Genomic DNA, 72,089 nt, shown 5'->3' on the forward strand with positions numbered 1-72,089 from the left:
TGTTCGGCTAACGAGCCTCCACCAATCAAGGAAACGGTGGGTGAGAGTGGACACCCATTAAACAGCCATTTTATAGGCAGAAACCTTATACTCCCCTTACAGACCGGCTTTACTGAATGAGGCCTACTAATGGTAAGACGACTTGTTCTTATATATATATATATATATATATATATATATATATATATATATATATATATATATATATATATATATATATATATATATATATATATATATATATATATATATATATATATATATATATATATATATATATATATATATATATATATATATATTATTCACTTTTATTATTATAAAGTATAAGGGTTGAATTTTAACTTTTAAAATTCTAAGGGCTTAACTGGGAATTAAAGTATTCATGGGAAAGCTTTACAAATTCCAAAACTAGAGGGCAAGTTTTTGAAACTATTCAAAACTTTTCATTTCATAACTTATGAGTTTAATGGTTCATTAAAATGAAGGCTCTTCATTTTTTATGTAACCTCTTATTCTTTAATAACATTTTTAAAGAAGTGACTCTTAAACATCCATAACTTGAGGACAAGTTGTGGAGTCATAATACTATTTAATGAAAAAGACTCTTCATTTTTTATGTAACCTATAACACTTTTATGAGTTTTAAGATTCATAAATGTGACCTTTTATGTAACTTGAGGACAAGTTACAAAAACACATTTTATGAACTACCTCTAGATTAATTAGGATTGAAAACAACTAAAACACAATTTTTTTTCATTAATCTAAACTAACTCATAAATCAAGGAAACATAAAACTTTTGGTAATCCATAACTTATGGAGTCAAATGCTTGTTTTATGATGAAACTTTTCATGTTCCATAACTTAAGAATAAGTTATGGAATTCTTTTAAAACATTAACACCAAATTTTGGAACTCCATAAAAACTTTGAATCAATTTTTTTAAACCTTTTCATATTTATAACTTATGGAGGTTTCAAAAAAAAAAACTCTTTAGATCAAACTTTTAAAACTAATAAAATAATCATATCATTTTATCTTTTGCTAAATTTGACATAATTCAACTCATATAGCAAATGATTCAAATTTTACAAATAATTAGTTTTTCACAAAAACAAGCAATTATCTTAAAATTTGACAAACATCATGTTTTTTTTTCCTTTTTTTTCAACTTTGAAAATAAAACATTTGTATCAATATAACAGAAAACAACCCATGGCTCTGATACCACTGTTGGGTTTTAGTATAATACAACATCCTATGATGCACATACAACCGTAAATACCTTGGATCTATGTTTTCTCTATTATAGATGAAAATATGAAGTTTCCAAGATATTACCCTATACTAGCATACAAATATCATATACTTGGGTAATAAAATAGATAGAATACATACCTTTTTAATGTAACTTGTCTTCATGAAGCTTGAGTGCCTAGTGCCCCAAGTGTGACACCTCAAATGATTCACACAACACCATGAACACTTGGAATAACCTTGAGATTAAGGATACTTTGGTTTTGTCTAGTGAAATCGGCCTTGCCCTTTTGTGTACACACACTAGTGCCAATTTCACCAACCAAGGACTTCTTTATATAGTGTGGAGATTAGGGTTAAACCCTAATACCCATGACCTTTCATTTCATATGATCCATGGGTTAAACACTCCATGCACTATCCATGAAAGCTTAGCCCAACCTAAATGAACTTGGCCCATCACACATATATATCTAAGAGTCCATATTTAATTAGTCCCTTTTTGATCACTTAATTAATTATAAATTAATTCTTAATCAATACTAATTAAATAATATGATTATATATTAATATATTAGAACTTATAATATATTAACATAAATCACTAGTATCCTTTTTCCTCATCTTGTCAATCCAAATGTCCCGATGCCATGCAACGCAAATGGACCATGCCGGGTCAGGTCAAATATTACCAATTATAGTTATGGACTTAGACATTAATCCAACAAAAGCATCCTTGTGGCATTGTCCTCTTCGACATGTCAACAAGAAACGCATAGGTCAACTCCAATAGGCTGGAGTCTTGGAGTCATTCGACTTAAATTCGGATGACACGTGTGAATCTTTTTTGCTTGGAAAGATGACCAAGTCACCCTTCACTGGTACTTGTGAAAGGGGTGAAGGTTTGTTGGTTCTTATACACACCGATGTGTGTGGACCCTTCAGAACCGACATAAGGGATGCTAACCGCTTCTATGTGACTTTTACTGATGATTACAACAGATATGGCTATGTCTACTTAATCAAGCATAATTCAGAAACTTTTGAAAAGTTCAAAGAGTTTAAACAAGAAGTGGAGAATCAGCTGGGCAGGAAGATAAGATCCTCTGATCCAATCGGGTTAGTGAGTATCTTAGTATCGAGGTCCTATACTATCTTAAGGAATGTGGAATTGTTTCACAATTGACACCACCTGGGACACCACAACTTAATGGTGTGGCTAAGAGGCACAATCGAACCTTGTTGGACATGGTTCGCCATGATGAGTCGAGCTTCATTACCCATCTCATTATGGGGGTATGCCTTAGAGACAACCGTCATACCCTTAATCTAGTCTCAACTATGAAGGTTGCCAAAACACCTCACGAGATGTGGACAGGGAAAGTTCCCTCGTTAGCACACATCAAGGTTTGGGGTTGCGAGGCTTTCTTGAGGTATGGGACTCACGATAAGCTCGAACCTCGTAGTGAGCGTTGTATTTTCATCGGCTACCCACATAATTCTTTTGGATATCTCTTCTACAAACTGAGTGAAAATTTTGCATTCATTCCGAGGAGAGGAGTCTTTCGCAAGAGAGAACTCATATGCTAAGAGGACAGTAGGAGGCAAATTGACCTTGAAGAGCTTCAAGAGTTAAGTGATGAAGGAACCTCAAACACTAGCAATCAACGTAAGGAGGAAACTCCTGTTGAACCTATTAAAGAGTTCATACCTCTGAGGTGTTCCAGTAGAGTTAGTGTTCCACCTGTGTTATATGGTTTCCATATATCATCTGAGGGTGATTCATTTATCAGTGATAACACACAGGTAAATTTGGATGAACCTAACAACTACAAGCAAGCCATGGCAGGCCTCTGGTTTGCAAAGTGGAAAGAGGCTATGGACAGTGAGATTCAGTCCATGTATGACAATCAAGTTTGGAACTTGGTTGACAATGTACCAGGTCGTAAGACAGTCGGGTGCAAATGGATCTTCAAGAAGAAGAGCGACGTGGATGGGAAAGTACACACATATAAGGCACGAATGGTTGTGATGGGCTTTACTTAAAATCATGGAGTTGACTATGATAAGACCTTCTCACCAGTAGCGAAGATTATATCTATAAGGGTTATGCTAGCCATAGATGCATTTCATGACTATGAAATATGGCAAATGGATGTCAAAACTGCTTTCCTTAATGGAAAGTTAGCAGAAGATGTTTACATGACTCAGCCAGAGGGTTTTGTCAATGAAATGTACCCTAATAGAGTGTGTAAACTTGAGAAGTACATTTATGGATTGAAACAAGAATCCCGCGGATGGAATCTTTGTTACGATGAGAAAGTCAAAGAGTTTGGATTTTCGAGAAACGAGGATGAGTCATGTGTATATGTCAAATATAGTGGGAGTATAATTAGCTTTCTGGTGTTGTATGTGGATGACATACTTCTCATAGGAAATGGCATCCCAACCTTGCAGGAGGTTAAGTCCTGGCTTGGGAAGTGTTTCGCCATGAAGGACCTTGGAGAAGCTGCTTACATCCTAGGGATAAGGATATTGAGAAACAGGAGTAAAAGACTAATTGAACTTACTCAGAGTATCTACTTGGACAAGGTGTTGAAAAGGGTCAACATGGAGGATTCCAAGAAAGGTGACTTCCTTATCCAAAGGTTCAACATTCCGGATGAGGTTAGCCAGATTCACAACACTTTCCATGTGTCAATGCTTCGGAAGTGTGTCACTGACGAGTCCGCAGTCGTTTCGTTGGATGACATCCAGGTGGATGAGAGTCTGAACTACATCGAGAGGCCTATTTCTATCTTAGATAGGAACACTAAGGTTATTCGGAACAAGGATGTGAAGTTGGTTAAGGTGTAATGGCAGCACTGCAGCGACTCCGAGTGGACCTGCGAGCTGGAGGACGAGATGCGAGATCACTACCCGGACTTGTTTGGATCAACAAACTTCGAGGACGAAGTCTAGTTCAAGTGGGGGAGACTTGTAACACCTGTTCCAGGTATTACTTAATTTATTTAAAATCTAGGTTTTGGTGTTATGAATCGGCAAGTTGGGAGTCCAACTCGTCGAGTAAAGGGCATTTCAAGGATGCAGGATCTACACCTTACTCGACTAGTCGGAAGGCCAAATCGACTAGTAGGCGCTGTAATGATAAAACCATGATTTTAGGGTTTTCACCCTATATAATCTCCTTAAGAGCCTTGAGGCGACCTCCCATCAGCCTGTAAACCCTAAGAACATTTGTGCTAACCATAATCCCCATTCTCTTCCATTTTGTGAGTTAGTGTGGTTTTGAAGCTTAAGAAGAAGGAGATAGTGTGAAGATCCAGCAAACCAAGCACCCATCCTTGAGCTTGGCCATCTTGTGGACTACTGTAAGTCTTCAAGAATCAATTTTTTTTATCATAGAATATGGCTAGATCTTGAGTTTACTCTTTAATTCCTACCCTTCTTGTTGATTACATGCATGTGGTTCATAAAGTTTGCAACTTTATGAATCTCCAAGGCAAAATGGTCCCAAGGTGGGCTAGATCTGACCTTTGGTCGAGTAAGGACACCATACAAGGGTTTTAGGGCATATTTCTCTATTTTTGGCCATTTTGACACAGGGTCATGAATTGGACATGCATGTCCATAAAGCCTCCATCTTTGGAACGTTTTGAGGACTAGAAACTCTCCTGGAAAGGAGGGATTTCAGATCCCTAGAGTTTTGGACCATATGGCAATGCTTTGGAGCTTTCCAACCTTTGATAAGGGCCTTAGAGCATTTGGAATGGTTCTAGAAGTTAAATTTGGAAACTTTATCCTTATAGACACCTTAGGGCTTCAGATCTAATCCCTGGAGTCCCTTCATTCGGTGTATCATCACAACAAGAAAACGGGAAGGGGGACTCGGCGAGTTCCCCTAGCAACTCGACGAGTCGGGTTGAGTTTCCCCGTTTTCTGGATATCAAGTGAACTTAGTGAGTTGATGAAACAACTCGACGATTTGGATAGGTTTTGATCAGGTCTTCTGGACTTGGAAGGAACTCGACGAGTCGCTAGATGCACTCGAAGAGTTGAAGTCAACATGGACCGTTGACTTTGACCAAGGTTGACCACGGTTGACTTTGGGGGTAATTTTTTGGTTTATGACAAGTATATTGTAGGGTTTCAAAGCACTCCATGGATGATGGCAATGGGCCCCTTTGATGAATTGAAAGTTAAAAGCCCAAGACTTGTCTTTTCCCTATAAATAGTCATGTATTATTCATTATTAGGGTAAAGAGAGAGGCAAAATGTAGCCGCCACGTGAGGTTTCTTATGTAGTTTTTGATTCTTTAGTCTATGCTTTAAGTGTAATTTATTCCTCTTGTTTGAATAAATCGAGTGATCATTCAACACAATCTTCGTATTTGTGTTTGTTCTTATTTTTCGCATCTTGTTCATCAAATCTCAATTAGGGTTTTAATCCCAACAAGTGGTATCAGAGCGGGTCTTTGAAGATCTATTGATTTTTGAAGTATCGGTTCTTGGTTTTATGATTTTCTGCACAAGTTATTGAAGATTATTGGTGTTTTGGCATTTTGGAATCAAAATTCTTGTTTAATCTACTGTTCATGAAGATTTATGGTATATTCTACTGTTCATCGTGGTATTTTTTTGTTCTTTGAATTTGATTTGCTTTGAGATCGAAATCTATTGATTCAATTGTTTTTCAATAAATTCATGCTTGAGTCCAATTCACGAGTTCCACTGTTATTCAATTTTTTTTTTGGACCTGATTATTACTCATTCAACCGATCCAACACCATTTATTTGTTCCTGAGCCCATTATTGCCAATTACTATTCATCAATTCAGCCCGCATCTTGGTCTTTGAAATTGTGTGATCTGGATCATACGGTTAACTCATCTCCACATGAAATCGTTGTACTATTCTTCGGTTCTTGAATCGTAATTTATGATCGATATTATTGTCAAAATCAATTTTTGATTTTATTGATTTTGGGTTTAATCTTGTCGATTCATTCTTTCATTGAATATCGATTTTGTATAGTGACTGTATTGATCTGAGAAAGTCGATTTTGGCATTTGTCAATAATCGGTCTTGATTGTCATAGTAAGAAAGTCAAAATCGACTCATGTAAACGAAGAACAGTGGGTTATTGATCGGAATTGATTTGAAGACAGGTTCACAATCGCTAAATGGGTTTTGCACTCGGGGCTTCATATAATCAACACAAATGAATTCGCAATCAGTAGAGTGATGTTTGGAATCGAAATTCAATTGGGAAGAAGATTGATGGTTTGTAGTTGGTGTAATGGTGCTGCAAGCAGAATGTGTTTGTGTATCTGTTCGCAATTGGTAGTCAAAGGCACATTCTGAAAAGTCAAAATTGACCGTGGTTCAGGTGAATAATGAGCGAACGCAAACCTGCGAACGTTCGCCTGTGATTGGATTTGTTGACATGGATTCTCTTTGGGGTATAATCGACGGACCTGGAACGAACCTCAATCTAACTTGGGTTCGCGTGATTATGCTTGGAATGAAAGAGGGAAGGACCGAAAGCGAACATGTGCTCGGACTGAACATGGTTTTGGTTCAATGAACCTGGACCGAACTTGGTTTCGGTTGCTTGTACTCGGAGCGAACCTATTGGAGTCGATGTTTATATGTGCCAAGGTTTCACGTCTAGTTTTAGTCATCGGTGAAAGATCAACTGGAGTATTATGCACTGTCCGTTCAATCTCATATAAATGGGGAAGATCACTAATGAGTACACTTTTGGTCCCTGTTGTTTTCATAGTTTGGCTGTTTTGGACCATTTCCAGTTTTTGTTACAACGAAAGGGGTATATTGATGCAGAATTACCATTCCAACCCCTGTCTTTCAGCAAGTGACAGTTTCTACCCTATATTCAGAAAAGTTTACTACATTGAGGGCCGGTGAACAGTTTTGGATTTTTCAACGCTCATATTTTTTCGTGAACAGCAAAATAAAGATTCCATCAAGTCTTGGCAGTTTGGAAAGTCGTTTTTCGCAATAACGTCAAATTTTCACGAATTTTTCGGATTTTATGCTTCATCGGTTATATCATTTTGTCGCGGGGGAGCATAATAATTTTTTTCCATTCAAGATCATTCTCATGACCATTTTAAGGCTTTATAATCATGTTTTTGATTATAAATCGGAGGAGAATTTGGTATGGTCATTCGAAATTGGATTTGTAACTTTTCAAATTTGAAGATTTTAGATAAAGCTTGTGGTAGAATTATGAAGGTAGCTTTTACAGCGGAAGTTCTTCATCGAGCTCTGCTAAAGCTTTTAAAGAGAAGTATCCTTTACAGCAGAAGTTCTTGTGACAACCCGAAACTTCTAACCTATGTAATTGATCCGCATATCAGCACTAAAACTTGAATTCATTATCTTCTATTAAATCTTGTGTTTCCATATGGGTGCTCTAGACTTAGTATAATCTAGATATGAGTCTTAGGAAGGATTGGAGAGTGTTTAGTATCACAAAATCGGGCCAATCTCACCAAATAAGGTGTGTGCGGCCACACACCCAACCGCAAACACCCTCAACCTCACACCCAATCCAATATATGGATGGATACCCCCTTCATTCATTCATTTAGATATTTCTCTTCCCTCTCTCTACTTTATCTCTCTAAATCATCAACCAAGAACACTTTGAAGGCTTCATAATCGCAATCTACTCCATCTTCAAGCTGATTATAGTGGTAAACACTTGAATCCCAAGCTTAAAACTCCTCATGTTCATCATATTCATCACCCCTAGAAGTTGTACGGCCACACACCTTCATATGGGGGCAACACACATTCAAAACTACCAAGTATGAAGAGCATACACTTCAAAAATCATCATATGGACTCAAATGAGGAGTGTACGGCTGCACACTCCTGTGTACGGCCGCACACACCCTCTGTACGGCCGCACACTCTTGTGTGCTGCCTCCCACACACTCCTGGCCGCACTCCCCAGCCGCACACTCATTTTCAAGACCATACACCCACTCTAATGCCCATATTTGGTCCTAAACTTGCATAAATCATTAAGTTTTGATCATAGGACACTTATTCTTAGTAATTCCAAGCCCTAAGGATGTTTTCCCATCATGTTTAGCCATGAAACACCTTAGTTCTAATTCATTTACGTGTCATCAGTTCAGGGCATCCGTTGACACTAGAACCCTACATTAAGCGGTGAGTTCATACCCCTACTCTTTTTCAATGTTTTTCACTGTTTTCAGGGGGGGGGAATACAAGCATAGTACAAGGAATACTTGTACTCAAAACTTGTTTTTACATGTGTTGTGTTCCATATTAGATATGCTTTTAACACTGATAATCATAACAGATAACAGTTTGAACTTGCAGAACACATTATCGTATTATTTGTGAAAAACATTATAAAATGTTGTATTTTATATTTTAACAAATGGTTTTCCACATTATATCAGTTAAAAGCATAACCTTTGAACTTTGAACATGAAACCTACTACATTGTTTTTTCCTCGGTAACACTCCACAGAGATACGCGAGTGGAGGATCATCATTTGTAACTGTATCTTTCTGTATTATTACTAGTAAATTTGTTATTCCCATAAATTGGAGACACGTCCTCGAAAACACTCCAAAGAGATACGCGAGTGGAGGACCGCCCCCGTAACCAGAATCTCCTGGAGGGAGAACGTGACTTGAGTGTATAGATCTATACGGGGTTGACTACCCCACACCTGGCTGCTAGCTACAGCCGAACCGAAAGGTTCAAGGGTAACGAAAGTCATAAGGTGATGTGGACTACTTATTGCCATATCTAGTCTATCGTATGGTTATGGAACTCGAAATTTGGATAACATAGATTTACTTGTTAGTAATAATGGGTTAGTAACCAGTTTACTTTTCAGTTATTAGTTTTATGTACATGATAAAACTAATACATTTCACATGGGTAACCAGGTTTTCAGTATACATCTTTTACATTACATTTCGGATCGGTAACCAACTTTTAGGAAAATATGAGATTTTCCTGGAATAACAGTTGTTCATAACCAGATTTGCATAACCAATCAGATAATCAAACGTTACATATAAGAAAATATGGGATTTTCTTGGGTGTGAAACATTTTCAGAAAACAAAAGGAAACTTGTACATTTTTCAGAAAACAAAACCACTTATGAACTCACTAGCTTTATGCCGATTTTCAAACTGCTTGTATTCTCATGTCCACATTAGAAAGGTACCCAGTGATCCTTTTTGGCGAAGACGGGGTGCGTAGAAGATGCGTCTTTACTTTTGTTCTTATATACTTATGTATAACAACTGTAATACTTGGTTTTCAAACAAATGTAAATTCTAATATGTAATGTAATGTTTGTTTACTTCGCTTACTATGTACATTGGTTATGATACTCAACATGGAGTCCGCCCCTGAAACGTTTCCGCCTTGGGTTTTCGGGGTGTGACAGATTGGTATCAGAGCCCATGTTTATAGTGAACTAAGTATACCAAACCTTACATGGTATAAGACTATAAACACTAAGGGGCCTAAGTGCTCTGAACTAAAAGTATACTTAAAAATATAAGTATTTTCAAAAAGTATATAAGTATACCCAGCCGTCGAGATCCGTATTTACAAGTAGAACAAAACATAAGTAAATGGGTGTTGTATGTTACGGTTAAACCTGGGCAGTTATGTAGTCGTGTCTAGGATCAATATAGCCTGGCCAACTATACTTATTCTAGACACGGCCAACATGTGCTTGGGAGTGACTGTAGTATGCGGCATGCCTAAAACTTACCCAATACCCAAACAATGAGCCGTCGTCGTGGCGAATCATGAAATACTATGGGAGTATTTCTCGAGTCAATCCTTTCTAGAAATCCTCATTCAAGCGTTGCTCCTCGATCATTCTTTTAGCGATAAATTATCTGCTTTGATAATTCATTCCTGCTATATCGCTTATTCAGAATATATATCTGTCATATCTCTTGATTCAATTCAGAGGACTTACCATCCTCTCTTTCCTGATCTTTATAGATCAAGATGCCTCCAAGAAAGAAACCTAGCTCAAAGAACAACAATCCTCCGCCACCACCTCCTCCTTAATTTGACCCTGTGATGTTCCAGGCAGCTGTTACTGTCGCAGTGGCAGCCGCCATGTCTCAAATGAACCCAGGTGGTTCAGGAGGTGGTCCCCAGCCCCAAAACCAAGAAGATAGCCAGGGACACCGAAAAGAGGGTTCCTATAAAGATTTCATGAACGCGAAACCCACGTCCTTTGATGGCACTGGAGTTGTCATTTCCCTCCCCTGATGGTTCGAGAAAATCGAATCTATCTTTGAGATCTGTGCCTGTTCGGAATCTGACAAAGTGAAGTTCGCAGCTTGTACCTTTATCGATAAAGCCCTGACTTGGTGGAACGGCCGAGTCAAATCCTTAACTCTACCTGTAGCCAATGCTATGGGTTGGGAAGCCATGAAATAACTCCTTCTAGCTGAGTACTGCCCTCGGGGCGAAATTCAGAAGTTAGAGCACGAACTCTGGAACTTGAAGATGAAGGGTTCCGATATTGTTGCATACACTTCGAGATTTGATGATTTGGCGCTACTTTGTCCGGGATTGGTTACCCCGGAGAGTAAAAAGATAGAGAGATTTATTTGGGGGCTGACCCAACCAACCAAAGGAAATGTCTTAGGTGCACGGCCGGATACATATGACAGCGCCAAGAGTTTAGCCCAGACCCTGATCGACCACAGTGATGATGTTGAGGAAACAAACACCACCCCTGAATCGACCAAGAGTAGTGGTGAGAAAAGGAAGTTTTGGAAGAAGAAGAAGAAGGGCCAATCTTCCCAAGGGTCCTCAAAGAAACAGCAGACAGTAGCAGTCCATGTTGCTACTACCCCTATTGCTGCTGCTTTTGTTATGGGATCCACAGCTCAAATACCTACTAGTAGGTATGCTGGTAGCCTTCCTCAATGTGAAAAGTGTAAATACCACCACATCCCCCGCCCCTGCCATGAACTTTCATCCACCAACTGTGGTAAAAAGGGGCACACGATCCGATTCTGCAAAGCACCAGCCTAATCAGCCAATCAATCTTCTGGAGCAGGTGTTGGTCAAGCCTGCTACAATTATGGAGAAGTCAGGAATTTCAAGAGAAATTGCCCCAAGAAGGTGACATCTGATAACACCGGGAGAGTCCTAGCCATGGGACGAGAGGAGGCAGTCGCTGATCCTACCGTTGTCTCGGGTACGTTCCTTCTTGATAAATCTGATGCTAGTATTCTTTTCGATTCGGGTGCCAAAAGAAGCTTTGTTAGTCATTCGTTCAAGCATAACCTTAAACATAATCCCCAACCATTAACCGAAACATTTACCGTCGAGATGGCTAACGGTGAAAAAGAAAACGCTAGCGATATCTTCATAGGTTGTACCCTTACCCTGAACGACCATTCTTTTCCCATCAATCTTATGCCAGTCTCCATAAAGAGTTTTGATTTTATAATTGGCATGGATTGGTTGAGCCCCAATCATGATGATTTTCTTTGTTATGAAAAAGCCATCCGTCTCAACCTCCCCTCCGGTCAGACTCTCATGATCTATGGAGATAAGCTTAGTTCCAATCTTCATATCATTTCCTGCATCAAAGCTCAAAAGCTTCTGTGGAAGGAGTGCCAAGCATTCCTGGCCCATGTCATTAATGAGAAACAGGAAGTTAAAGACCTCGCGAGCATCCCCGAAGTCTGTAACTTTCCTGATGTCTTTCCCGAAGAGCTTCCAGGAATTCCACCCGAACGTCAGGTCGAATTTTGCATTGACCTAATCCCTGGAGCTACCCCCGTAGCCAATTCTCCATATCGCTTAGCCCTAGCGGAAATGCAGGAGTTATCCAGCCAACTCAACGAGCTACTCAGCAAAGGGTTCATCAGACCGAGTTCCTCACCCTGGGGATCCCCGGTTTTGTTTGTGAAGAAGAAAGATGGATCCTTCTGGATGTGTATCGATTACCGCGAGTTGAATAAGTTGACCGTCAAGAACCGATATCCTCTTCCACGAATAGATGACCTCTTCAACCAACTTCAGGGAGCTAGCTACTTCTCAAAGATAGACCTTCGGTTAGGGTACCATCAGCTACGAGTTAATGAGAGTGATGTTTCCAAAACAGCTTTCAGGACTCGGTATGGACACTACGAGTTCGTAGTGATGCCCTTCGGTCTAACCAATGCACCGGCTGTTCTCATGGACCTGATGAACCAGGTGTGTCGTCCCTTCTTAGACAAGTTCGTCATCGTTTTCATTGACGACATACTTGTCTACTCCAGAAGTGAAGAAGATCACAAGCAACACTTGAGGTCAGTGTTGGAAACCCTTGGATCCGAAAAGTTGTACGTGAAATTTTCCAAGTGTGAATTCTGGATTCGGAAGGTAACTTTCCTCGGTCATGTGGTAAGCAAAGAGGGTATTCACGTGGATCCATCCAAGATCAAAGCAATAAAGAATTGGTCGACACCGAAGACACCCACAGAAATCCGGCAATTTTTGGGTCTCGCCGGCTATTATCGGAGGTTCATCCAGATTTTTTCCAGAATCGCCAAACCCCTAACCACTCTGACACAGAAAGGTGTACCCTTTTGTTGGAGTGAAAAGCAAGAAAACGCATTCCAAATGTTAAAGCGAGCCTTGTCTAGCGCACCGGTCCTGTCCCTGCCCGAAGGGACAGAGCACTTCGTTGTTTATTGTGATGCGTCTAACCAAGGCTTAGCATGTGTGCTTATGCAAAGGGGAAAAGTGATTGCATATGCCTCGAGACAGCTAAAGGCACACGAAGTCAACTATACTACTCATGACCTGGAGTTAGGAGCCGTAGTCTTTGCATTGAAGATTTGGAGACATTATCTTTATGGAACTAAGTGTACGATCTTTACTAACCATAAGAGCCTACAGCACATCTTCAATCAAAAGGACTTAAACTTGAGGCAACGGTGATAGGTAGAGCTACTCATTGACTATGAGTGCGAGATTCGCTACCATCCCGGCAAGGCCAATGTGGTGGTAGATGCCCTTAGTCGAAAGGAAAGTTCGAGACGCAAGGCAAAGACGCTGACGATGAATATTCATTCTCACTTATCCATGAAAATCCGTGAAGCCTAGTTAGAAGCCCATAAACCTGAGAACGTGTCAAGCGAAGCCTTGAGGGGAATGGATAAGAAACTTGAGATCAGAGGTGACAGAGTCTACTGTTTCATGGACCAAATCTGGATTCCAAAGTCTGGAGGATTCAGGTAGATTATTATGGAGGAAGCACACAAGACTAGGTACTCTGTTCACCCAGGTTCGGACAAGATGTACTTGGATCTCAAGAAACAATACTGGTGGCCAAAAATGAAAGCCGATATCGCTACTTTTGTGGGCAAGTGCTTGACTTGCGCCAAGGTAAAAGTTGAGTACCAGAAACCCTCTGGTCTGCTCCAGCAACGAGAGATACCCGAGTGGAAATGGGAGATGATTACCATGGATTTCATCACCAAGTTACCAAAATCTCCGAGTGGGTACGATACCATTTGGGTAATTGTTGATCGCTTGACAAAATCCGCTCACTTCATTCCAATCAAAGAATCATTCAAGATGGAAAGGCTTACGCGAATCTACATCCAAGAGGTAGTCCGAATGCACGGTGTACCTGCGTCCATTATCTCCGACCGAGATAGCAAGTTTACCTCAAGGTTTTGACAGTCCCTTCAGAAAGCTCTTTGAACTAAACTAGACATGAGTACGGCTTATCATCCTCAGACACATGGATAGAGTGAGAGAACTATCCAAACTCTAGAAGACATGCTGAGAGCATGTGTCATTAATTTCGGAAGGTCGTGGGACACACATTTGCCTTTGATCGAGTTCTCATACAACAACAGTTACCACACTAGCATCAAGGCTACCCCATTCGAAGCCCTCTACGGTCGCAAGTGCAGATCCCCTTTGTGCTAGGCTGAGGTAGGGGACACGCAGCTCTCACTGGTCCTGAAATCATCCGTGAAACCACCAAAAAGATCATCCAAATCTAGGAACGATTGAAAGCTTCACGAGATCGCCAAAAGAGTTACGCTGATAATCGACAGAAACCTCTGGAGTTCCAGGTTGGAGACCGTGTCCTGTTGAAGGTCTCGCCCTTTATAGGTATGGTACGCTTTGGAAAGCGTGGGAAACTTAATTTGAGGTACATTGGACCCTTTGAGATCCTCTCCAGGATCGGTCCGGTAGCCTATAAACTCATATTACCCCGTGAGATTAGTAATATCCATCCTGTTTTCCACGTCTCTAATCTTAAGAACTGTTTGTCCGATAAAACCCTTGTGATCCCTCTTGATGAAATCGAGATCAACGAAAACCTGAACTTCGTGGAAGAACCAATCAAAATCATGGATCGAGAGATCAAACGTACGAAACAAAGTCGCATCCCGATAGTGATGGTTTGCTGGAATGCCAAGCGGGGACCGGAATTCACTTGGGAGCGTGAAGACTCGATGAGACAGAAGTATCCGCATCTCTTTCCAAATCCATGATTTGTATCTTAATTCTGAATTTCGGGACGAAATTCCCTCTAACGGGGGGATAATGTGACAACCTGAAACTTCTAACCTATGTAATTGATCCGCGTATCAGCACTAAAACTTGAATTCATTATCTTCTATTAAATCTTGTGTTTCCATATGGGTTCTCTATACATAGTATAATCTAGATATGAGTCTTAGGAAGGGTTGGAGAGTGTTTAGAATCACAAAATCGGGCCAAACTCACCAAATAAGGTGTGTGCGGCCACACACCCAACCGCAAACACCCTCAACCTCACACCCAATCCAATATATGGATGGATACCCCCTTCATTCATTCATTTAGATGTTTCTCTTCCCTCTCTCTACTTTCTCTCTCTAAATCATCAACCAAGAACACTTTGAAGGCTTCATAATCGCGATCTACTACATCTTCAAGCTGATTATAGTGGTAAACACTTGAATCCCAAGCTTAAAACTCTTCATGTTCATCATATTCATCACCCCTTGAAGGTGTATGGCCACACACCTTCATATGGGGGCAACACACATTCAAAACTACCAAGTATGAAGAGCATACACTTCAAAAATCATCATATGGACTCAAATGAGGAGTGTACGGCTGCACACACCCACTGTACGGTCGCACACTCTTGTTGCTGCCTCACACACACCCACTCCTGGCCGCACTCCCTAGCCGCACACTCATTTTCAAGACCATACACCCACTCTAACGCCCATATTTGGCCCTAAACTTGCATAAATCATTAAGTTTGGATCATAGGACACTTATTCTTAGTAATTCCAAGCCCTAAGGATGTTTTCCCATCATGTTTAGCCATGAAACACCTTAGTTCTAATTCATTTATGTGTCATCACATGAATAATAGGGGCCATTGGCGTTCAGGGCATTCGTTGACACTCGAACCCTACATTAAGCGGTGAGTTCATACCCCTACTCTTTTTCAATGTTTTTCACTATTTTCAGGGGGGAATACAAGCATAGTACAAGGAATACTTGTACTTAAAACTTGTTTTTACATGTGTTGTGTTCCATATTACATATGCTTTTAACAGTGATAATCATAACAGATAACAGTTTGAACTTGCAGAAGACATTATCGTATTATTTGTGAAAAACATTATAAAATGTTGTATTTTATATTTTCACAAATGTTTTTCCACATTATATCAGTTAAAAGCATAACCTTTGAACTTTGAACGTGAAACCTAGTACATTTTTTTGTCCTTGGTAACACTCCACAGAGATATGCGAGTGGAGGATCATCGTTTGTAACCGTATCTTTCTGTATTATTACTAGTAAATTTGTTATTCCTATAAATTGGAGACACATCCTCGGAAACACTCCACAGAGATACGCGAGTGGAGGACTGCCCCCGTAACCAGAATCTCCTGGAGGGAGAACGTGACTTGAGTGTATAGATCTATACGGGGTTGACTACCCCACACCTGGCTGCTAGCTACAGCCGAACCGAAAGGTTCAAGGGTGACGAAAGTCATAAGGTGATGTGGACTACTTATTGCCATATCTATTCTATCGTATGGTTATGGAACTCGCAATTTGGATAACAGAGATTTACTTGTTAGTAACAATGGGTTAGTAACCAGTTTACTTTTCACTTATTAGTTTTATGTACATGATAAAACTAATACATTTCACAAGGGTAACCAGGTTTTCAATATACGTATTTTACATTACATTTCGGATCGGTAACCAACTTTTAGGAAAATATGGGATTTTCCTGGGATAACAGTTGTTCATAACCAGATTTGCGTAACCAATCAGATAATCAAACGTTACATATAAGAAAATATGGGATTTTCTTGGGTGTGAAAAATTTTCAAAAAACGAAAGGAAACTTGTACATTTTTCAGAAAACAAAACCACTTATGAACTCACCAGCTTTATGCTGATTTTCAAACTGCTTGTATTCTCATGTCCACATTAGACAGGTACCCAATGATCCTTTTTGGCAAAGACGGAGTGCGTAGAAGATGCGTCTTTACTTTTGTTCTTATATACTTATGTATAATAACTGTAATACTTGGTTTTCAAACAAATTTAAATTCTAATATGTAATGTAATGTTTGTTTACTTCGCTTACTATGTACATTGGTTGTGATACTCAACGTGGAGTCCGCCCCGGAAACGTTTCCGCCTTGGGTTTTCGGGGTGTGACAGTTCTTTATCGAGCTCTTCTAAGGACTTGTTATATCTCCAAGTTCTTGTATTTTCTCGATCAAGTGGCGTTACGAATCTTAAAGTTTGGTTTGTCACATGATTTTTTTGATGGATTATATCATTAGCTTATTTGAAGATCATTGTGACTTGGAGGGGGAGCTCTTCAAAGACAAGAAGTGATTCGGTTTCTTTGTTCTGAAATTGGTTTTTATGGCGGGTTTGGTTTTCATGAAGATTCTTTGGGATTACATTCGAAAATGAAGTTTAAAGACATTACTTCAGTGCTTGATTTATATATCCTAGAGCCCGTGTTTGAAGACTACTGAAGAATCAAGATTTGTGGATTGCTTCATATATTCCTCGTTGCAGATCTTTTTATTTGCTTGATGCTTGTTTTTGAAGTTAAAGCATTGTCATCCATTCCATACTTTGAGGGGGAGATTGTAGGGTTTCAAAGCACTCCATGGATGATGGCAATGGGCCCCTTTGATGAATTGTAGGTAAAAAGCCCAAGACTTGTCTTTTCCCTATAAATAGTCATGTATTATTCATTATTAGGGTTAAGAGAGAGGCAAAATGTAGCCGCCACGTGAGGTTTCTTATGTAGTGTTAGATTCTTTAGTATATGCTTTAAGTGTAATTTATTCCTCTTGTTTGAATAAATCGAGTGATCATTCGACATAATCTTCATATTTTTGTTTGTTCATATTTTCCGCATCTTGTTCATCAAATCTCAATTAGGTTTTTAATCCCAACATATATATTATGATGCTTTTAGGCAGTTGAGTTGGAGAAGCACGTGGAATATATCTGATTTTAGTTTGTCAGTTCAGCATTCGTGAGAGGTGAGTCTTCGCACCATGCCAATGGGTCGAAGGCACCAAAGTCAGCCCATTATTTCTTACGTATGTGTTGTTGAGTTATGTAATATGCAATGTACTAGTTGTATCCGTGAATCTTCTTTGGAAGACCTCGGGGGGGTTCTCGAGGCACTTAGGTATAAGATCGTGGAGGGTTTCTATGGCATCCTAGACAAAGACCTCAGGGGGTTCCCAAGGCACTTAGGTGTAAGACCTTAGAGGGTTTTCTTGGCATCCTAGTTCAAGATCTCGGGGGTTCCTAAGGCATTGGGCTAAGACCATGAGGGGGTCCCCATGGCACCCGAAGTAAGACCCTGGAGGGTTTCCAGGGCTTCCTTATATGTTGGAATGCATGACTTATGTGGTATGTGTGGCTTTATGGCTAATATGTTATGTGATATGTGGATTGTAAGTACGATATGCTCTGGAGAACATACTAAGAATTAGCTTACAGTTTGTGGATTTGCTTTAGGTACATATTAGCCCAAGGGCAAGAGCAAAGCTTGATGGCGCGGCATGCACTCTCTCATCGATATTTTACAGGACCCTCTGATGTTTTTAAATAAAGTTGTAATAAATGTGGATTTGAAAACAATTGTTTTGGGATTTCATGGTTTATGGAAATGAGTTTGATTAATTCAAAATGAAAATTTCTTTTGAAAATTTGGGTCGTTACAATATGCTTCCGTAGTTGGCTCGATCATGTATTCTATGACTTGTACTCGCCCTGATGTGGCCTTTACTTTGAGCATGGTTGGCATATGGAATCCTGGTAAAACTCACTGGACTGCAGTAAAGAACATTCTTAAGTACATGCGGAGGACTACGGACTAGGTGCTTACCCTCGGTGGGAGTGATGACTTGAGAGTGACAGGGTATAGTGACGCCAACTTTCAGACTGACAGAGATAATTTCCGCTCTCATTCGGGCTGGGTATTTACCCTAAATGGAGGAGCAATGACTTGGAAAGTTCCAAACAGGAGACTGTAGCTGATTCAACGTGTGAATCAGAGTACATAGCAACAAGTGAAGCGGTGAAGGAGGCGATATGGCTGAAGAACTTAATCGGAGACCTTGGAGTTTTACTAGCTATAAAGGAGCCTATGGAGATTTTATATGACAACAAGAGTGCGGTCGCCTTAGCTAAGGAACCAAGGGATCATGGCAGGTCCAGGCACATCGACAGAAAATATCACTTCATAAGACACATGATAGAAGAAGGACTCCTCGTAGCAAAGAGGGTATCGTCAGAGGAGAACCCATCAGATCCCCTTACGAAGGGACTGAGTAGGGTTAAGCACTTGCAGCATACGAGGAGCGTTAGGCTGAAGGACGAAATTAATTTCAATGATTAGATAGTTGTTTAGAAACTTCTAATAGATAAAATGTAATTGACATTTTATGATTAAATAAAAGGTGTTTTGTTTATAATTAAAGTTACTATCTTGTGTCAACTGTTTAGTATTGTTTCATTTTGCATGTTTTGACTTTCAGAATAATTAACTTATTCAAACTATCCACAGTCGATCATACTTTGGAAGTAGGTATTGAGGAAAGGCTGTCATGAATTTTTATTGTAGATTGTCTAAAGTGTTTAGGCATAGCAAAGTTTACAACATTCATGAGTGCTCATAAGGTCTGAGTATTGGTTTAAACCCACGCTCACTTGAATCACTTCATGGAATTTATCACGAGTGATTGTGAGACGATAATATTATATACTCTTCAAACCACAAGATATGAGTTTTTGACTATGAGTTGGTTGTACATTGATAGTGCAAAACCGCATCAGTAACTTGATGCTATAAAACGTGCTATTGTGTATTATTTAACAAGTAGTTACTACAAGCATATGAGTCGAAGTTTATATGTTCCTTTTAATCCTTGGAGGATTAAAAGCGATATCTTGGGCCCATCGATGAATTTTTTTGACTTATCTGTCGGGTCCGGTCAGAACTCAATTGATGTGTTCCATTACGTTCTATGTCAAACAAATCGGAATTCGAGAAACAAACTATTGGACAATAAGTATGACTATCTTCCATGTATTTGTCCGCATGATATCTTGAAGAACAGAGGATTATATGATCCCCTATCTAAAATGGTGCATCAGAGTTCGACAGCGGATTTTAAGAGCTACGATTGCTAGTCGGTTCCTGAATTCATACTTGGAACTATAGTTATTAGACTTATCCAAGTGGGAGACTGTTGGATAAGGTGTCTAAGTCCATAACTATACTTGGTATGTAGTTGACCCGAGAGTAGCATGGTCAATTTTGGATTGCATTCACCAAAACAATCAGATAGGATAAACATTTGAGAAAGCGGTTATCTATGATTCATTAATATATTATAAGTATAATATATTAATACAGGAATCATATTATTTAATTAGTGTTGGTTAATAATTAATTTGGAATTAGTTTAGTGATCAAAAGAGACTAATTAAATATACAGGGGCTGATTATGTAAATCAATGATATATATATATATATATATATATATATATATATATATATATATATATATATATATATATATATATATATATTGGGCTAATAATCCATGGTGGATTAGTTATGGGCTAAGCTTATGTAAGAATCCATAATGTGTTAGTCCACTAGAAGCCCAAGTGTATGGATTAGGGTTTACCCATGACCCTTGGATTCATACACAATATATATATATATATATATATATATATATATATATATATATATATATATATATATATATATATATATATAAATGACCCCTATGGCCCCAAATTGGTTACCCTTGTGTTCTTAGAGTTCATAGAGCCGATTTGAGTGCATAGTAATCTCTCTGAAGTTCTCCAAATTATTGGTGGTGTTTTGTTAACCATTTGAGGCATCACAATTGGGGTGCTAAGTTCTTAAAGGCCAAACCCAACAAGCTACGACAAGAGGTAATTCTATAACTAGTTTTAGGATTCATATGTCATGTTTTATGCTAGATTAGGCTTCATGCTTTGGAAAAAATTGTTTGCATATATAACTAGAGAAAACTTACATCCAAAGCATCCAGGGTTGCATGTGCGCCATAGGAGTATTATAGTGCTCAAAACCCATTAGAATATGTATGATATGTATGACTCATATGTTATGAATGGTATGTGGTATTTGGGGGAACTCACTAAGCTTTGTGCTTACAGTTGTTGTTTATGGTTTCAGGTACTTCTGGTTCGAAAGGGAAGGCCCGACTTGATCGCACCGCATACACCCATATTTTCCACAAGATTGAGATTTTGGGATTGTAATCTGATAACTGTTTTTAATATGAAATAACTTTAAGTGTTTTAGTAAATGATAAATGGGTGTTTTGGTTGTTTTAAAAATGAAATATGTACCTTCATATTTTAGAGTGTTATAAGTTGGTATTAGAGCCTTGGTTTGAGGGGTTCGGGCCTACTCTCGGGTATGCCTGGTCTCAAACTGATGGTTTGGTGAAAATTTTCATAAAATAAATTATTTATTAAAAGGGTTTATAATCAAAGAAGGGGGTGTGATGCGTGCGATCGGCCAAGCTCAAGTAAGTCGTTCCCAAAATAACAAAACATGTTTATTATGATATGATTATAAGAATTGCATGCTAGATTAGGGCTAAGGATCTGATTAGGATTTTATGATAGGAGAGATGCCTTTATATGCCTGATTGTATGAGCTTTTAGCATTGCATGCTAGTATGATTTTCAAATCAGCGGATAGAATGGCTTGAGTAGGGATATGCTGGTTAGATTTTATGTTTCCCGAATGTTGCTTGCTTTGTGCTATGTGGGACTCTTAGTGTAACGCCCGTAGATTCGGGATAGTCAAATTAGAGATAATAGGGGTCGAAAATGACTTTTCGACAAAAGATTATTTAGAATAAATAATCTTACCCAAGTTGTATAATATATCTCAAGGGTTCCGTACATATAAAAAACGCCGATATCCGAGTTATAACGAAGAAGTTATGACCCGTCGAAGTTTTACGGCAAAACCAGCACGGCACCGGGGAGACGTAAATAGTGAATTTACGATAGAGCTACTTTTAGCCGACACAACCTAAACGAGAATCGAAGATCTCATTAATAGTAGCATAACGATAAAAATACAGACGAAAACGGATGTCGGATGAAGAAGTTATGAATTTTTAACGGACCAATCCTGTCCTAGCCTGTTAAAAATATAACTTTTAAAATAAAGTTAAAATTAGCCAACAGAGTCTAAACGAAAGTTGTATAGTACGTTCCCGCCTACGCGTGGATATAAAGAACGTCGAAAACAGAGCTCATATGCGAAAGTTATGATTTTTAGAAGTCGGGAAGCAAAATTGCGAATTTGCGAGAATAAAGATGACGTGGCCACATCTGAGCAGTTGCTTGTTGCCCAAGGCTTCGATTCGGATGGATGACACGTTGCCTCGCATTATCCCCGCGTCTGAAGATGAGTACGCCCAGCGTACCCCGGCCTTATCTCTTCCGAGTCCGAGTGCGAGTCAGCTGGTGCGACCTGGCACCCTTATCCGAACTACGCCCAACGTAGTTGTGTGGTACGCGCAGCGTAGCTCCGAAGTTCAGCCCTATAAATAGGTTGTGAAGGGTCCCGGATTTTTCACACATTTTCACAACTCTTTCTCTCTCTACTTTCTCTCACTACCCCATTTAACCCCCTAAAACCCTAGGAAAAATCCCTAGCACCTAAACGAAGCCCCGAGGCTCCCGGAGTCCCGAGAAAAAGGGTCTTTCGATTCGGAAACGCTGCTCCGAGCAATGTCCGGTTTTCTTTAAAATTCGGTGTAAGTGAGCTACGCCTACGTAATTTGTAATATAACTTTTAAATAATTATAGTAACGTTATTAGGTCCTTAAAATAATTATTTAGGCTACTATTATGAGTTATATTTAGTGTTATTTAACGCTTATATAATAATAATAATAATAATAGCTAGACTATTATTTAGTCGCGATTAACACTAAAACTAAACTTTAGTCGTATTTATACTAGGTTTTGGTGGAGGAAAAATTGTTTTGAGATAACGAAGTGTTGTTCAAGTGTAGGGTCACCACCTAATCAGGTGAGTGCATAGTTACTTTCATCTTACACATAGATATGAAGTATTTTACATAAATTACGTGCTATGTGTGCATATTATCTGTATACTTGCTATCTATGCTGGATGAACGATTTTATACAAGTTTTATATGATTTAAATTGTATATGTAATTATATCTACATAATATGTTAGGTAAACCATGGGTAGATGGAATATGAGTTGGGAGGTGTTATAGACCACGAGGTGAGTGTGAAAGGTGGACGATGTGAGAAGCCTTTCCCAAATGATGGCCCCGTCATCTAGCAGAGTATGGATGATATCCACGGACTATTCTAGACAGTCATGTGGAACACTAGCAGGCTCGCAACCTGTAGGTGTTGGGTCGATGTGTTCACCTGGTGTACTCTAAACCCAGGTGATCATGCAGACTTCCTGCCTAAACCTTGGCGATCATGCAGACTTGGTGCCAAAACTCTGGTGACTATGCGGATTTAGTGCTTGTTGTATAAATCCTGGCGAATATGCAGACTTTGTGCCTAAACCGTGGTGACGATGGACTTCGTGCCGATTCCTTAGGATGATCCTTAGGAATGAATGAACGAGGAATAATTGATTCTTAGGGTAGATCCTTAAGAGTAATGAAGATAATGGGGATGGGTAATTGGGTTGATTGTTTGATGTTTAAACATAATAATTATATTATTGTGGGTTGAAAACCCTATGTACTCACCAGGTTTCCCAATCTGACCCACTCAGTTCATTTGTATCACAAGTGTCGATATGAAGTTACATTACACTTAGAGATTTAAAAGAGATGTAGATCACGAGTGTAAATGAATGTAAGTTCTATTTATGCTATATTTCTTTATTAACAATGATCTCCCAAATGTTTTAAAATGAATAAAAATACATTTCTTTGGAAATGCTTTGATACCATATTTATCATATTTTTCTGGGAACAAATTCCGCAAGATTTTTATTAAAAGAAGTACTCTAATTTTTATAAAGCATAAACTTAGAATGCTAAGCAATGACTGTGAGGAGTGTGTCTTAGGTAGTACACCTGAATAGACACAAGCACTAGCTTATTTAGGGAAAATGCCTAACATGCTTTTATGTGCTAAATGATTTATGATTCTAAATGTATGATTGGATCTATGGTCTGTTGCCGAGCGGATCTAGAAACTTTATGTCTTCAGACTTCTAAACATTTAATTACGGTATTAGAACTGGCATGTAACTTTTCGGAGTAATAAGGAGATTTACACGTCGATCATAAATAAAATCTTCTCTATCTTAATTCTCGTCACTGCACACCAAACATCGGACTTGGTGTATAGATCGACATGATGAGCACTCGAAGCGGATTTGGAAGCGGTAACCTATAGCCTGAACCACAAGTGATTGAGCGTGTGCTAGATGTAGCAGCTGCACCCAAGACGATCACGATGGCAAGGGTACAAGCAATGGTGCAGATGATGTTGGATCATCAGATGGAAGAGACAAGACGATTACTTCAACAACGTAAGGACGAACTTACTATGCCAGTACGCCAAGCACCTACTCTTGAGGTAGCCATCTGGGTAGAGGTTAGCAAGAAGAGGAAATTTGAGGGAACTACAAGGTCCAACAGGAACAACATGTTCTCACAGTTTGGAAGAGGAAGAGGTATAGCAAAATGGTGTAACAAGTATGTGAGGAAACACAATGGGGGATGCCATAAGGAAGTGACCTGCTTCAAATGCAGGAATATTGGTCACTATTCCCTCAAGTGCTCAACCAAGGAGGAAGTTTGCCTTAAGTGAAGTGGAAAGGGACACTTCAAGCAAGATTGTCTAATAAGGGCTACAATGCCAAATGTACCGCTAAAGCACAATGAGGGATGCGACGAAGAAGTGACTTGTTACAAGTATGGAAGAATGAGTCACTATTCCAAGGACTGTACACATAGGGATAAAGTATGTTACAGATGCAGAGACAAGGGACACATGTCTAGGAACTGCCTGAAGAAAAATGAAGCAGCAAGACCGTATGTGCTGCCAAAGCCGAAGGAAAGAGCATTCCAGAGGATCCTTGGCAAAGCTACTGACAATGCAAGGTTTCAGGAGTGAAGGCTTGATATCCAAATATCGAGTTATGAAGTAGTCAAGGGGATAATATCATATGATGTAACCTACTAGAGGCATAGTCTAGGGTGAACTTGAACACCTATGTAATAGTTTCAAGAAATAATAAAACCTTCATTTTGTTACCTGGTGTGTTAAACTGTTATGTGATTTTCTTGTATAATAACTTGGAAAAACTGCGAGACAATACTTGGGACGAGTATGAGTAGGTGTGAATGGTAGTAGAGGCCTATACTACCGAAAGCACAGGACTCGCACTTGGATCAGGGAAAATCAGAAGGTTACCAAGAAGCTAGTAATTGATTCTTTTTTTTTCATAAATGTTGTTACCATCGTTTCGATAATGACTAAGAAGATGATTGTTATTCCGACCCTAGTGGTCATATCAAGTTGAGTCCAACTACGACGAGTATGTTACATGGTTTCGAGAACCAAGTCCGACATAGCATCTGACTTAAGCTAGAAGCTTGAAGTGAAATAAAATCAAAGCAATTAGTAGAGGTATCGTGATAGTTGCTTGTAGCTAGGAATGCTACCTTTTAAGATGTGATTATATCCCATTAGAACATGAACGAAGGTATAGTCTGTTCTGTAATTTGACTCTAAGAGACCTAAGTGTAAGCGTTGCAACATATGCTGATAGGTCATTAGAATATAACACATCGTTCCATTGTAGTAATAAAAGAACTTATCTTAAGTTCGTATCCAGTAAGGATCGAGATTGTGACTTGAAGGTCATAATTTGGAGTCTAGAGCGAGATAGGGAACATATGCAAGATCAAGCACCGCCTGTAGTCAAGGAATCTAAGAGTTAGATACTCGTTCGAAGAAACATCAAAGTTATGGTTATTACTTAGATGAAGAGATAACGTATTGAGTAATCATATGAGCCCTGTTTCGTTGATGATTCCGAGACGTAATCATCCTAAGGGGGAGATAATTGTAATGCCCGTAGATCCAGGCTAGTCAAATTAGAGATAATAGGGGTCGAAAATGACATTTCGACAAAAGATTATTTAGAATAAATAATTTTACCCAAGTTATTGAATATGTCTCAAGGGTTCCGTAGATATAAAAAACGCCGAAATTCGAGTTATAACGAAGAAGTTATGACCCGTCGATGTTTTACGGCAAAACCGGCACGGCACCGGGGAGACATAAATAGTGAATTTATGATCGAGCGACTTATAGCCTTAGCGATCTAAACAAAAGTCATAGAAAACGTTAAACCGAGAGTGTCCGTAAAAAGAACGCCCAAATCTGACTTCGTATGAGGAAGTTATGATTTTTCGAAGTTTCGGCTTAGCAGTGTACAACCCGAAGTTTGAATATCAGATCAAGCGGTTTTTAGCTGACACAACCTAAACATGAATCAAATATCTCATTAATAGTAGCATAACGATAAAAAGACAGACGAAAACGGACATCAGATGAAGAAGTTATGAATTTCTAACGGACCAATCCTGTCCCGGCCTGTTAAAAATATAACTCTTAAAATAATGTCAAAATTAGCCTACGAAGTCTAAACGAAAGTTGTAGAGTACATTCCAGCCTACGCGTGGATATAAAGAACGTCGAAAACGAAGCTTGTATGCAAAAGTTATGATTTCTAGAAGTCGGGAAGCAAAATTGCGAATCTGCGAGAAAGGAGATGACATGGCCGCATCTGATCCATTGCTTGTTGCCCAAGGCTTTGCTTTCGATGGATGACATGTCGCCTTGCATTACGACTCGCGTCCGAAGATGAGTACACCCATTGTACCCCGACCTTATCTCTTCCAAGTCCGAGTGCGAGCCAGCGGGTGCGAGCTAGCACCCTTATCCGAACTACACCCAGCGTAGTGGAGTGGTATGCGCAGCGTAGGTGCGAAGTTCGGCCCTATAAATAGGCTACGAAGGGTCCCAGATTTTTCACACATTTTCACAACTCTTTCTCTCTCTACTTTCTCTTACTACCCCTTTAACCCCCTAAAACCCAAGGAAAATTCCCTAGCACCTAAAGGAAGCCCCGAGGCTCCCGGAGTCCCGAGAAAAAGGGTCTTTTGGTTCCGAAACGCTGCTGCGAGCAAAGCACGATTTCTTTAAAATTCGTTGTAAGTGAGCTACGCCTACACAATTTTTAATATAACTTTTAAATAATTATAGTAATGTTATTAGGTCCTTAAAATAATTATTTGGGCTATTATTATGAGTTTTATTGAGTGTTATTTAACGCTTATATAATAATAATAATAGCTAGACTATAAATTAGTCGCAGTTAACGTTAAAACTAAACCCTAGTGGTATTTATACTAGGTTTTGGTCGAGGAAAAATTGTTTTGAGATAACGAAGTGCTATTCAAGTGCCAAGTCACCACCTAATCATGTGAGTGCATAGTTACTTTCATCTTACACATAGATATGAAGTATTTTACATAAATTACGTGCTATGTGTGCATATTATCTGTATACTTGATATCTATGCTGGATGAACGATTTTATACAGGTTTTATAAGATTTAAACTATATATGTAATTATATCTACATAATATGTTGGGTAAACCATGGGTAGATGGAATATGAGTTGGATGATGAGTTGGGAGGTGTTATAGACCACGAGCTGAGTGTGAGAGGTGGACGATGTGAGAAGCCTTTCCCAAATGATGGCCCCGTCATCTAGCAGAGTATGGATGACAACCACGGACTATTCTAGATAGTCCAGTGGAACACTAGCAGGCTCGCAACCTGTAGGTGTTGTGAATGATGTGTTCACCCGGTGTACTCTAAACCCTGGCGATCATGCAGACTTGGTGCCTAAACCTTGGCGATCATGCAGACTTGGTGACAAAACCCTGTCGACTATGCAGACTTAGTGCCTGTTGTATAAATCCTGGCGACTATGCAGACTTAGTGCCTAAACCGTGGTGACGATGGACTTCGTGTCGATTACTTAGGAATGAATGAACGAGGAATAATTTATTCTTAGGGTAGATCCTTAAGAGTAAAGAAGATAATGAGGATGGGTAATTGGGTTGATTGTTTGATGTTTAAACATAATAATTATATTATTGTGGGTTGAAAACCCTATGTACTCACCAGGTTTCCCAATCTGACCCGCTCAGTTTATTTGTATCACAGGTGTCGATATGAAGTTACATTACACTGAGAGATTTAAAAGAGATGTAGATCACTAGTGTAAATGAATGTAAGTTCTATTTATGCTATGTTTCTGTATGAACGATGACATCCCAAATGTTTTAAAATGAATAAAAACACATTTCTTCGGAAACGCTTTGATAACGTATTTATTAAAAGATGTACTCTGATTTTTAAAAAGCGTAAACAAAATCGGTCTTTTCTGGCCGTGAAAATGGGGATGTCACACTTAGTAATGTGGATCAACTAGTAAGTGAATATTATAAGTCACATGTTGCACATGTTAAATAATCTCAGAGTGATAGATTTGACCTTATTGTACAGCTCTTGTCTAAGTTCAATTGTTCTAGGGTTGAGTCTTTTACTCGAAGGATTATCTGACCTCTGTTTCATGTGACTATATTCATGAGGTAGGTTGTTGACATCAGTGATAATCTTTCAGCAGTTGATGGCAAGGTGAGGTCGGGAACCTAGGAGAGCCTAGGAAGTGCTTCAGTGGGTTAGTTGCACTGTTTAGCAACCAAATTGTGCATCATTTTGAGAAGGTGACTTAGAGGATTCATGATGATTCTTGAGGAAAGTATGGATAGGTGTGGAAGGTAGTATTGGGCCCGTACTACTGAAAACACATGATCCATACTTGAATCAGGGAGAGTCTTGGAGAATATAGGAAGCTTGTGGAATGAGGATTCTTGGGTATGTTCTGATTACTTACATGTTGTATTTTAATTTAGTGATGAGTACTCAGGAAGGAGGTTTTGGTTCTAGTCCCGAATGAAGTATAGGTACTGAGCCTATTAGCGAGCAGATGTGGGAGTTCATCTCATTAGAGATTACTAACGATATTTTGGAGAAGACTCTTGTGATCTTTGGTTGGGTCAAGGAGGGGATTCTGGAGATTTTGGATGAGCGCTTGGGCACGTTCTGTCCTGAGGTGATGACTATTGATGGAGATTGATTAGGTGTCTAAGCCGATAACTATAATTGGTATAAACTTGAATTGATAGTAGCACAGTCCTTTTGGGTTTCCTTCAAACATGGCAATTAAATAAGATGAATGTTAGAGAGAGAAGAATGATTTATTAATTGTTTAATTGTTTAATAAATTAATTAGAAATCAAAATAAATGATTTATTAATGTATTATGGAAGTAATACATTAATTAGAAATCTTATTGTTTAATTAATATTTAATCAGAAATTAATTTAGAATTAATTTTGGGATTAAAGGAATTAATTGAAACTGTAGGGACTAAAGGTAACAATGTTCAATAGTTGAGCATTGGACTATTCTAGAACCTCCCTTGAGAGGGGGGGGGGGGGAACTAAATCTTGATGCTCTTACAGTTTCCTTGGGCTCTAAGGGTGCCTTGGATGCCTTACGGAGGAAGTTAAGGGATTAGGGTTTTCTTCGATATACCTACCTTATCCAATATCTTCCTAACACCTATATAAACCCTCCTAAGGGTTAAATTTTGGCCATGACTCCTCCAAGAGCCTAAGTACAGAAATTTCTCTTCAATTACTCTCTCTATATAGTATTCCTTGGTTGCTTGAGTTTGTTTGTGAACCATTAGAGGTGCGACACTTGTGGCGCTTGCTACCAAAGGTCTTTCAAGCAATGACTCAAGATTGTTTACAATAACAATCTTAAAGGTATGTATTACAACCCTATTATGTGTATTTTTGACTATTATCCATAAATCTAGGGTTTATTCTTTTTTTTCATTATTGTATGTTCAATTAGAGAAAACATAGATCTTCAATTAGGGTTGCATGCGCACAAAGGATTGTATGTTTTGCTCAAAACCCATTAGTGGTATCAGAGCCTAGGTTTAGTTTTCTATTGAATTGATACTAATATGAACTTGAACAAGGAGGAGAAAACAGAATTGTCATTATGTTCTTCGAACTCGTCGAGTTGTTTCTTCAGACTCAACGTGTTGGACTGCAACTCGGCGATTTGGTCCTCCTACTCGGCGAGTTTGTGCGTCAGATCTTGATTTCGGATTTTCTTACCTAACTTGATTTATTTGGTTAATATTTGTTAATTATCTTTTATTAAATCTGCCATAATCAATTTTTGGTAATGTTAGATAATTAAATATGACCTAAATGTTAGGAGATATTTATGAATTGGATAATGTTGATTTTATTTAATTATAATTATCCTTATAGATATGATTAATAATTTAATTGAAGGATAATTAATATATCCATAATTGGTTACTAAATATATTAATTTAATTATTAATTAAAGTTAATTTTAGGGTTGTTTGAAATTTAAATTAAAAGATTTAATTTTTGAAATTTAAAATGTAAACCCTAAATTACATTCTTATGGATTTTGTTAATAATATAGTTAAATGGTTAATTAAAGGATAACTAATAAATCCATATATGGTTTAAATTTAATTAAATTAAAAGTTTAATTTATTAAAATATTAAACCCTTGGAATTTTTAAAATGTTTAAAATTCACCTTATACTATATATATAATTAATAGTTTAATATATATTATACATATAAGAAATGTCAGTCAAATCGCTAATACACCTGATTCACGAAGCCATACTATAATGGAGAGGTATCCATTCTTACCCACCACTCTCTTGTATGGTGGAGGGTCGTTAGCCGAACGGGTTCGATAGGACAATTAAATATCATTAATAAGTATAATACTATATAATGTAACTGAACTTGATGTGAATTTGATGCTAACCCATGAAATTGCACATTGCACCCTATTTTTCGTTAGTGGAGCGTGTGTGGTTAACCGACACACTAATATGAAACTAATATTGTTGGCAATGGGTGTCTCATAAATTATCATTGAATTAATGAAGCGTGTGTGGTTAACCGACACATTAATTTTAGATGATAAATGACATGGAGAGTACCAGGCTAATTTGTATGGTTATTCACATCTAGTTTGTGATCCTCGGCATCTCAGTCACAAAGTAAGATCATAACCGAGATTAAACATGTCATTGAATAGTTCAATAAATCTCAAAATATCTAGGAGTTTCATAAGATTGAAATTGGTAAATTCTTTACCTACCTAAAGTAGATTTGAATTTGATTACGGCATCCTTCTTCAGAATTCGAATCGAAAATATGGATCCCAGCCTTAATTTAAAATTTTGGGTTAATAATTATGGATTAAAATCAACTAACTTGAATTCTCTTTTTTCCCTTTATAGATGTCAAGTTCAGACATCAATGGTTTTTCATATCCTTCTGGAAATGTTTTTCCTTCTCTATCGGAAGATGATCTTCCACATGTTGATTAAGGTGAAAGAATGTTCCCTTCGTCAAGCAATGGTGGAACTAGAACTCATGCTTCTCCAACTCTTCCTCCACCTCCTCCAATGACTCTCCCTAAGTCATGTATTCTTCAAGTTGAAAAGTATGAAACTACTTAAGCCTTATTGGCATGTAAACATAAAGATGGAAAGTCTGTATGTGCGCATGTTCTGAAAGTAAAATTGCACATTGACAGATTGGGGATGTTGGGTGTCGTTTTCCCAAGGGAGCTAACCATTGATTTGGTTATAGTTTCACTTCCTGACTCATATAGTCAGTTCATTAGATATTTCTATGAGAGGGACCACGACGTGACCCTAATGGATCTAACATATATGTTGATGGCTGCTGAAGCAAAAATGCTTAAGAGCACAAGTCAAGCAAATATGTTTGAAGGATCTATCTCCCAAATTTCCATGGACATTGACAATGGCAACATTGGTAGTCTGAAAAAGGTTTCTCTTCCCAATGGAAGGGGATTGGCCAAGGTCAAACTGTTTAACCATATGGTAAAGAGAAAGGCTAATCCAAAGACAGTCCCATGTGCTAATCCTAAAAGGTCCATATGTTTTTATTGCGAATTAAAGGGGAATTGGATACGAATCTGCCCAGAATACCTGAAAGATCTCAGAGATGGTAAAGTCAAGTCGTATGACTCTAGTTTAGGTACATCTACTATCTGTCTCTACTTTATTAAGTTCTTGTTCATAGATTCTTAATACATGATGTGATAGTCACATTTTGATGTTTTGCAGGACCTAAGAGAAAGAAGGAAGCTTGAGAAGAGTAAGCTGAATCTGATCGTGAGAGATGGATTTTGGTCACATGGTTCGATTATCAGATTTTGGAAGCTGCTGCTTAGGAGTTATGATAGGTTAATAGATTGCTTAGGAAATATTTAGAAACATAGTTTTCATATATTTGCATTGTAAGGACAAATTTTTCTGCATATTATCAATAAAAGTGAAATTTTGATCTATTTATTTTCTATTTCCTTGCAATGACATTTATGAGAATTGATGGTTATATTTTTATTGTTAAATGTGGATTGATTCTTAATTATATCGTTTGTGGCAGTGTCATGATTAACCAAGTGAAAATGAATTCTTATCACCCAAGTTTCAATTGGATAGAAACTTGAAGTCATACAATTCGAATTGTGTGACGTATGAGAATCTTGATCATTGACAAATCATTACTAATCCGTTGATCACATGTTTATGTGAGTCAAGTGAAGGACTAAAAGATTTAGTATACATTGATGTGGACTATTTATATCCACCACAAAGAACGATAACTCTATTCGTCATGGTTTACCGATATTTTAGTGAAGATTGTTGTGTTTAAAAGATTAAGCATAATTCTAACACTTGGAAAAGTTTTCAAAGTGTAATAGAACGAATATGAAGAATCTATTAGACAGAAAGATAAAGATTTCTCCAATCTGAAAAAAATGAGAGCACTTTAGTATCATGTTTTATGATCATCTTAATGATTATGGAACTATGTCAGGATGTATTCAAAGGACAACATAAATGTGTATTTTTTTAGTGTCTATAACCATGTAGAAATCAATCAAAACCTGCATTACAATCCATAATATCCGGCAAAGTTTATATCAAGTGGACTAGTCTTAATAAATATGCATTTTTAATCAAACAATTTGATAATAATAGTTATAATGCTTATAATAAATTTAATATAGACAACATAGTAGACAATAGTAATAATAATAACAATAAAAATTTTAAAATCTTTAAAGATATGTCGCCCGACGAGTTTGAAAATTAACCTTTAGCATTTAATTTATAGTGATTAACTACATACCATTAATTTCAAAAATAATTATACTTTTTTTATTAATCGTAGCAATAAATTTTAGATACTAATTTCCACCATGTCTAATCATCTAAATTTATGTGACAGATTAGCTGCTTGCTAATCTCTTACAATATTGTTTTTGCATAAGATCCGTTGCCAATTTATCGCATATATATATATATATATATATATATATATATATATATATATATATATATATATATATATATATATATATATATATATATATATATATATATATATATATATATATATATATATATCCGCTGTTTCCCAACTGCTAATGCAAATCCAAACCCAACTACAAAAATTAAGATATATGACTATATTGATGCTAGTGACGATATTGATGTTGCTTATGTGTCTCTTTTGTACAAGTTTTCAAAGTTACAATAAATGGATTTGGCTTCATATGTCATGCCCAAACCTACCAATATTAAATGGCATGTCTATAAAAACGTACCATTGAGAGGCCAGTCAAAATATTGTTCATTCTGTCCCACAAAACATTCTTTATCGGTTGAAAATGAAACATTTAGCATGGGTGGCAGTTAACCTAGTAATAGTGATACTATTGTTCGAGGTTGTGGTCACATGCAATGCACGCGTCGTGCATAGTGCTCGGAAGCTTAGGGTTCTTGCAGCCAAGTACAATGTTACGTGCATTCTGGTATTTGGTGATTCGAGTGTTGATCCTGGTAACAACAACAATCTTCCAAATACATGGCATAAAGGAAACTTTCTACCTTATGGGAAAGATTTCGGTCATTCCAACCCAACCGGAAGGTTCACCAATGGCAGACTCTCCACAGATATGATTGGTATGTTTTAGTATAATTTTCATGCATGAATATTTGTAGCATCGATACTTGTTGCAGGTGCCTAGCTAGCTCGTACTTTTATAAGTGTTGTATTGTAAGTAATTGACCTTTTTGAACCATGCATATGCTCATGATTAGTTGTTTGTTTGTGTATGTGCAGCTGAGGCTTTAGGTTATACAAACACAATCAAAGCTTATTTGGATCAAAATCTGATGGATAAGGACTTGTTGCATGGTGTTAGTTTTGCATCAGGTGGTTCTGGGTATGATGATTTCACAGCGGATAATATCACTGTAAGTGACATATAAACCTAAATGTAGAGATTTCATTTATTGATGGATATATGTGTTGATTTCGGTTAAATTTGGTATTAGAACAAGTTCAATTGGTAGAAGAAACAAACTTAGTTAAACAGAAAAAATGGTCAAATTGTCACCATACTAAATTAAAATTACTCGGAGTCTATTAATTTAATTATTGCATAAATTTTCTTGATTGCTTTATTAAAGCTGAAACTTTTAAATTCTAACCAAGTTTGATGTTATAGAGGACATGGCTGCAGTGTGTCTTAAATAGGAGACCTCATCATGGTCAGTCAATATGTTAATATACTCGACAGTTGGTAATTGATCACCCTATAGTGTTTGATCCATGGTTAAGTAGAATATTTGATTAAACGTTATAAACCTTCAATTTGATAGATAAATGTAAATTATACAATTAAATAAAAAATATAAAGGCATCCACAATACATTGGACTTTTTAAAGTGAAATGGATTAAGCCTTCATGATTTTACTCTCCATACAACTTTAATGACCGGTGAATATGTTAATCTACCCGAGTATTGTTAAATTCATCACTTGTTAGTGTTTTTAGTCTTTGATCAACGATTAAGTATAATATTTGATGAAATGTTATAAAACTTCAATTTATAGATAAGTGTAAATTAAATGATTAAATAAAAAAATCTGAGTCCATCCACAATAAATTGGACTCTTTAAAGTACAATGATTTGAGACATCATGATTCTATTATCCATACAACTCTATAAAAAAATTTATGCAATGCATTAAAGTCTATAAAGTTCAATGAACATATATTTAAGAATTAAAAAGTATCCTTTTTACTTCTGAAGAGTTCAATGTTCGTCGAACTTCATATCCATTAAAAGCCAACATGACATCATAAAATTGTAAAGCTTAATCCGTTAAATGTCAGTTAGACATGTCACCTTATTCAACTCTCTCATTAAACCATGTATTGAAATCATGATCTCTGATATCACGTATTAATTATGTGGAATGATGCAATTAATTAATGCTAGATATTACGTGTAGTATGAAAAATATTTCATAAAAGCAACTAGAATCGTGGGTGCAAAGAAACTACTAGTGGTATATCTACTCTAATAAATGAAGGTTTTTTTGCCACATGTCCTCTTCTCCTTCATTTGGACACATGACATTTTCTAAAAATTTTAAATTTTCTATTTTCCACTTGTCATTTTATTGTATTTTTCATTTTATTAAATTAAAATTTCACATTTAATATATAAGGTAATATATATGTAAAGTATTTATTAGAAATGGTTTATATATGTAATGTATCCACTCATTAATTTTAATAATTCAAAATATTTCTCATTTTTCTTATAAATTCAAACTTTTCAAATTGTTAAAATTTTATATTTAATTTTTTTAAATAACTCCATGTAATACATGGATCTCACACTTAGTATATAATATATTTTATAAAAGCAACTACGAATCGTGGGTGCAAACAAACTACTAGTGGTGTGCTAGAAAGTCATTAGTTATAAGTTAGAACTTTCTACAAGTTTGATCATCATTTTACAAGATTATTGTTCCAATTAGTCTTTGTTATTGGCTTTAATTAGAGGTTAAAATTATTATGTCCATGATTTTTAATCTTAAATCAATTAACATTAACATGTGTCATTTAAAACAATAAATTACTACTTAATAACAAATTGATTCATGTTAAAACTAATTATTGTTTTCTTTTTAAATGCAGAATGTTATGTCTCTTCGAAAACAATTGGACTACTTTAAGGAGTATAAGACTCGTTTAGGGAAGCTTGTGGGAGAAGAATCTTCACATAGGATTGTAGAGAATGCTGTGTTCATTTTGAGCATGGGCACAAACGACTTTTTACAAAATTACTACATTGATCCTACTCGATCCCAGATGTTTACCATCGCCCAATACCAAGGTTTCTTGATCAATTGTATGGAAAGTTACATAACGGTAAGAATTCATTAAATTGGATATCTTCAGTTTTTTGTCCCTTTTTTCTAATAAAATAAAAGGTTAAAACTTAAATAAACCAAAAAAAGAAACAATGATTTTCTAGTCTGGTGGATGTTGAAAATCATGTAGTCAAGATTTGTTCTCATGTTATCAATATTTTTCCTTATCTCATTATGTAATTTTTTTTTTCTTGTAATTGTAAATAACTAGAGAATTAAAAAAACTTAATAAATTTTAAGTGTACATAAGGTATGTTTTTTCGATCGTAATCCGTGACAAAAACCAGGATCTTAGGATACATTTTGTATTTTTCACAATCCCGCTATAAGAATGTTGTTCAGAAAAAACATGCTTTAAAAATGCAAAAACAGTATCCAATTATTATTTGTTTTTGGAAATTATAGGAAATGCATTCACTAGGAGTTACCAGATTGATGGTTGTCGGGATGGAGCCATTCGGATGTATGCCTATGATAAAGACATTAACGAATAATGTTGATTGCAACAAGGAAATGAACCAAGTGGCTCTCTCTTTTAACATTTTGTTGAAGGCAAAGTTGTTAACCCTCGAAAAAACATTGCACATGAGTACTATTTTTGTTGACATTTATGGTGTCATTCAAAACACCTTACAAAACCCAACAAAATATGGTAAGTATCTTCATTTTCTGCAAATATTGATCTTTTGATATATATATATATATATATATATATATATATATATATATATATATATATATATATATATATATATATATATATATATATATATATATATATATTCCGAATCATGAATGAAAATTTTCATTTTTGTCTAGAAAATTGATGAAACACTTTGGTTGGACTTATTTATAAAGTTTTTGGATTCGAATATAACATCTATTTACATACCGACTAGCTAAGAAACTACTAATGTGAAGATTTTCTACGTAAATTAAGTAATAACAAACTCATAAATTTCTAAGTAAATAACTATCAATTATTATTCTATAAATTTTAGCACAAATAACATGTAAAAGTTAACATGTAGTTTCATCCTAACAATTATTGAAAAAAAAAAGTATTTTTGAGTTTAACACATAAAACCATGAGATATTCTTGAAAAATGTTTTTGGTTAAAATGAAATTGGCAGGTTTTACAGAATCTAAAAAGGGTTGTTGTGGAGATGGGTTGACACAATTTGGGGCAAGCTTAAAGGGATTGAGTACATGTACGAATCGTTCAAAATACATTTACTGGGATGCTGTTCATTTTACAGAAAAAATGTATTACATAATCGCAGAAGAGTCAGTAAAATCTCTAATTGCAAGTCTTTAGCACCCCGTTTGTGCTTATTTCACTGGCAGTTAGTCTTATGCCTGTATGGACATGTCAACCATTTCACTACGCCTTTATCGTTTCAAGGGTATTAAAACAGTTATTTTTGATTTCCTTTACTCTATTGTAGTATTGTAATATTGTGTATTGTCTAAGTTCCTTTAGGTTTATATATGTGTGTTCATAGTTCAAGAAGTTTTATATGATCTTAATCATGAGCAAATTATGTTTCATTTTAAGCATCATATGTATTGTTCCTATTGTCATTTATAAAATTTTGTTCCTATTTTCATTTATAAAATTTCAACAGATGTTATTAACTTTTCTAAGGTGTTAGAAAATAAGTTGCTGATAATGAATCCATATTTCATTCTCAAAACACGTTCTCCATAAATTTCAAGGATTAAAATGAAAAAATATAGAATAAAATTGAATTATCTCAAATATGAACTTTAAAAGCATAAGAAATATATGAAGAACAATGAAATAAACATTCTTTGATCATTTCGATTTAATTTGTAAAGTAAAAAATAAAAATTACAACGTAAGTTCTAATTTTACAAATCAAAAGTGGAAAAGTTTATTTTGATGGTAATTTTATAGGTATATAACGGTTAGTGGATTTGTATTGATGATGTATTATGAAGGGGATATTTTTGATTGTCTAAGGATGGAATATGAGACTAAATGGTATACAAAGCAAAAATGAGTATGTGGTATATGTGGCCATGGAAAACCACCGTGCACACCACCTTGAGGTTCTGTGGTCCTCCGTCTTCGTGGCCGTTCGTGGTGTATACAACGGAGAGCAACGACCAACGAAATTGAATAGCAATTTAATGCTTCTAATGGCTAGTTTAGGTTTTTTTTTTACCTAAATAAAAAAAATCATTATAAACTTACTATATAAGTACCAAAATACATCTTCTTCTATATCACACAATTCTTCTCTCACAATCACACATTTTTGTTTCTTGATCTTTCAAAAACATGGCTCCTAAAATGCGGACTTGGTCGGAAGAGGAAGAAGAGAAATTAGCAGCAGCATGAGTGTCGGTTTCGGAAGACGTAAGTAGTAGGGTGTCTAGAGATTTTTGGGGAAGAGTTTGAAACGTTTTCCATGATTTAATGGGTGGTCCAAGTCATAATCTTGACAAAATATGTTCCAAGTATCACGATATGAGGGTAAAATGTCGCGAGTTCGTCAGAATTTATAATTTTGTTATAAACAACGGACACGAAGGCGATATTGATCCAGTTGTGGTGGTCATGCATCAATATGAAGACATAAACCACAGACCGTTACACATCTCAAAACTTGGCTAAAAATTAAGGATTCTCCAAAATGGATTGCTTAAAAGTAGGGTTTAAAAAACTAGTTTAATTTGTTTGTGTTTGTATTTTTACGGATTTTTTCTCTTTTATTTTAAGTTGTTTTTTAAACTATTGTAATGATTTTTATTGAATAAAAAACTAGTATTAAAATATGTCGTTTATTGTATTTTCATTATATTTTTCAATAAAATCTAATTAAAAAATAAGGTGGACTGGTGTGTTTAGTGGTAAGTATCCCATGGATTAGTGGTAGGGAGTATTGTGATGATATGACATCCACCACTATAATGGTTAGTGGTTGGTATAATAGATGACCTGAATGTATAAATAAATATGTATAAATATATAGGTTAGGATGAGGGTGGTAGGTGAGATTATGGTTTTATGGAGACTGTGTAGGATCTGAACATGTTGCAAAGTTTGAACATGAGCATTTTTATACTCTTTTTGTTTTATGTTTATATATATATATATATATATATATATATATATATATATATATATATATATATAAACATAAAACAAAAAGAGTATAAAAATGCTCATGTTCAAACTTTGCAACATGTTCAGATCTACAAGATGAAATTAAAGTATTAATGAAGTTACTCACATGTATATCATCAAGCAACTCTTAAAAAGATCTAGGATCATCCTTGATTTCTCGTATTTACTAAAATGATAGCATGTGCTCACCAATACATATAACATGTAACAATCATTATGAATGACAATATTTTATGCCTAACCATACACTTTGTTAGCATATATATGTTTACTATAAAACCAATTGTTTTGGGCTTCTTTTTGTCTTTAGCCCATTAGGGTTAGGGTTAGCTTAGCTTGCATTTATATTCCCCATCTTGTTGTTCTTTTCTTTTATGCTTTTCAAAAACCTTGTAATCTCTCTCTTTCATTAATCATACGAACCTATTATATCAAAGAAGAGGTTTGATTAATGAAAGAGAGAGATTACAAGGTTCTTGAAAATCCTAAAAGCAAAGAACAACAAGATAGGGAATATAAAGGCAAGCTATGCTAACCCTATCCCTAATGGGCTAGAGTTAAAAAGGAGCCTAAAAGAAGTGGGCTTATAATAAACATATATATGCTAACATCCCCCCTCAAACTCAGAATGCCATAATAGTAAGCATTGAGAACTTCTCACAAAAAAACCGAAATCGAGATGCTGACAAAGCCTTCGAAAAAATATCAGCAAGCTACAATGTAGATGAAACAAATGGAAAATATAGAGTCATGAGCTGTAAGTGACGATGAGTGAAGTGACAATCAATCTTAATGTACTTCGTCCACTCATGGAAACATAATTCTTCGCAATCTGGATCGCACTTTTGTTATCACAATGTAAGGAAGTTGATGAATAAATGTGGACCCCCATGTCTACAAGAAGCCGCCGTAACCAGATAATCTCACATGTAGTTCATAGCCATAGCACGATACTCAGCCTCCGTGGAAGATCTAGAAACAACATCTTGTTTCTTGCTCTTCTAAGAAATGATAGACTCTCCAAGACACACACAAAATCCAACGCTGGATTTTTGATCATGACAGTCACCATCCCAATCAGCATCACTATAGGCACGTATCTTAAGAGATGACATCGAGGGAAACAAGAGGGTCTGAAACTGATTGCCACGTATCTCAGAATACAGAGTATAGCACCCTAATGAACGTAAGTAGGAGTAGTAGTAAACTGACTGACAACATGAACAACATGAGCAATGTCCGGACGAGTAACTGTGAGATAAACCAAACTTCCCACGATAGTCCTGATGAGTTTTGAGCATTCTAACACTTCCTAAGTGTACATGCAACCCTAATAACCTTGGATCTATGTTTGTCTAATTATCATGCAAAGTTGATTTCCAAGGCTATGATCCTATCTTGCATACATGGGGAACAATTTTAACTTGAGTAATAGATAGAACTACATACCTTGTTGTTGATAGTGTTCCTTCAAACCTTGTGAGCCTAGCACCTCAAGTGTGATGCCTTAAATGCTTCACACAACACCAAATGCAAAGTATAAACTTGAGAGGATACTCTAACACACTCAAAATCGGCCAAGCCCTCTTGTTTCACTAGTGTAGCCGATTTTGGGGAGAGACATGGTCCTTATATAGTGTGTTGCATTAGGCAAAACCCTAATGTAACATGACTCTTCATTTCTCAATCCATGGGTTAACTCCATGGAGCATCCATGGAGCATCCTATAGGTGGAACCCAACTTCATAATCCATGGAGCCTTTTAGTCCACTATATAAGATATGGAAGATTTACATAATCTACCCATATATTTAATTAGTTATTCTTTTGATCACTTAATTAATTCTAAATTAATTCTTGATCAAAACTAATTAAATAATATTATTAATATATTAGAACTTATAGTATATTAATAAACCATATGTGTTATTTCTCTCATTTAGTTTATCCAATTGCATGGTGCCATGCAACCCAAATGGACCATGCCGGGTCGGGTCAAGTATTTAGGAAAAATAGTTATGGACTTAGACACCTTATCCAACAGTCTCCCACTTGGATAAGTCTAATAACTATAATTGCAATACATCAACTTAGTTCTGACCGGGCCCGGTACATAGGTCAAAACAAAATCATCGAGGGGCCCAGATATCAGCTTCTAATCCAAGAAGGAACAGATAAACTTCGACTTATATGTTTGTTCTACCACTCATTGAATTATATACAAAAGCACGTTTTATAACATCGAGTTACCAATGCGTTTTTGTACAATCAATGCATAACCAACTCGTAAGTAAAAAATCATATCTCTAGGTTTGAAGACTTATATGATATTACCGTCTCACAATCACTCGAGATAAATTCCATGAAGTGATTCCAGTGAGCGTGGGTTGAATCCAATGCTCAGAACTTATGAGCACTCATGATTGTTGTAGCCATGTCCAATAGCTTAGACCTCTGCAACCAATCATGACAGTGTTGATTCATATCTACTTCCAACATATGACCGTCTGTGGAAAATTTGAATAATATGTAAAATCACAACATACTATTCTGTAAGTCAAAACATGCAAAAGAAATTATAGTAAACGATTGACAAAAGATAGTAACACTTTACTCATAAATAAACACAACTTTTATTCATCATCAAATGTCAATTACACTTTACAAATTTCGCAAATTATCTAACTACTAAAACTAATATCATCCTTCAGCCCTATGCTCCGAGCATGCTGGAGATGCTTAACCCTAGTCAGTCCCTTCGTGAGGGGATCTGCTGGGTTCTCATCCGATGATACCCTCTTTGCCACGAGGATTCCTTCTTCTATGCGATGTCTGATAAAGTGATATTTTCTGTCGATGTGTCTGTATCTCCCGTGATCCCTTGGTTCCCTGGCTAAGGCAACAGCACTTTCACTATCACATAAAATTTCCTTAGGCTCCTTTATAGCTGGTACTACTCCAAGGTCTCCTATGAAGTTCTTCAGCCATATAGCCTCCTTTGCTGCCACGCTTGCTGCTATATACTCTGATTCACAAGTAGAATCAGCCACTGTCTCCTGCTTGGAACTTTTCCAAGTGATTGCTCCTACGTTTAGGGTAAAGACCCAGCCCGACTGAGAGCGGAAATTATCCCTATCAGTCTGGAAACCAGCATCACAATACCCTACAACTCAAAATTCATCACTCCCACCGAGGGTAAGAACCCAGTCCTTATTCCTCCGTAGGTACTTGAGGATATTCTTTACCGCAGTCCAGTGAGCCTTGCCAGGGTTCCCCTGATACCTGCTAACCATGCTCAAGGTAAAGGCTACATCAGGTGGAGTACAAGTCATAGCATACATGATCGAGCCTACTGCCGAAGCATAAGGTACTCGACTTATTTCTGCTATCTCAGCCTTAGTACTAGGGCTTTGTGTCTTACTCAGTCTGGCGTTACTCTGGATTGGTAACTCTCCTTTCTTGGAGTTTTGCATGCTAAATCTCTTCAACACTTTGTCCAAGTAGGTACTTTGACTAAGTCCAATTTGTCTTTTACTCTGGTCTCTCAAGATCCTTATCCCTAGAATATAGGCAGCTTGTCCTAGGTCCTTCATAGAGAAACACTTCCCAAGCCAAGACTTAACTTCCTATAGAGTTAGGATGTCATTTCCTATAAGTAGTATGTCATCCACATACAATACCAAAAAGCTAACTATACTCCCACTAGCCTTGACATAAACACAAGATTCATCTTCAGTCCTAGAAAAGCCAAATTCCTTGACCTTTTCATCAAAGCAAAGATTCCATCTGCGAGGTGCTTGCTTTAATCCATAAATGGATTTCTCAAGCTTACACACTCTATTAGGGTACTCGTTGCTGATAAAACCTTCTGGCTGACTCATGTAAACATCTTCAGTCAACTTTCCATTAAGGAAAGCGGTTTTGACATGCATTTGCCAAATTTCATAGTCATGAAATGCAGCTATGGCTAACATAACCCTAATAGACTTAATCTTGGCTACTGGAGAAAAGGTCTCATCATAATCCACTCCAGGAGTTTGAGAGAAACCCTTTGCAACCAGTCGAGCCTTATAAGTGTGTACGTTACCATCCATGTTGGTCTTCTTCTTGAAGATCCATTTGCACCCTACAGTCTTACGACCTGGTACATTCTCAACCAAGTTCCAAACTTGATTGTCATATATGGACTGTATCTCGTTGTCCATTGTCTCTTTCCACTTGGCTGACTCAGGGCCTGCAATGGCTTCCGCGTAACTGTTAGGTTCATCCAGACCTACTAGTGTCTCATCACTAATAAGTGTCTCACCTTCCGCAGTAATATGAAAACCATAGTAATGCTCAGGTGCATTCCTAACTTTCGTGGAACGCCTTAGAGGTACAGACTCGTCAATTGGCTCAACAGGAGTTTCCTCCTCAAGTTGAGGGCTAGGGTTTGAAGTTCCTTATCCACTTGACTCTTGAAGTTCTTCAAGGTTAATTTGCCTCCCACTGTCTCCTTTTCTTATAAATTCTCTCTCACGAAAGACTCCTCTACTTGCTACAAAGACCACATTATCACTAGGTCTGTAGAAGAGGTAACAAAAGGATCTTTGTAGGTAGCCGATGAAAATACACCTCTCGCTTCGGGGTTTAAGCTTATCATGAGTCTCACATCTCACGAAAGCTTCACAACCCCAAATCTTGATGTGGTCTAGTTTGGGTACTTTACCAGTCCACATCTCGTGAGGAGTTTTGGCAACTTTCTTTGTAGGGAATAGATTAAGGATATGGGCGGCAGTCTCTAAGGCATACCCCCAAAATGAGACTGGTAGCGAAGTTCGACTCATCATGGAACGAACCATATCCAACAAGGTTCGATTACGCCTCTCAGCTACACTATTCAAATGTGGTGTCCTGGGAGGTGTCAATTGTGAGACAATCCCACATTCCCTAAGATAGTCGAGGAACTCTGAACTAAGATACTCACCACCTCGATCGGATCGAAGCATCTTAATGTTCCTGCCTAATTGATTCTCGACTTCCTGTTTAAATTCCTTAAACCTTTCGAAAGTCTCTGACTTATGCTTGATTAAGTAGACATATCCATATCTACTGTAATAATCAGTAAAAGTCAAATAATAATGATTAGCATCCCTTGTGGCATGTTTGAATGGTCCACACAAATCCGTGTGTACAAGGTCCAAAAAAGCTTCACCCCCTCACAAGAACCTGTGAAGGGTGACTTTGTCATTTTTCCAAGTAAGCATGATTCGCAACTATCATCTGACTTTAGGTCAAATGACTCCAAGACTCCATCCTTTTGGAGTTGGCCTATGCGTTTTTTGCTTATATGTCCAAGACGACAATGCCATAGTGATGCTTTATCCAAGTTATTATTATTAATAGAATCAATACATGTCATATTATTTCCTAAGTCATCTACAACAGACACAGCTTCATACACACCATCACAAGGTAATGCTTTAAAATAAAGAACATTATTAAAGAAAGAATCAATAGAACCAACTTCATTATTAAATGAAAAGGTAAAACCTTGTTTATACATTGCATGAAAGGAAATAATATTTATTGCCATTTCTGGCGACTAACAACATTATTCAAATCTAAATGAAACCCACTACTTAGCGATAAAGTATAAACTCCAATCTTGTTGACAGGTATAACTTTCCTTTTCCCCATGATTAAGTTTATTCTTCCTTGCTCCACCTTCTCACTTCTTCTTAGTCCTTGAAAATCACAACAAATATGAATACCGCATCTGGTATCAAGGACCCATGAGTTAGAATGGGGTGAGTTATTAGATAAGATAGTGTAAATACCTGCATGATTGGGTTTAACCTTCCCATCGATCACATCTTGCTGGTACTTTGGGCAGTTCCGCTTCCAATGTGCCCTTTCATGGCAATAGAAGCATTCAACCTCTTTTGGGTCAGAAGAAGGAGTGATGAAACCTTTCTTGGTTCCACTTGAAGAAGAGCCCTCAAGGGTCCTAACCTTGGTACCCTTCGAGGGGCTCTTCCTCTTCTTACCCTTCCCTTTCCCGATTGCCAAGACAGGGGCGGAGTTGGTAGGAGTAGAAGTAACAATCGCCTTACCCTTAAGACCACTTTCCACGGTCTTTAAGAGTCCTTGAAGTTTGCTGAGTGTGACCTCCTCCTTGTTTATGTGGTATGTCATGTGGAATTGATCATAACGTGAAGGTGAGGAGTGTAAAATGATATCTATTGCAAGCTCCTCGGGGAAGTTCACATTAAGCTTCAGAAACGGTCCACAAATCTTTGCATTTTCTGCATGTGGCCCGTGATGGGTTCACCATCCTTTATGCGAGTTGTTATCATGGAGGAGATGATTGCATACCTCTCTTGACGAGCACTTTGATGGTATCTTTCCATCAAGTCTTGGTGCATCTCATAGGGGTAGAAATCTTCATAGGATTTTTGGAGATCCGCGGTCATAGTGGCCATCATGATGCATACCACCTTGGTAGCATCCCTTTCATGTGCCCTAAAATCAGCGATCTCTTGAGGAGTAGCAACTGTCTCATCAATCTCCTTAAGCTCCTTATCGAGGACATATTCCTTGTCCTCGTAGCGAGTGATCATTCTGATGTTTCTGATCCATTCATTAAAGTTGGATCCATCAAAAATGATTTTCCCACACAAGTTCATAAGAGAAAAGGAGCCACTAGGATTAGAGCCAGAAGCAGCGGTGTTTGTAGACATCTATAAAGAGAAGAAAGAAGGGATTTAGTTTAGATATAGAGATAGTCCTTAATAAAACACCCAAATGTAGTATTAAGGCTAGGACCCAATCACAATATATTATACTTAAAAGAGGTATGCCGTAATCTAAGTAATAACATATTTGAAAGGTAGGTGAATGACGATTCACCAATTTCCACCAAAGACGAAATATTAAAAAATATTTAATTTGGTTTTTAGAAACTCCTAGATTCTTTTGAGATTCAATGAACTTTTCAAAGGCATGTTTCAATCTCGAGTGTTCCCTCTAAGTTTTGAGACTGGGATGCCGAGGATCACAAAACGAGGTGTGAAGTAAACATGCAAATCACTTGGTACCCTTAATGTTTACCCCTCAATCGATGTGCCGGTTAACCACACACGCTCCATCGATACTATGATAAATATTAAGTCACCCTTTACCAACCTTGTTAAGTCCAAGTTAGTGTGCCGGTTTGTTGGAAGAGTGTGTAAGGCTGCAACTATATTAGGCAAGTATTTGACCCGGTTGTGCATGGTCCTTTTGGGTTGCCTTCACCATAAAACTTGATAGGATGATTTATTAAGAGAGAGTAAATATTATTAATATATTATGAGAATAATATAAAGAATAATATATTGTTATTTGATTAATATAAGTCATAGAATTAATTGGAATTAATTTGGTGACTTAAAGAGATTAATTAAATAAGAGGGTATAAACTGTTAATTGTTTGATAGTTAAACTTTAGACTGTAAATCCATATAGATATGCAATGGATGGATTCTAGAAGCTAGGATAGCTTCAAATCGTCCAAGGGGATATCTATGGAATGGATTTGGATAGCCTTAAGAGAAGATTATCCAATTAGGGTTTAGGTTGTAACCCTTAAGGAGTCTAGAAGTATAAATAGACCCTATGGCTAATGGAAATTGACACTTCATCTAAAGCATAGAAACCCTGGCCGATTTCCTCCCCTCTCCTCTCTCCCAAATCATCCTCCTTGCTATTTGGTGTTTGTAAGCCATTAGAGGAGTGACAATTGTGACTCTAGAAGCTCCAAGACAACAAGATCAACAAGGAATTCAAAGGTATGATTCTAGATCTGTTTCAATATTGTTATTACACCTAAATAGTCATTAGAAGTCTTGGATTCATAGCATGTTTAATTAGAAAGCCTAGATCCAAGCATTAGGGTTTTGCATGTGCACATAGGAAGGTTCTTATGGCTAAAACCCATCAGTGGTATCAGAGCCTAGCTTGGTTTTCATTAAATTGTTTCTTAATTGAGTGAAACTAAACTGCAAAATTCGATTTTTGTGTTTCTGAGTCATGGACTCGGCGAGTTCCAAAGTGGACTCGGCGAGTGGGCCTGACTCGGCGAGTCCCTTTGTGCACTCGGCGAGTCCAAGCGTCAGGAATGGCCAGATTCGGGATTTCTTCATAATTATCTTATGGTAACTTACCTTAATCATATTAGATCAACCCAAATCCGATTTTTTGATATATATGACTATTATCTTGATCTAATTAAAGATATTTATCAACTAATAAAATATTTAATTTCCTTATATGATAATTAATTAATTATTTTGATTATTTTGGTAATTATCTTAAAAAGAAATCTTGAATAAAATCAAATATAGATAATTAGGATATTAATTGTTAATTGGAATTATTTGTTATTTGATCCTCCATGTTTTAAATGTTTAAAACTTGCCCTCAAGTTTTGAAATTTATATTTTGTGATTAAAAGTTTTAATTTAGACAATTTAAATTTCAAACCCTAGATTTTAAAAGGTTTAAATACAAACCTATACTAATATGATATTACTAGAATAATATATATATATATATATATATATATATATATATATATATATATATATATATATATATATATGTATAACTAAATGCTAGTCTTACCTTTAGTAGGCCTCATTCACGAAGCCAATCTATAAGGTGGGTATAAGGTTGCGACCTATAAAATGGCGCTTAATGGGTGTACACTCACACCCACCGCTTGCTTGATTGGTGGAGGGTCGTTAGCCGAACGGGTAGGATAGGGCAACCTCATCCTCTCATTAAAAGTATAATAAGTAATACAAAGTAACTACACATTATTTTAAAATTTCCCAATCTTAGTTACTTTAGGAAAAGTGAATTGATGCAATCCCATGAAATTACACTTTGCACCCTTGCTAAGAAGTTAGTGGAGCGTGTCAGGTTTACCGGCACACTAATTGGTTCTAAGCAAAGGTGGCACAGGGTGATTCATTGTTTATCATAGTTCGATGGAGCGTGTATGGTTTATCGGCACATCGAATAGGTGATCGTTACAATGAAGGCACCATGTGAATTTGCATGGTAATTCACACTCGCTTTGTGATCCTCGGTATCCCAGTCACAAACAAGAGGGGCATATCGAGATTTAAACATGCCATTGAATAGTTTCAATGAATCTCATCCGAACCTAGGAATTCTCAATACATTTAGGTCTAATAGTTAGGTTTTGTGGTGGAGAATTACTGAATCTTCATTCACTTACCTTCAATTTATTTGCATGTTAGATTACGGCATCCCTTTTCTAGTATGTAAATGTTATTGTTGGATCCTAGCCCTAATTTTTCTTATTGGGTGATAATTAGGGATTCTTATTCTAATCTATCTTTGTCCTTTCTATTTGTAGATGTCAAACGCTAACAACGATGCTGCTAGTTCTTTCACATTGATGAGCCTTTGCCAAAAGGTCACCTTCGATGGAACGAACTTTAGCGAATGGATAAGATACATTCGCACCATCGCTCGCTACGAGGATAAAGAGTATGTCCTCGATGAGAAGCTCGAGAAGATCAACCCTGAAATCGCTACTCCGGCTGAAGTCACCGCTTTTGAAACTCATGAGCGAGATGCAACGAAGGTACATTGCATCATGATTGCCACCATGAACTCCGAATTCCAAAAGTCCTACGAGGACATGTACCCGTACGAGATGCATCAAGACTTATTGGAGAGATACCACCAGATGGCGAGACAAGAGCGTTATGAGATTTTCACCAACATGATTTCCGCTAAGATGGGTCATGGAGAATCTCTTACCGTGCACCTGCAAAAGATGCAAAGGTATGTCGACCGCCTTCGCAAGTTAAATGTTGACTTTTCAAAGGCTTGGCGATCGACATGGTGCTTCACTCTTTGCCTCCGATGTACAACCAATTTAGGATGACCTACCACATGAACAAAGAGGAGGTCACCCTAAGAAAACTCCAAGGTCTCTTGAGGGTCGCTGAGAGCAACTTCAAAGACAAGTCTGCTGCACCAACTCCCAATCCACCTGTTGCTCCTATCTTGGCTATTGGTCAAGGAAAAGGAAAGAAGAGGAAGGCTTCGTCTAAAAACTATCGCAAGGTTAAAGCCCGAGATGGTGCCTCTTCTAGTGGGACCAAAGTTGATCCCGCTAAGCCCTGCCCTATCCCTAAGGAGGAAGAGTGCCACCACTGCCACAAGATAGGACATTGGAAGAGAAGCTGCCCAGAGTACCTGCAATCCATCAAGGAAGGAAAGATCAAGCCATCTTTTGCAGGTATATACACAATTAAATCTAACGATTCTAATCATGCTATTTCTTGGGTTCTTGATACCGGTTGTGGTTACCACATTTGTTCTAATGTGCAGGGACTAAGAAGAAGTAGGGATGTGGAGCAAGGAAGGATCAATCTAATCATGGGGAACAGAAGATCGTCGCCTGTGACCAAGATTGGAGTGTATTCTTTAGTGCTTAGGAATAATTTATGTTTAGATTTGAACAATTGTTGCTATTCGCCAGAAATGGCTAGAAACATCATTTCATTTCATGGTTTATATAGACAAGGTTTTAGATTTTCTTTTAATAATGAGAATGGTTCTATTTTGGCTTATCTAAATGGTGTCTTTTACTTTGAAGCTATACCATGTAATGGAATTTATGAAACTGTTATGATTGTTGATAACTTAGGAAATGATGTTTTGAACATAGATTCTTCCACTAGTATGGATAAATCATCCTTGTGGCATTGTCGTCTTGGACATGTCAACAAGAAACGCATAGCCCAACTCCAAAAGGATGGAGTGTTGGAGTCATTCGACCTTAGGGAAGATGACACGTGCGAGTCTTGTTTACTTGGAAAGATGACTAAGTCACCCTTCACGAGTACGTGTGAATGAGGTGAGGGTCTATTGGACTTAATACATACCGATGTATGTGGACCGTTTAGATCAACCACGAAGGATGGGAACCGCTTCTACGTGACTTTTACCGATGATTATAGTAGATATGGGTATATCTATTTAATCAAGCAAAAGTCAGAAACCTTTGAAAAGTTCAAAGAGTTCAAGAATGAAGTGGAGAATCAATTGGGCAAGAAAATCAAGATGCTTTGATCCGATCAAGGAGGAGAGTACCTAATTCTTGAATTCCATGATTATCTCAAGGAGTGTGGAATAGTTTCGCAATTGACGCCTCCTAGGACACCGCAGTTGAATGGTGTGGCAGAAAGGCGTAATCGAACCTTATTGGATATGGTTCGCTATATGATGAGTCGTGCTTCACTACCTATCTCTTTTTGTGGGTATGCCTTAGAGACTGCCGCCCATATCCTTAACCGAGTCGCTACTAAGAAGGTTGCCAAAACACCTCACGAGATGTGGACAGGGAAAGCTCCCTCGTTGGCACATATCAATGTTTGGGGTTGCAAGGCTTTCGTAAGACGAGATACTCACGACAAGCTCGAACCTCGAAGTGAGCGATGTATTTTCATCGGCTACCCACAGACATCCTTTGGATATCTCTTCTATAGACCGAAGGACAATGTTGTCTTCGTTGCGCGGAGAGGAGTTTTCCGAGAGTGAGAACTCATAAGCCAAGGAGAAAGTGGGAGGCAAATGGAGCTTGAAGAGATTCAAGAGTCGATAGATGAAGGAACCTCTACCGCTGGCGCTCAACCCGAGGAGGAAACTCCGGTTGAACCTATTGACGAGTCCTTACCTCTTAGACGCTCTGATAGAGTTAGAGTTCATCCCCAGTTTTATGGTTTTCATATTACTACCGAAGGGGACACGTATATTAGTGATAGTAAACTAATAAACCTTGATGAATCTAATAGCTATAAGGAAACCATGGCAGGCCCGGAGTCTGCGAAATGGAAAGAGGCAATGGAATTTGGTTGATAATGTGCCCGGAGGTAAGACTGTTAGGTGCAAATGGATCTTCAAGAAGAAGACCAATGTGGATGGAAACGTACACACATATAAAGCGCGATTGGTCGCGAAGGGCTTTACTCAAACTCCCGGAGTTGACTATGATGAGACCTTCTCACCAGTTGCGAAGATAAAATCTATTAGAGTGATGCTAGCAATTGCCGCATTTCATGATTATGAGATTTGGCAAATGGATGTCAAGACCGCTTTCCTTAACGGAAAGTTGGCTGAGGACGTTTACATGGCTCAGCCAGAGGGGTTTGTGGATCCGAAGCATCCGAATAGAGTGAGTAAGCTTGAGAAGTCCATTTATGGACTTAAGCAAGCGTCTCGCAGATGGAATCTTTGCTTCGATGAGAAAGTCAAAGAGTTTTGATTTGTACGAAGCGAAGATGAGTCATGTGTATACGTCAAAGCCAGTGGGAGTATAGTAAGCTTCCTCGTTCTATATGTCGATGACGTATTACTCATAGGAATCGACATCCCGACTCTGCAGGAGGTTAAGTCCTAGCTCAGGAAGTGCTTCGCTATGAAGGACCTCGGAGAGGCTTCTTACATTTTGGGAATAAGGATAGTAAGAGAAAGAAATAAGAGACTAATTAGACTTAGTCAGAACACTTACTTGGAGAAGGTACTAAAACGTTTTAGTATAGAAAACTCGAAGAAGGGAGAATTACCGATACAAAGTAATGCCAAGTTGAGTAAGACTCAAAGTCCGAGTACCAAAGCTGAGATAGCAGAAATGAGCCGAGTACCATACGCTTCCGCAGTTGGCTCAATCATGTACGCTATGACTTGTACTCGCCCTGATGTAGCCTTTGCTTTGAGCATGGTTAGCAGATATCAAGGGAATCCTGGCAGAGCACATTGGATTGCGGTAAAGAATATCCTTAAGTACCTTCGGAGGACAAAGGAATGGTTCTTAGTCCTCGGAGGGAGTGATGACTTGAAGGTGCGAGGGTATAGTGACGCCAGTTTTCAGACCGACAGGGACAACTACCGTTCGCAGTCGGGCTGGGTCTTTACCCTGAATAGAGGAGCGGTGACATGGAAGAGTTCAAAGCAGGAAACTGTAGCTGATTCAACGTGCGAATCAGAGTACATTGCAGCGAGCGAAGCGTCGAAGGAGGCGATATGGCTGAAGAACTTCATCGGTGATCTTGGAGTTGTACCTGCCATAAAGGAGCCCATGGAGATTTTCTGTGATAACGAAGGAGCGGTTGCCTTGACCAAGGAACCGAGGGATCATGGTAGATCAAGACATATCGACATAAAATATCACTTCATAAGACATCGTGTAGAAGAAGGACAACTCGTAGTGAAAAGGATATCATCAGAAGATAACCCAACAGATCCGCTTACGAAGGGACTGAGTAGGGTTAAGCACTTGCAGCATGCTAGGAGTATTGGGCTGAAGGATGATATTAGCATAGATTAGATAGTATTAGAAACGTGTAATAGATAAATGTAATTAACATTTGATGATTAAATAAAGGAGTTTTATTTATGAGTAATGTTACTATCTTATGTTAATTGTTTAGCTATTGTTTCACTTTTCATGTTTTGACTTCCAGAATAATTGAATTTATTACGAATAATCGAATTGTTCAAATTGTCCACAATCGTTCATATGTTGGAAGTAGATATGAATGAAGATTGTCATGAATTGGTGTGTAGATTGTCTAAATGGTGTTAGACATAGCAAAGGGTTGCTGCAACATTCATGAGTGCTTATGAACTAGTTTTGAGCATTGGAACAAACCCGCGCTTGCTGGAATCATCTTATGGAATATGATATAAAAAGATGATCGCAAGACGATAATATCATATAGTCTTAAAACCTAGATATATGGTTTGTTATTTGTTAGTTGATTGTACATTGATAATGCGAAAACGCATCAGTAACTCGGTGTTATAAAACGCATTGTTGTGTATAGTTGGTTAATGAATAAGTAAATGCATATAAGTCGAAGTTTATCTGTAACTTTTATCTAAGAAGGTAAAAGCGATATCTCGGCCGCTCGATGATTTGTTTTGACTTATGTGCCGGGCCCGGTCAGAACTGAATTGATGTGTTCGATTAAGTTCTATGTCAAATAAGTCAGAGATCGAGAAACCTAAATGCTTGACTAACCATTCCATAGGATTGTCAGCATGATATCTAACAGAGGACTGTACGATCCCTTATCTAAAGGACAAGATTGATTAGATCAGAGTTTGACAGCGTCTTTGAGAGCTACGATTGCAAGCCGAATTGTATTTGTGCATATAGTTACTAGACTTATCCAAGTGGGAGACTGTTGGAATAGTGTCTAAGGCTGCAACTATATTAGGCAAGTATTTGACCCGGTTGTGCATGGTCCTTTTGGGTTGCCTTCACCATAGCAACTTGATAGGATGATTTATTAAGAGAGAGTAAATATTATTAATATATTATGAGAATAATATAAAGAATAATATATTGTTATTTGATTAATATAAGTCACAGAATTAATTGGAATTAATTTGGTGACTTAAAGAGATTAATTAAATAAGAGGGTATAAACTGTCAATTGTTTGATAGTTAAACTTTAGACTGTAAATCCATATAGATATGCAATGGACGGATTCTAGAAGCTAGGATAGCTTCAAATCGTCCAAGGGGATATCTATGGAAAGGATTTGGATAGCCTTAAGAGAAGATTATCCAATTAGGGTTTAGGTTGTAACCCTTAAGGAGTCTACAAGTATAAATAGACCCTATGGCTAATGGAAATCGACACTTCATCTAAAGCATAGAAACCCTGGCCGATTTCCTCCCCTCTCCTCTCTCCCAAATCATCCTCCTTGCTATTTGGTGTTTGTAAGCCATTAGAGGAGTGGCAATTGTGACTCTAGAAGCTCCAAGACAACAAGATCAACAAGGAATTCAAAGGTATGATTCTAGATATGTTTCAATATTGTTATTACACCTAAATAGTCATTAGAAGTCTTGGATTCATAGCATGTTTAATTAGAAAGCCTAGATCCAAGCATTAGGGTTTTGCATGCCCACATAGGAAAGTTCTTATGGCTAAAACCCATCACGGTTAACCACACACACTCCACTAACGACTTAGACAAAGTGTAAAGTGTAATTTCATGGATTAGCACCTTATTCACATTTTTCCTAAAGTGTAACACCCGGATTCCCAGGTATTATTTTTATTCTTTTATTTTTGAATGATGTGAGGAGACTCGGTGAGTTGGAGTATGAACTCCCCGAGTAGGATCGCGGTTTTGCACGTGGGTTCGCGTCTGGACTCGGCGAGTCCACGCTGTTTAATGAAACCCTAATTTCCAGGGTTTGAGACCTATTTAAAGGGGCTTATGGCCGTCATTTGCGGCCACCAACCCCAGAGAGAAACCCTAAAGAGATCTTGAGCGTTTTGGGAGAGAGAGAGAGAAGGCCATTGTTAACCTTTGAAGCTTTGTTTGGCAAGGCAAAGGAGATTCTAGCCAAGAGGAGGCAAGGGAGGTGGACATCCTTCGAATTTGGAGCTCAGAGCATCATTTTGGAGGTATATTTTGGCTCCCTTTTCTGTTGTTATGACGAGCATGGGGGTTTAGGGTTGCTTGACCCCTTTGTTGGTTAGATTTGATGTCCATGTCGTCCCTATTTGTGATGTGGCTTGAAATGGGATCCATAGAGGTCCAGAGAAGCTTTATTCCTTAAGATTTATGAGGATTCATGGGAGTTTTGACCAAGGGTTATGAGATATGGGTCTAAAACATCATATAGGAGAAAATAGATGTTGTTTGAGCACCAAGGTTTGGACTTTACGTGATTATCATGCTTGGGGGGCCAGATCTATGATTGTATGGAACAGATCTGACCTCAGAAGTGGGTTTGAGTTTATGCATGGCATGAACTCGCCGAGTCTGAAGAACAGACTCGGTGAGTAGCATGAAGTTTGCCCGTAACCACTCAGTGAGTGGTCTTGTCGAGTTGAGGGGACGACTCAGTGAGTCAGGGTGAGTCGGGGGGACTGAGTCAAGCCGGAACTCGCCGAGTTGTTCTTGAGACACGTATAGACTCGCCGAGTCGCCCTAGTGCACTCGCAGAGTCCGGTCAAAGTTGACCGTTGACCTTGTTGACCTTTAGGGTTGAGTGAAGTTGTATTTATGAGTGTATTACTTTGTGTGATTAGGTAGAGGCTAGATCACATTTATTCTGAGACAGATATTTACCGAGACATCGAGGTGAGTCTTCTCACTATACTTACCTAGAGTGGTATATTGTGTAGACCATAGGGTCTTATGTGTTACGTATCAGATCATGTGCTATGTGCTATGTGTATGTTGTATGTTGTTATAGACCGGACCGAAGGGTCCAACGATACAGACCGGGCCGGAGGGCCCAACGAGCTATGACCGGACCAGAGGGTCCAACGAGCTACGGGACTGGAGGGTCCCGCTGAGACACATCGACCGGAGGGTCGTATTATAGCCTTGAGTGCGCGTATGTGTTGTATGTGGTATTTTGGGGAACTCACTAAGCATTTATGCTTACAGTTATTGTGTGATGTGTTTCAGGTACCAGTGATGAGCGCGGGAAGGCGCCAACATGATCCGTACACACTTGAGGAGTTTATGTTTCAGATTCTGGGGAGATGTCCTTGTGATAAATACATTTGAAACAATATGTTGATGTTATTTTGTGAAAAATGATGGTTTTGAAAATGAAAATTTTGTTTTGAAAATTTACGTTGTTACATAAAGTAACTAAGATTGGGAATTTAATAAAACATTTAGTTACTTCATAATATTCATCATACTTTTAATGAGAATTTATAAGTCCTTGTCTTACCCGTTCGGCTAACGACCCTCCACTAGTCAAGCAAGCGGTGGGTGAGAGTGGACACCCATTAAGCTGCCATTTTATAGGCAACAACCTTATACCCACCTTATAGATTGGCTTCGTGAATGAGGCGTACTAGTGGTAAGACGACTTTTGATCTTATACATATATATATTATTATTCACTTATAATATTATAAGTATAAGGGTTGAATTTTAACTTTTAAAATTCTAAGGGTTGGAACTAAAGTTTTAATCAAGACTTTACTTGTTCCAAAACTTGAGGGCAAGTTTTGTAAACTTTCAAAACTTTTCATTTCTTGTAACTTATGAGTTTATTAGGGTATTAAAATGAAGACTCTTCATTTTTATAACCCTTGTATTCTTTTAATGGTTTTAAAGTAAAGTGACTTTTGGTTTTCCATAACTTGAGGACAAGTTATGGACTCCATTAAAACACATGAAGATCATGAATTAATCTACCACATAGGTTACAAATAATTCCTATGATCATCTAAACATCATAAGATCAAGAACATGAATATGAACACTTTCATGAATCAAAAATTACATTTTAAAAATTGTAATTTTGATAACTTGTTGTTGTAAATGGATTAGAAAGACATTACACCGTCTAAAACAGGTTTTCAAGTACCAAAACAGTTTAGGGTAATGTTTCTAGTCCATTTCCAGCAACTAAAGTCGAAAATCTGCATTCTGAGGCTCCTACTTGCCGATTGCAAAGCCGTGTGTACGATTAACCAGCGCCCGAGCGATGATATCCCTAAAAGTACCCTTACTTTATGTGTTATGAGATATGTTATATTATGCATGCTAGAGTAGGCTAAGTATACATATTAGGACTGGAGTGACCTGATTTGTGATGCCTTAGCCTAGGAGTTTTCTACTGCTGAGATGGTTTGAGGGTGAGTGATAGCAGTTTGGAGCTCATGAGAATAGAGTACTTGTAATCCAAGATCCAAGGAGGAAGACTTGAAGTGAATGCTGGTGCGGTGTGGTCAGTAGTATTGGGCTCGTACTACTGAAGACACCGGACCAGTGGGCATTTCAAGTAAGAATGTTTTGGACGACGGAGGACAAGTAGGGTTGCGTCATCGAGTATGAGCATGTTCGATCGAATCTTTGATAATTTTTGTTGTATTTCAGAGACATCATGGTTGGGACTCGACACACACCTGAGACCAGTGGTGTCAGCGACGAGGAGATCCGTCGGATGATTCATGAGGAGGTGGTTGCTGCCATCCGGGCTGAGATTCCTGAGATGTTTGGAGACATCAAGACCACGTTGATCGAGAGTTTTGATGAGCGGTACGCCGCGTTGACTGAGGCTGCTGTAGCTGCAGCTACTGCTGTTGTTGCTGCTGCCAGACCTCAGGGAGGTGACTCGTTGTTATTCCGGGAGTTCAGCAACACGAAGCCACCAGAGTTCGACGGGACGCAGGACCCGATTGCCGCTATGAGGTGGATGTTTGACATCGAGGGATGTTTCTATACGTGCTCTTGTCCAGAGCACTTGAGGGTTCGGTTCGCCTTAAACCAACTCCGCCTGGGAGCGAAGGATTGGTGGAAGTTCGAGACGGCGAACTTTACTTCGGCTGAGATTTCTGAGGTGACCTGGGAGAGGTTCACCGTTATGTTCCGAGAGGAGTATGTTCCCCCGGTAGAGAGGGAATGGTTGATTCAGGAGTTCTTGACCCTCAAGCAGGGTACTTATTCAGTGACTGTTATCACCAGGAAGTTCCATGAGAGGGCGATGTTTTGCCCTGAGCAGGTGTCGACTGAGCAGGCTCGTATGAGCCGTTATTTGGGTGTTTTGAGGAGAGATATACGGGAGTTCGTGGCGAACTCGACTTACCGGAAATTTGCTGAGCTCCAGGCAAATGCCCGGAAAAGGGAGATCGAGCTGGAGACTCAGGCTAGGGAGGAGGCCGAGTCTCAGAGGATGGATCGGCGGCCGGCCCAGTCTCAGTCGACAGCCAAGCGGGCTAGACCCGCTGATTCGAGATCTGGGGGCGCAAAGGGCCGCACTTGTGAGAAGAGGGGTAAGAGTCATGAGGAGTCGTGCAGAGCTGGGGTATGTTACAAGTGTGGGAAGGAGGGGCATATCGCGAGGGAATGCCTCAAGGGATTCTCGGTTTGCTTTCATTGCAACCAGACCGGCCATCGGAAGGCCGAGTGCCCGCAGCTTCTTCAGGGATCAGCGCAGGGATCTGCGCCTGCTGCTAGGGTTACCGAGACTCGGTCGGTGAAGGCTGAGACCCCGAGGGCTCATGGGAGAGCGTTTCAGTTGACCGCGGAGGAGGTCCGCGCAGCGTCTGATGTTGTGGCTGCTATGTATTTTCTTTTTATCTTTTAATTGAGTTGAGATTTTATGCTTATATGATCATATGCGTAGGTACTTTTCTTGTGAATTATGTGCCTACATTGGTGTTATTTGACTCGGGTGCGAGTCGGTCGTTTGTTTCCATAGCATTTAGTCAGCATATTAGTACCCGTGAGAGGCATTGGATCGGCCTCTGCGAGTTTCCATAGCTGATGAACGAGCTGTGTATGCTTCGCATGTGATTAGAGGACGTGTCCTTGAGATCTTCGGTGTGGAGTTTCCAATAGATCTGGTTCCGATCGCGATGGGGGACGTGTGTGTGATAGTGGGTATGGATTAGCTGAGCCGTTATGGAGCTGTGATAGACTGCAAGCGTCAATTGGTGTCGATTCGAGACCCTAGTGGGGGAGTTCTTTCGTTGTACGGCGAGGGTACGCGTTCGGGGTCAGCATTTTGTTCGGCCGCCAGGGCGAGACAGAGTCTACAGTAGGGCTGTAGGGGTTTTCTGGCATATGTGATGGATGCGAGGGCTGATATTGAGAGACCGAAGTCAGTTGATGAGGTTCCGATAGTGCGTGAGTTTCCAGATGTGTTTCTAGAGGACTTGTCGGGTGTGCCTCCGGAGAGGCAGGTAGAGTTCGGTATTGAGTTGGTTCCAGGAGCTGTGCCTATCGCTAAGGCGGCGTATCGTCTTGCGCCTCTGGAGATGCAGGAGTTATCCTCGCAGCTTGAAGAACTGCTGGGCAAGGGGTTTATCAAGCCGAGCAGTTTGCCTTGGGGAGCGCCTATCCTTTTTGTCAAGAATAAGGATGGCTCGCTCCGGATGTGCGTTGATTATTGTGAGCTGAATAAGCTAACGGTCAAGAACCGTTACCCGTTGCCAAGGATTGATGATTTGTTTGATCAGTTGTAGGGAGCATCTTGGTTCTCCAAGATCGATTTGAGGTCTAGGTATCATCAGGTGAGGGTGCGGGAGGAGGACGTACAGAAGACAGCCTTCCGGACTCGTTATGGGCATTACGAATTCGTGGGAATGCCTTTCGGACTCACCAACGCACCAGCGGTGTTCATGGATCTCAAGAACAGGGTGTGTAGACCAATGTTGGATCGCTCGGTGATCGTGTTCATCAATGACATTCTGGTGTATTCGAGATCCAGAGAACAACATGAGGAGCATTTGAGGGAGATCCTCGGAGTTCTGAGATCAGAGAGGTTTTATGCCAAGTTCTCCAAATATGAGTTCTGGTTATGAGAGGTCCAGTTTTTGGGGCATCTCGTTAACCAGAAGGGGATTTTAGTCGACCCGGCAAAGATTGAGGCGGTTATGAGGTGGGAGGTGCCAAGATCACCCACCGAGATCAGGAGTTTTCTGGGATTGGCCGGCTATTATCGGAGATTTATTAACGATTTCTCCAAGATCGCTGTGCCCCTCACCAAGTTGACTCGGAAGGGTGTTGCGTTTTCTTGGGGTCCAGAGCAGCAGACCTCGTTCGAGACAGTTCGCAGGAAGTTATGCGAAGCCCCAGTGTTAGCCCTTCCGGAAGGGATGGAGGATTTTGCGATTTATTATGACGCATCGATATCCGGATTGGGAGCGGTGCTTATGCAGAGGGGGCATGTGATAGCATATGCATCGAGGCAGCTTAAGCCTCACGAGTCGAGATATCCCACATATGATTTGGAGCTGGGGGCGGTAGTGTTCGCTCTCAAGATATGGCGACATTACCTGTACGGGGTTCGATGTATGATCGACACGGACCACAAAAGCTTGAAGTATTTGATGGATCAGCCCAGCCTAAATATGCGACAGAGGAAGTGGTTGGACGTGGTCAAGGATTATGATTGTGAGATCATGTACCACTCGGGAAAGGCTAATGTTGTAGCCGATGCATTGAGCCGTAGGGCGGAGAGCGCCCCATTGCGATATGTATGTTTGAGATTGACAGTGATGACCCCGGTTTTAGATGCTATTCGAGGGGCCCAGGCTGAGGTTGTGCAGCCTGAGAGCCAGAAGAGGGAACGAGTTGTCGGGCTGGTATCGGAGTTCGTTACCGATAGCCGGGGGCTTATGATATTTCAGGGTTGGATTTGGGTATCGTCCGTGGGCGGGATGCGTACCATTTTGATGGAGGAGGCTCATCGATCGAAATTCTCAATCCATCCCAGGGCCACTAAGATGTTCCTGGCCATCAGTGAGAGCTCTTCCACGGAGAAATTGGCGGAGATGTACGTGAGAGAGGTGCTATCACGACATGGAGTGCCGATTCCGATTGTATCAGATCAAGATGTACGAGGAATTGGGAACGAAACTGCATTTTAGTACTGCGTACCACCCCCAGACCGACGGGCAGAGTGAGCGGATGATTCAGACGCTCGAGGACATGCTCCGAGAATGTGTGTTGGATTTCGGCGGAAGTTGGGACACGTTTTTGCCCTTGAGCTGTTGTATGGGAGGAGGTGTCGGACCCTATATGCTGGGGAGAAGTAGGGCAGGGCGTGATGGGTAGTACCGAGATCGTGCTTCAGACGACATAGCAGATCCAGCAGGTCAGACAGAGGTTGTTGACCACTCAGAGTCGTCAGAAGAGTTATGCGGACAGACACCGGTCCAAGCTTGAGTTTCAGGTCGGCGACTTTGTGCTCATGAAGGTCTCTCCTTGGAAAGGAGTGATTCGATTCAGGAAGAGGGGCAAGTTGGGGCCCCGATATATTGGTCCTTTCAGGGTGGTCGCGAGGGTAGGCAGGGTAGCCTATCGTTTGGAGTTGCCAGCAGAGTTGGGTCATATTCACGACACTTTCCACGTGTCGTAGTTGAGAAAGTGTGTAGCCGACGAGTCGGCAGTAGTGCCACTAGAAGATATTTAGGTGGATGCGAGCCTGAATTATGCTGAGAGACCAGTGACGATCAGAGATCGGAAGATCAAGGTCCTGAGGAATAAAGAGGTGCCACTGGTGCAGGTCTAATGGCAGCATCGGAAAAGGTTAGAGTTAACTTGGGAGCCTGAGCGTGAGATGCGTGACTAGCATCCGGAATTATTTGCAGAGTGAGACTTCGAGGGCGAAGTCTGATTCTAGTGGGGGAGAATTGTAACACCCGGATTCCCAGGTATTATTTTTATTCTTTTATTTTTGAATGATGTGAGGAGACTCGGCGAGTTGGAGTCTGAACTCGTCGAGTAGGATCGCGGTTTTGCACGCGGGTTTGCGTCTGGACTCGGAGAGTCCAAAAGTAGACTCGGCGAGTCCACGCTGTTTAATGAAACCCTAATTTCCAGGGTTTGAGACCTATTTAAAGGGGCTTATGGTCGTCATTTGCGGCCACCAACCCCAGAGAGAAACCCTAAAGAGATCTTGAGCGTTTTGGGAGAGAGATAATGCCATTGTTAACCTTTGAAGCTTTGTTTGGCAAGGCAAAGGAGATTCTAGCCAAGAGGAGGCAAGGGAGGTGGACATCCTTCGAATTTGGAGCTCAAAGCATCATTTTGGAGGTATATTTTGGCTCCCTTTTCTGTTGTTATGACGAGCATGGGGGTTTAGGGTTGCTTGACCCCTTTGTTGGTTAGATTTTATGTCCATGTCGTCCCTATTTGTGATGAGGCTTGAAATGGGATCCATAGAGGTCCAGAGAAGCTTTATTCCTTAAGATTTATGAGGATTCATGGGAGTTTTGACCAAGGGTTATGAGATATGGGGCTAAAACATCATATAGGAGCAAATAGATGTTGTTTGAGCACCAAGGTTTGGACTTTACGTGATTATCATGCTTGGGGAGGCCAGATCTATGATTGTATGGAACAGATCTGACCTCAGAAGTGGGTTTGAGTTTATGCATGGCATGAACTCGCCGAGTCTGAAGAACAGACTTGGCGAGTAGCATGAAGTTTACCCGTAACCACTCAGTGAGTGGTCTTGTCGAGTTGAGGGAACGACTCAGCGAGTCAGGGTGAGTCGAGGGGACTGAGTCAAGCCGGAACTCGCCGAGTTGTTCTTGAGACTCGGCGAGTTTAGTCGTGGTGGCCCCGCGATTCATGCCAGGTGGAACTCATCGAGTCAGAGAAGTACTCGGCGTGTCAAGATAGGATCCAAGAGAGTTAATGGACACGTATAGACTCGCCGAGTCGCCGTAGTGCACTTGCCGAGTCCGGTCAAAGTTGACCATTAAACTTGTTGACCTTTAGGGTTGAGTGCAGTTGTATTTATGAGTGTATTACTTTGTGTGATTAAGCGGAGGCTAGATCACATTTATTCTTAGACAGATATTTACCGAGACATCGAGGTGAGTCTTCTCACTATACTTACCTAGAGTGGTATATTGTGTAGACCAGAGGGTCTTATGTGTTACGTATGAGATGATGTGCTATGTGCTATGTGTATGTTGTATGTTGTTATAGACCGGACCGAAGGGTCCAACGATACAGACCGGGCCGGAGGGACCAACGTGCTATGACCGGACCAGAGGGTCCAACGAGCTACGGGACTGGAGGGTCCCGCTGAGACACATCGACCGGAGGGTCGTATTATAGCCTTGAGTGCGCGTATGTGTTGTATGTGGTATTTTGGGGAACTCACTAAGCATTTATGCTTACAGTTGGTGTGTGATGTGTTTCAGGTACCAGTGATGAGCGCGGGAAGGCACCGGCATGATCCGTACACACTTGAGGAGTTTATGTTTTAGATTCTGGGGAGATGTCTTTGTGATAAATACATTTGAAACAATATGTTGATGTTATTTTGTGAAAAATCATTGTTTTGAAAATGAAAAATTTGTTTTGAAAATTTACGTTGTTACATAAAGTAACTAAGATTGGGAATTTAATAAAACATTTAGTTACTTTATAATATGCATCATACTTTTAATGAGAATTTATAATTCCTTTTCTTACCCGTTCGGCTAACGACCCTCCACCAGTCAAGCAAGCGGTGGGTGAGAGTGGACACCCATTAAGTGGCCATTTTTGTCACAACTAGCATTTTGCTAGGAAATTCTACTCTTATGCAATCATTCACCTAGTGTAATAACTTGTACTCTAAGTGAATACTATACTCCATTCTCATTCAAATATATCTCATATGCTCAAATAAGAGTTGAAAACCCTAGACATCCCGGTTCAAGTTCACTATGGACTAGGATTCTCTTATTGGGCCTAATGGACCAATAAACCTTCAACTTGAATATCTTGGGCCTAGAAGCCCTAATTGGGCTCTAAATAGACCACATTCATAAAATTTTAGCATTTTGGGCCATGTGGGCCTAAAATAATCCATCTTACCTCTAATGAGCCTTGTTGGGCCACAAAAGATTTCATTTGCCCCAATGGGCCGAAAATTTATTTTTGGGTTTCATAAATTCGAGTATGGGCCCAAGATGATTCCTTTCCTCTCTCCTTAGCCCAAATCGGCCCATGTTTAATAAACAAAAAAAAAAGAATGGATAAATGAAGACTAAACATGCATGTGACAACTCATGTTTAACCACCATATATCTATGGTAGTATCTCATGTTTCAAGACTAACTATTACCTCACAAATAACAAGGTTATGATCTCTCTCTCCCTTCTCTCCATATTCTCGGCCAACCCTCTCACCACCTTCATTTTTCATTCAAAAACTCTCTTAAACACTCTCAAATACCTCTTCCCTCTTCCATAAAAAATCTCGAGTTGGTGTGTGTTTTCAAGAGGATTCTCCACCAAAAATCATCATCCTAGGTAAGTTTTTACTTATATCCATGGTTTAGCTTCTTGATTTCTCCAAAATCTCCTCTTAACCCTTTCCATTTCGTGAATCATACATCTTAGAACCATCTAAGTTGTAAAGCTCCTCAAGAAGCTTGCTAGGGCCAAAAACCTCTTCACATCTTCATCAAAAACCGAAACCTTCAAACAAGGTGAGCTTCATACCCCCTTATTTTTGGTTTTTATAAGTTTTTGGGGGGGGGGGGGGGGGGAATACAAGCAAATGTGTAGATCTATCATCATGTGTATGCCTTGTATGATTTCTATGTTTATTTACATACTTTTGTCTGTTTATGGTGTTGAAACTAGTCAAAAGGACCTAAAAATCGAGATTTGTGTTATGATGCATGAAACAAGTGCTAAAACATATCATTATACATAAGTCATTACTAGAAAAATAACCAAGTTGGTTTAGATGAACATCTTGGGCTAAAAATCACATTTTTGGACTTAAAATGCTAAGAATATGAAGTTTAAGGGCCCAAAATGTCAAAATACAAATTCTGGAGGTTAAGAAGTGTCAAAACAGTTTCATAAAGGAATTTTCCAGAAATATACACTTTAGAATGTTTAAAATGTAAATTTCTAAACTTAATGGGCTAAAAATGAACTTTTCGGCCCAATAGGGCCCAATATGCGAAATTTTCCAATTTGAGGGGCTGAAACTGTGTTTTTCTGTAAAACAGTGGACTACTAGTGTTCTAAGTCCTTTTCAAAGGTTAAAAATGCTTTTCATAATTAAAAAGGACCAAAGTTGCAAAAATTTTCCAATTTGGGCCAAAAGTGTAAAAATTGCGAAAAAGAAAGGTTACAGCCGAGAAAACTGTATTTTGAGGGACTAAAACTGTTTTCAACTAAAAATGTGCTGAAAAATATCAATTTCAATAAGTTTTGGTGTTAGAATACCAAGAAAAATGGTTTCAGGACTTAACCGGAAATTAATTTATTCAAAGGGTTGAAAAAGTAAATTTACAAAGTAAAGAGGGGCTGTAAACAGAAAAATTTCAATGTTAATTCAATACATCCGTTGTGATCAAATATTGACACTGCGACTACCGACGAATTACAATACACAACAACACCAAAAATCGTTATCAAACGAATTGATTCGGTCTCGAATCAATAACAAATCTGAAACTACTAACACGACGACAACTCGATTCATACACAGAAAATTTGGGAATTCAATACACACGTGAGAGTGCACAGACGTCGATACACCATCTTTGGGCCCAAAAGTGTAAAATCTTGTTTGTTGGGCCTAGCTAGCCCAATGACCTGATCTTTAGGCCCGAAGACATCAACCTTACGAGTTGTTGGGTCTTACATGATCCAACACAGCGTAAAAGAACTTTCAATGGCAACGTGCTGCTGGTCCCCAAGGGTCCTTCAGTACTGCTAGCGAAGTCGAGAATTCACTATTGCGAGTTGGGCTAAGGGCCCTTCGCATTCTCTATAGCCTTGAACGACGTAGGGAAATACCAGGGGCTTCGCACTCACTGTTTCCCCTCGGTCGTGGGGCTACATGAGTCCGGGTGGTTGGGTTAAGTGAATAGTGCGAGCGACGCCTAAGGGAATCATTTGTACGGTTGTCAACTGGTCATTTTCATTAATGTACGTTTACAACAATTCACAATCCACAATTAACCTAACGTCCCCGGAGCTCAACGAATACACCTGTCGTAACGAAATAACGAAACATTAAATTATTTAATGCAAAGTAATAGGAAAACGTCGGGTTTTCCTAGGATTTTCAATTATTACACCTACAAATTACATACCGAGTTCTTACAAATCGTTTTCTTACATTTATAGAAACAAACAAGCATACTTACGGATCTTCACACTTTTTATACTAAGTTCTTTTCAGAAAATATCGGATTTTCTGGTGATTTTCAAAACAATACAAACCACTATATTTCAAACATTACTTATGAACTCACCAACATTTCATATGTTGACGTTTTCAAAATACTTGTATTCTCAGGTAACAGGTAAACCGAAGGGAAAAATGTACTCAGTGATGTTTTGTTGTTTGTTTAACTAGTATTGAACAATCTACTTTTGAGAATGTAATGTTTCGGAAACTATGTACTGAATGTAAACGCTACCAGTTGTAATATTGCAATGCTTGGTATTGTATGATGTTATGTTTCATGTATATTCATTGTGATGGTATTCAATTGAGTCACAATAGCCCTCGGACGTTTCCGTCGTCTGGTTCGGGGGTGTGACAATTTTTTAGGCAACAACCTTATACCCATCTTATAGATCGGCTTCGTGAATGAGGCGTACTAGTGGTAAGACGACTTTTGATCTTATACATACATACATATAAATAAATATATATATATATATATATATATATATATATATATATATATATATATATATATATTATTCACTTATAATATTATAAGTATAAGGGTTGAATTTTAACTTTTAAAATTCTAAGGGTTGGAACTAAAGTTTTAATCAAGATTTTACTTGTTCCGAAACATGAGGGCAAGTTTTGTAAACTTTCAAAACTTTTCATTTCTTGTAACTTATGAGTTTATTAGGGTATTAAAATGAAGACTCTTCATTTTTATAACCCATGTGTTCTTTTAATGGTTTTAAAGTAAAGTGACTTTTGGTTTTCCATAACTTGAGGACAAGTTATGGACTCGATTAAAACACATAAAGATCATGAATTAATCTACCACATAGGTTACAAATAATTCCTATGATCATGTAAACATCATAAGATCAAGAACATGAATATGAACACTTTCATGAATCAAAAATTACATTTTAAAACTTGTAATTTTGATAACTTGTTGTTGTAAATGGATTAGCAAACACATTACACCATCTAAAATAGGTTTTCAAGTACCAAAACAGTTTAGGGTAATGTTTCTAGTCCATTTCCAGCAACTAAAGTTGAAAATCTGCATTCTGAGGCTCCTACTCGCTGAGTGCATGAACCTACTCATCGAGTAGGTTGAAGATTCACATGAACTCGGCGAGTCCCCCATGGACTCGGCGAGTTCATTAGTCAGATTGCAAAAATATCGACTTTTTTCAACTATTTAGCACAAACAACAAACAAACAATCCTAGGCTCTGATACCACTAATGAGTTTTGAGCATTCTAACACTTCCTAAGTGTAAATGCAACCCTAATAACCTTGGATCTATGTTTGTCTAATTATCATGTAAAGTTGATTTCCAAGGCTATGAACCTATCTAGCATACATGGGGAACAATTTTAACTTGAATAATAGATAGAACTACATACCTTGTTGTTGATAGTGTTCCTTGAAAGCTTGTGAGCCTAGCACCTCAAGTGTGATGCCTCAAATGCTTCACACAACACCAAATGCAAAGTATAAACTTGAGAGAATACTCTAACACACTCAAAATCGGCCAAGCCCTCTTGTTTCACTAGTGTAGCCGATTTTGGGGAGAGACATGGTCCTTATATAGTGTGTTGCATTAGTCAAAACCCTAATGTAACATGACTCTTCATTTCTCAATCCATGGGTTAACTCCATGGAGCAACCTATGGGTGGAACCCAACTTGATAATCCATGGAGCCTTTTATCCCACTATATAAGGTATGGAAGATTTACATAATCTACCCATATATTTAATTATTTATTTTTTTGATCACTTAATTAATTCTAAATTAATTCTTGATCAAAACTAATTAAATAATATTACTAATATATTAGAAATTATAATATATTAATAAACCATATGTCTTATTTCTCTCATTTAGTTTATCCAATTGCATGGTGCCATGCAACCCAAATGGACCATGCCGGGTCGGCTCAAGTATTTACCAGAAATAGTTATGTACTTAGACAGCTTATCCAACATGTCCGATAAAGATTCAGATTGGATAAAGGAACATCATCAGTAGGAGAGTACCGTGCATTGGTTTCAAGAGGAGTATCTACAATTCGATTGTCAGAAAGGCATGCCCGTGTAAAGAAGTAAGAAATATATTTAGTTTGAGAAAGAAGATAACTTTTCTTAGACCAAGCTACCTCAATACCCAAGAAATAACGCAACAATCCCATGTCCTTCATAGCAAATCGACGTGCTAGATCATGATTCACAAACTCAATACCACCATGGTCATCACTAGTAATAATCATGTCATCCACATATAAGGACAAAGAAATAGTCCTGTACTTGAGCATCTAATAAACAAATCCAAATTATGATGAACAAATCCGAGAGAGGTAATCACTGTGGAAAATTTCTCAAACCAAGCACGACGTTCTTGCTTGAGACCATACAAAAATTTTCAAAGCCGAAAAACCTCACTCGGCTGATGCTAAATTCATCGGAGAGGAGACATATAAACCTCTTTATGGAGATCACAATTCAAAAAGGCATTTTTGACATCTATTTGAAAGATCGTCCACTGTCAAACAGATGCAACCACAATCATAGTATTTATGGTTGTCATCTTTGCCACTAGGTAAAATGTATCCTCATAGTCAAAACCGTATTGTTGAGAATACCCTTTTGCTATAAGTTCGGCCTTGTAATGCTCAATAGACGCATCATATTTTGTTTTTATCTTGTACACCTAACGGATATGAATCGTATGTTTCCCAGGAGGAAGGGAAACCAAATCCCATATACGGATCTGATGAAGAGCAGTGAGTTCCTTAGTCATAACATTCTACCAAAGAGGATACAATACAACTTCTTTAGATGATTCAGGTTCATACAGATGGTGGATGCTCGCTATAAATGAAGAAAATGATCATGAGTATGTATAATAGAAAAAATATGGAAGCTTGGTGGACTTAATGTTGGATAAAGTGTCTAAGTCCATAACTATTTATGGTATGTACTTGACCCGACCCGGCATGGTCCATTTGGGTTGCATGGCACCATGCAATTGGATAAACTAAAATGAGAGAAATAACACTTATGGTTTATTAATATATTATAAGTTCTAATATATTAATAATATTATTTAATTAGTTTGATCAAGAATTAATTTAGAATTAATTAAGTGATCAAAAGATAACTAATTAAATATATGGGTAGATTATGTAAATCTTCCATATCTTATATAGTGGGCTAAGAGGCTCCATGGATTATCAAGTTGGGTTCCACCCATAGGATGCTCCATGGGAGTTACAAACCCATGGGTCATGGAAATGAAGAGTCATGACACATTAGGGTTTACATGGTGTAACCCTAGATGTGTTAACACTATATAAAGACCATCTCCTCCACCAAAATTGGCTACACTAAGAAACAAGAGGTCTAGAGCCGATTTTCCAAGTGTAAGATTCTCTCAAAGTTTACTCCTTTGAATTTGGTGTTGTGTGAAGCATTTGAGGCATCACACTTGGGGTGCTAGGCTCACAAGGTTTCAAGGATCATAAGCAACAACAAGGTATGTTATTCTATCTTTCATTCAAGTTAAAAATATTCCCCATGTATGCTAGATAAGAATATAACCTTGGAATTCAACTTTGCATGATAATTAGACAAACATAGATCCAAGGTTATTAGGGTTGCATGTACACTTAGGAAGTGTTAGAATGCTCAAAACCCATCAGCGCTATCAGAGCCTAGGCTTGTTTGTTGATTTTTTGTGCAAACTGCTTGACAAAAATGTTTTTCTGTTTTCTGCTCGTATGAACTCGTCGAGTCCATTGGAAGACTCGATGAGTCCATGAACAAATGCAAGCTACTCGTCGAGTATGTTCTTGCACTCGACGATTAGAGGCTGCAGTTTTCAGAATTTCGACATTTGTTGCTAGAAATGGACTAGAAACATTACTCTAAATTGTTTTGGTGTTTTAAAACTTGTTTTAGATGGTGTAATGTTTATGTTAATCCATTTACAATGGCAATTATCAAAATTACAAGTTTTTAACTGTAACTTTTGATTCTTCAAAGTGTTCATATTCATGTTCTTGAACTTATGAAGATTAGATGATCATAGGAATTGCTTGTAACCTTCATGGTAGTTTAATTCATGATCATAATGTGTTTTAATGGAGTCCATAACTTGTCCTCAAGTTATGTAAAACCAAAAGTCACACTTTTATTAAAGCCATTAAAGAACACAAGAGTTATTACTCAATTAATTCATAAGTTATAAGAAATGAAACGTTTCGAAAGTTTATAAAACTTGCCCTCAAGTTTTGGAACAAGTAAAGTCTTGATTAAAACTTTAGTTCCAGCCCTTAGAATTTTAAAAGTTAAAATTCAACCCTTATACTTTATAATATTATAAGTTAATAATATATATACATATATATATATATATATATATATATATATATATATATATATATATATATATATATATACATATGTATAAAATCCAGTCGTCTTACCGCTAGTACGCCTCATTCACGAAGTCGGTCTATAAGGGGGGTATAAGGTTGTTGCCTATAAAATGGCAACTTAATCGGTGTCTACTCTCACCCACCGCTTCCTTGATCGGTGGAGGGTCGTTAGCCAAACGGGTAGAACAAGGAATTATAAATTCTCATTAAAAGTATGATGAATATTATAAAGTAACTAAATGCTTTTGTTAAATTCCCAATCTTCATTACTTTAGGAAAAATGTGAATAAGGTGCTAATCCATGAAACTACACTTTACACTTTGTTTAAGTCGTTGGTGGAGCGTGTGTGGTTAACCGGCACACTAACTTGGACTTAACAAGGTAGGTAAACGGTGACTTAAGGTTTATCATAGTATCGGTGGAGCGTGTGTGGTTTACCGACACATCGATTAAGTGATATAATTTAAGGGTACCAAGTGATTTGCATGGTTACTTCACACCTCGTTTTGTGATCCTCGGTATCCCAGTCATAAAACTTGGAAGGCACACTCGAGATTGAAACATGCCATTGAAAAGTTCATTGAATCTCAAAAAAATCTAGGAATTTCTAAGAACCAATTAAAAATCTAATATCTATATTTCGTTTTTCATGGTTGAAATTGGTGAATCGTCATTCACCTACCTTTCAAATATGTTATAGCTTGGATTACGGCATACCTCTTCTAAGTTATAATATATTGTGATTAGATCCTAGCCTTAATATTACATTTGGGTGTTTTATTAAGGACTCTCTTAACATCTAAACTAATCTTGTTCTCTTCTTTCAGATGTCTTCAAACAATGCTGCTTCTGGCTCTAATCCTAATGGCTCCTTTACCCTTATGAACTTGTGTGGGAAAGTAACTTTTTATGGATCCAACTTCAATGAATGGATCAGAAACAACAGGATGATTACTCACTACAAGGAAAAAGAATATGTCCTTGACAAGGAGCTTAAGGAGATTGATGAGACCACTGCAACTCCCCAGGAGATCGCTGACTTCCGGGCACATGAAAGGGATGCTACAAAAGTGGCATGCATCATGTTGGCCACCATGACAGCGGAACTCCAAAAGTCCTATGAGGACTTCTACCCTTTTGAAATGCACCAAGATCTGAAGGAAAGATACCATCAAAGTGCACGACACGAGAGGTATAAAATCATCTGCTCCATCATAACAACCATATTGAAGGACGGGGAATCCGTCACGAGCCACATGCAGAAAATGCAAAGGTATGTGGATCGGTTGCTGAAGCTTAATGTGGAATTCCCTGAGGAGCTTCC

At 38.3% G+C, this 72,089-nt stretch overlaps 1 protein-coding gene across 1 annotated transcript; it reads left to right on the forward strand.

Annotated features, from left to right (window-relative positions):
- The first annotated feature begins 33,852 nt into the window (after positions 1–33,852).
- On the forward strand, positions 33,853–38,026 carry LOC145072908 (GDSL esterase/lipase At5g45950-like). Its single transcript, XM_079019404.1, has 5 exons — positions 33,853–34,169; positions 34,330–34,463; positions 36,206–36,439; positions 36,847–37,093; positions 37,576–38,026. Exons 1-5 carry the CDS (start codon positions 33,875–33,877, stop codon positions 37,758–37,760), a joined length of 1,095 nt encoding a protein of 364 aa, XP_078875530.1. The 5' UTR covers positions 33,853–33,874; the 3' UTR covers positions 37,761–38,026.
- Positions 38,027–72,089: the final 34,063 nt, after the last annotated feature.

Source organism: Lactuca serriola, chromosome 1, assembly GCF_051521515.1.
Source record: "Lactuca serriola cultivar US96UC23 chromosome 1, Lser_US96UC23_V15, whole genome shotgun sequence".
NCBI lineage: Eukaryota > Viridiplantae > Streptophyta > Magnoliopsida > Asterales > Asteraceae > Lactuca > Lactuca serriola.

Excerpts from the sequence above, each read along its gene's own strand:
- LOC145072908 (XM_079019404.1), top strand. The coding sequence starts at position 33,875 with ATGAAACATTTAGCATGGGTGGCAGTTAACCTAGTAATAGTGATACTA. Across the intron at positions 34,464-36,205 it reads TCACAGCGGATAATATCACT|AATGTTATGTCTCTTCGAAA; the intron begins GTAAGTGACATA and ends TTTTAAATGCAG. Across the intron at positions 36,440-36,846 it reads GTATGGAAAGTTACATAACG|GAAATGCATTCACTAGGAGT; the intron begins GTAAGAATTCAT and ends TGGAAATTATAG.